Source organism: Pipistrellus hanaki (assembly GCF_964339955.1).
Source record: "Pipistrellus hanaki genome assembly, chromosome: 2".
Classification (NCBI taxonomy): Eukaryota; Metazoa; Chordata; class Mammalia; order Chiroptera; family Vespertilionidae; genus Pipistrellus; species Pipistrellus hanaki.
In genome coordinates, this window is record NC_140504.1 from 87,353,561 (window position 1) to 87,425,649 (window position 72,089).

At 36.4% G+C, this 72,089-nt stretch overlaps 1 protein-coding gene across 1 annotated transcript; it reads left to right on the top strand.

The window, feature by feature from the left end:
• Positions 1–32,667: 32,667 nt before the first annotated feature.
• LOC311616445 (general transcription factor II-I repeat domain-containing protein 2B-like) lies at positions 32,668–34,330 on the top strand. Its single transcript, XM_084871790.1, has 2 exons — positions 32,668–34,113; positions 34,196–34,330. Exon 1 carries the CDS (start codon positions 32,675–32,677, stop codon positions 33,695–33,697), a length of 1,023 nt encoding a protein of 340 aa, XP_084727916.1. The 5' UTR covers positions 32,668–32,674; the 3' UTR covers positions 33,698–34,113; positions 34,196–34,330.
• The last annotated feature ends 37,759 nt before the right edge of the window (positions 34,331–72,089 follow it).

Genomic DNA, 72,089 nt, shown 5'->3' on the forward strand with positions numbered 1-72,089 from the left:
TGAAAATAAGAAAAATTGCTCTAAAACATGAGGTATTCTCCCCAATTTGTTAATGCTGTGTCAGCTCCAAAATTTAAATTTAAAAGAAATAAACTAAATATAATAACTTCAAAATTCACATTAACTACATTAAATACACATTTGATAGCCCTTTTTGTTTTTCTCTTTTTTTCTGATATATTTTATTGATTTTTTTACAGAAAGGAAGAGAGAGGGATAGAGAGTTAGAAACATCCATGACGGAGAAACATCGGCCAGCTGCCTCCTGCACACCCCCTACCGGGGATGTGCCTGCAAGCAAGGTACATGCCCTTGACTGGAATCGAACCTGTGACCCTTGAGTCTGCAGGCCTAGCCAAACCGGTTTTGGCTGATAGCCATTTTAAGGAACATATGAATATATCATTTTTATTATATGGAGTTTTATAGTAATATATATATATATATATATATATATCCATGAATAAGTAGACTTGCTTTGAGCTTGTGAATATGTATATCTACCAATTGACTATTTATCAATATAAAATAATCCTATTATAATTATGAATTGATGTTACCAAAAAAAATTTATTGCATATAATATAAAATAGAGATTCTTGTCTGTATTCCTCTTCTCCCTTTCATTGCTAATTTCATTGTTAATTTTATTGTTAAACCCTAAAAAGAGCAATGAAAGACAACTAAACAGATTTTTAGTTTCAAAACTGTTAAATAAAACATCTGGCATCATGTGCAAGTGCTAATGTTTTGGTAAATTTCTACTGCTTTAGAGGTCATTGTAAGTATGAGGGAAAATATTAAACCAAGCAACCATGCTTATGGAGAATTTTTACATAGAACTATATATATATATATATATATATATATATATATATATATATATATATATATTTTTTATATAGCTCACTGCATGTCTCATTTGCTTACCTCCTTCTCCCACACCTCCAAATATCTTGTGTTTTAATCAAATTACTCAAGATCTAGCCTTAAGTTTTTTCCTTAGCTATTTGCAGGGACTTAGCAAATAATAACAATAATTAAAGAAAGTGACTAAAACATGAGGAAAAATTATTGCTGATTTGTGATGTATCTGGCACTTAATTACATGAAACTATTAAAATGTGATAACAGGATTCACAACATCATTATCTGTAGTCACATTGTATCTGTTATAATATAGAATTTAACATAATTAAGGTACATAATGATGATTCCAAGTCATAAAGAAAGCTTTCAATTATATTGTTTTCTCTGTTAATAAAACTAGGGAGCATTGAGTGCAAGTTGTACTATTTTTCCTAAAGCTAGTGTTTTATTGCTTAGCCCTATGCCATGAGATATAAATATTTTCTAGTATTATGGGTTGTTAAGATCATATATTAATAAGCCTCCTTGTTTTAAAATACTTGGAAAAGTATTTGGTGATGCCAAAGCCGGTTTGGCTCAGTGGTGGAGCATCGGTCTGCGGACTGAAGGATCCCGGGTTCGATTCCGGTCAAGGGCATGTACCTTGGTTGCGGGCACATCCCCAGTGGGGGGTGTGCAAGAGGCAGCCGGTCGATGTTTCTCTCTCATCGACGTTTCTAGCTAGCTCTCTATCTCTCTCCCTTCCTGTCTGTAAAATATCAATAAAATATATTTTTTTAAAAAAGAAAAGAAAAGAAAAGAAAAGAAAAGTATTTGGTGAAATTTTGTGGTAAATGGCCGGGACCGGTTTGGCTCAGTGGACAGAGCATCGGCCTGTGGACTGAAAGGTCCCAGGTTTGATTCAGTCAAGGGCATATACCTTGGTTGCGAGCACATCCCCAGTAGGGGGTGTGCAAGAGGCAGCTGATCGATGATTCTCTCACATCGATGTTTCTAACTCTCTATCCTTCTCTCTTCCTCTCTGAAAAATCAATAAAAATATATTTTAAAAAAAGAAAGAAATTTTGTGGTAAATGGTATTTTGAAGGATATTTGCAATTTCTGTGTAGTTTGGAAAATTACTAGTGGAATTACTAACATATCAGACTTTTAAAAAATATTAATACCCCTAGTTATTATCTTGAAAGTTTCCCCTTATAGATAACAGCAGATAGAGCTGAATTTGTTCTTGCATTTAGCAAACATTTGGACTAGGAACTAAAAAGAGTGGATTTGTAAGATTAATAAATCACAAGTTTTTTCTTACATGAATAAATCTTGAGTCCCTGGAATTGTGGTAGGAAAGGTGCAAAAAAGGAAGCACATATTTAAAATAAAAATGAGGATTTAATGAGTTTTCATTTGTAAAGCCTTTAAACTGACACATAATATGTACTATATTTAAATAGTAAAAAAAGAAATGCACTTACTTAAAAAAAAACACATTAATATAATCACATAAATAAATTGCAGAAAGGATTCAAATAATCCATAGGCAAGAAAATGTAAATTATTAAGCTGCCATGCTACATAAAAATGTTTTGATAATAAATTAACTCTTATTGAACAGATATTAGATCATCTTTAGACTAGTAAATGCTTCTACACTTCTCAATTGACTATTCTTTTCCTCTTGTGGATTTTGCCATACTGTCCTATAGAGTTACCAAAAATGACATTAAAATCTACTATTTCAGCTAAAATATTGCATGTTCTTTTTAAATATTTCATATATGAATGTTCAAATATTATTTGAATTTAAATATTATGTAAATTTTATGGTTGAAATGTCAAATAAAAAGGTTGTTTAAAGAAAGCATTTTAATATTTTGCATTTGTTAATTTATTTTATCAACACTAAAAATTTTACATATTAACAGATGACAATAAATACGACACATAATAGATGTTTCCCAATTGTGTAAAAGCAAATATGTGATTCAAAATCATAAAAAAAAAACTTTAAGAATCAGCACTAATTTAGCTGATGTTTTCATAGAACTTTTTGTTTCCATTTATTAAGAGTTTAATTTATATATAAAAATAGTCATAACTGTACCACATCCACTATTTAGCTTAAATATATACATTTTTCAGTAATACTCATTTCTGAAAGGATACTTGGTAGTATTTTCTTAGAAGACATTTTTTATGTGAAATAGCATCTCTAAAACTATTTTGCATCTATAATAATAAAAGGATAATATGCAAATCAACCAAACAACTAAACAGCAGAACAACAGGCCAGACAACCTTCTGGATGACTATGCTATGATACCCCCACTGGCTCCAGGCCAGCCAAAATGGGTGTGATATGATTGGTCAGAGGACTAGCCATCGCCCCCAACTGCCCTCCCCTGCAGGTCTGGTCACTGCCCTCTCCTGCTGGCCTGTTGGCTCCTAATTGCCCTCCCTTGCTGGCCATCTTATGGCAGCCATCTTGTGACCATATAGGACTTGCCATCTTATGACCACAGGGGGGGTGACTATCTTGTGCAAGGGTGTGATGGTCAATTTGCGTATTACCTGTTTATTATATAGGATAAAAGGCTAATATGATAAATCTCCCTCTGCCCATCTGACCAGTCATTATGACATGCACTGAACACCAGAGAGCAGACCTTCCCTGCAGTTTTGGTCATTCCCAACTGTCCTCCCCTACCTGTCTGGTCACCCCTAACTGCCCTCTCCTGCTGGCCTGTTGGCCTCTAACTGCCCTCCCTTGCTGGTCATCTTGTGGCAGCCTCTTGTGACCACATAGGACCCCCCCCATATATATATATATATACATATATATATATATATATATATATATATATGTATATATATATATATGGGGGGGTCCTATGTGATATATAACTGATATATATATCAGTTATAAGAACACAATGAAACTTAATCTTAGATCAAGTAACTTTCTTTTAATTGCTAATTAAAACTAATTAAAACTTGGAATGGAAACTAAAAAGCTTCATTTTATGCTGTTTTCTACTAATTACCATTAATGTGATTAAACTCTTGTTTGAAGCCTATCTAAATTAACTCATTAGCCAGCATGGTTACTTATAAGCCTCAAAGAATTAAAAAAAAAAATCATCACATTTTTATACTGATCTTAGGGACCATGGCTAGTTTATTCATTACCATCTGTGTCGATAGTCCTCTACAGTATGGCATATGTGTCAAACTGATTACTATGCAAATCCCAAGATCATCCTTGCATTAATTCCCCAGTGACATTGAAACCTTGTCTGGATAAAATAATCACAAGGAAAAATGTTATTCTTGAAATTAATAATAGAGATTTTACTCTGGTTGAAATTTATATGCTGCTAATATTTATCTTTAAATAGATACATTTTAAATATGACATTTACTTTTAACTTTCTTAAAATCAAACAATATTTAAATGTGCTAGGGGACCTACTGAAATAAATATGCAAAATAGTTGAAAAATATTAAATTATAGTGATAGTTATGACAGTAATTAAGGAAATGCTACTATAAATTTGTTTTGTCAGCATCCTTTCAAAATAGACTAGAACATAAGAGAAATCATATTCAGTTTAATTTACTATTGATAAATATATTAGTAAAAATAACTTCAAAGTGAATTTGATACTCTCTTTTTGTAATGCCAAGTAAAAGTAATTTTTCTCAATTATCTAATATCTTTGACTCTGTATTTGATATTCTTATTGCTTTTTTGACATCTATAATTTAATTTTCCAATTTTTATACTTCAACTTATTTCTTCAGCCTATTTTTTTCAATTTCGTTTTTCCTTAAAAAGGTATTATTTCTGAAATGAATTAAAAACATTTTAAATTGATCTGTGGCATTTTTGTGCTAATTTTTCTTTAAATTATCTGTAGCAGATGACTTTGTTTTTGAAGAGCTGTACTAGGTAATTTTACATAAATCAGATAGACATAAACCAGTCTATCCTTCAGAACTTGTAATCTTATTGTGAAAAATAGTTTACTAAACTAGAGCCTCATTTTTACTATAACATTCTTATCATCATCATACCAAATTTGATTTCAACTGATGAATTTTATTAATTCAGCCATTCAATATTTAATGAGCACTAGTCTAGCCATTTAGAATACAATTTAGAGGAAGAAAGAGAAAATTCCTTTCCTCAAGAAGCTTACATTCTAATGATAAAACAGATAAACTAAATAATAAAGAAATAAATGTATGGATTCCAAGATGCCCTTTTGTAGGGTAGCTGTAAATGCAACGAAGAAAAGTTAAGCAGTTTATGTGGGAGAGGCTGTTTTAGATCAGATAATAAGCCTCATTTACCACATGCAAATATATGGTTACATCCCAAGGAGAAAATTTTGTGGACCATTTTTTTCTTTGTCTTTCTGAATTTCTTAATTGTTAATAAAAATTTGGATCTTTTACTCAATTTTAAGTTCTCTAGTTTTCTCTGCAAATTCTCTAGTGTTTTAAATTAAAGTGTATGTTCAAATTAAACTAATATACCACAACTTTTGGAATGAATTCCCAAGTCTTTATCATGATATCCATGCTTTCCAATTCTTATTTACTTTCCCACTACACCTTCACTACATACACAGTTGTGCACAAGAACTCCTTGATGGCTACATAGATACACCAGGTATGCTTTTTTTGTATCAAGATTTTTGCATTTTTCCAGAATGCTTTTCTACAATTTGTATGCTTCTCTTACAACATTCACTGCCATTCTTTTAAAGTTTCTGTGACTGCTATTCCATTATGTCTAAAATAGCAGTGTTGTTATACTCAATGCCATACACTGTTTCTATTAAGTAATATATTAAGCCAGCTGGTGTGGCTCAGTGGTTGAGTGTTGACCCGTGCACCAGGAGGTCACTGGTTTGATTCCAGTCAGGACACATGCCTGGGTTGCAGGCTCAATCTCCCAGGGACAGCCAAACGATGTTCTCTCTCATTGATATTTCTCTCTTTCCCTTTTCCTTTCCCTTTCTCTGAAAGCAATAAAAACATATTAAAAAATAAATAAATAATACACTAAAAAACACTCTACTGAGTCAGAAATAGTCTTATTTGTGCTTTTATTTCACTATCTGGCACATAGTAGAAATTGAATCAATGTTTGATTAATAAAGGAATTAATGAATAAAGATTAATGACTTTTGTAGCTACTCTCATTATTATTATTAGTCGTACTAGTAATTTTGTCTTCTGAGGTCTTAGTTGTTCATTTTAAATCTCATTTTTTTATTTGTCAGCTCAGACAGTCATAACAAATTACCATAAACTGGGTGGCTTAAACACCAGAACTTTATTTTATCACAGCTCTGGAGGTTGGAGATCTGAGATCAGAATGCCAGTATGGTTGTTTCTGGCTGTGCTCTCACATGGGGAGAGAGGAGAGTGTCTGTAACTACTTCCTTATAGACCCTATCTCCAAATGTAGTCACTTTGGGGGAAGGGATTCAAACTATGAATTCGAAGGTGGGGAAAACACAATTCAGACCATAGCATCTTTCAATGTTTTTCCTATAGGCTGCAACTACCCATGATTTTGTTAAAACCAACTAATGCACCTCCTATCAAAGAATTATTTACCCCATATTATCATTCTTAGTAATTTAAGGAATTTCCTTCCAAACAATAATTTAAAAATATTATATTAAACACTAGAGGCCCAGTGCATGAAATTCATGCATGAGAGGGGAGGTCCCTTAGCCCAGCCTGCACCCTCTCACAATCTGGGACCACAGGTTCCTAACTGCTCACCTGCCTACCTGATCACCCCTAACCACTTGCTTGCCTGCCTGATAGCCCCTAACCACCTCTGCCTTGGATCCCACCACTGTGGCTTCATATGAGAGGATGTCCAGAAAGTCATTTGGCTGTCTGGTCTAATTAGCATATCACTCTTTTATTATACTAGATGATATTTTTTTTTAAATCAAAATGCTTTTTAAAAAATAAATCAATGGCAAATAAAAAACTTCTGCCTAAATAAACAAGTTCACAATCTTCTATGGGGAAAAATGAGAAAGGATCTTATTTCTTAATATAAATATAAGCTAAAAAATTCAGATAATTGTTCTTTTGTAAATTGTAGATTTTAAACCCTGCAATAGAACATTCTATTAAACTGTGATAATGAGGAAATGTATTCCGTATAAATCATGCTTTCTATAGAATGAAGTTTATAAAATATGTTTCTCTTAAATAATTTTAATAGAAGGGAAATATTTTGCATATTTTATTTTGCAATATATCTAAAATTTAAACAAACAGAATAGATATCCAATCATGTTTAACAAATAATAATTAACCAAAAATATTGACTAAGGCAAAGCTAATTGGAAAAGCCTGACTCATGATTATCTATTTAGCATTGATTCAGTATAAAAAAAAAATTTATTTTCAGCAAAATACATATATAATAATATTAAAATGAAAATGGGTTATAATATGTTTACAACACAATATTACAGCTCTTTGAAATGAACTTTGTTTTTTAATTTAGTAGTCATTTCTCTTCCTATTAAAATTACCAAATTCTGTTAAATTATTAATCATTTGCAACTACAGATGCTATACAATATTCCTTCATGCTCAAGTAATAGAAACTTGTATTTTTAGCCAGTATAATTCAACCTTGCATTACCTCATAGATGTCACTTGCTTAACACTTAATCATGTCAAAACAGTGGAATGTATATCACATCTTCTGTGTAGCAAAAGTTCCTAAGGGAACAACATGGAACCATTGTGACATTTTTCTAATTATTGATCATTTCATGTTATGTAGTTGAAGGGCACTTGTTAAACATGAACATTCAATTCATTTTTGTTATTCTAATTTGACTACTAGGAAAATGAATATATGCTTTTACATTTATTTCCTACTAATTTCTAAATTTCTTTATTATTCTATCTGCATTTAATGTCATTAAAGACTATGTATATGTTGGAAGAAAATTAGAGTCTTTAAACTCAGTGAACACAGAGGTTTTGTGTATGTGTTCATATTTTTATACCATAGGTAGACACACAGTAAATGCTTAGTGAATATTATTAAATAAATTAGAGGCCTGGTGCATGAAATTCGTGCACTGGGGTGAGGGGGTCCCTCTGCCCAGCCTACACCTTCTCTCAATCCAGAACCCCTCGGGGGATATCAGAAGCCAGCAATAGGATATCCCTCATGCAGTGTGGGACCCCTTGGGGATATAGCAGTCCACCAAGAGGCAGGTAGCTAGGGAAGAGCCCAAATTGGGGTGGGTACCATGCTGCTTGTGCTCCTGCACCTGCTGCCAGTGAGTCAGAAGAGGCTCCCGCTGTGGCACCTGTGCTCACATGAGCCCAGCTTCAGCTGAGCGACCTGTGGGAACACACTGACCACCTGGGGGCAGCTATTGCATTGAGTGTCTGCCATCTGGTGGTCAGTGGGCATAATAGCTATTGGTCATTCCGCCATTTGGTGGATTTGTATATTAGCTTTCTATTATGTACTAGTGGCCCATGAAATCCATGCACATTAAAAGGGAATTAATTAGAAAAAAATATTTTAATATTTCTATTTGCCCTTTCTCTATAACAGAAGTGTCAGAGATGAAAAAAATTAATAAAATGTATATAAAATATCCCTCCTGTCAGAGTCTAAAGCATGCTGTGAGTCCTAGTGTTAACTCTCTGCCCACCACCCATATGTATTTTGAAAATGCAGGAATCCCAGACCTAACTGCCCTATCCCTATTGGGTGAGACCCAGACTTGACTGGCCCCACCCCCATCAAGCAACTCCAGGCAGGGGTGCAGCCTGAGGTTCCCATTTCAATCCCTGACAGGCAGGGGACACAACCTGAGGTCCCTTAGCCTGATGCTGGGGTGTGAGGTACAGCCAGAGGTCCCCTGTCAAGCCCAGCACACCCCATTCAACGCTGAATGGGTATGCACATAGACAGTGCCACATCCCTAGCCAGGGATGCAAGCAGGCAGCTTCAACTCAACTCTGGGCAGGGATGCACATAGACAGTGTGACATTAGCCCTGAGGATATAAATCCCCACCCCCATTCCCACCCATAGACTGGTTGAAACTGAGACACCATAATGGACAAATTAGCATATCACCTCTTTATATGTATAGACTAGGGGCCCAGTGCATGAATTCGTGCACCTTGAAAGAAACTGGGCCAAGAGGCTGCATGGGCACAGGGTTAGGTCTTGGCCCATCTTCCAAGCCTCTGCCCAGTCTCTCCTACTGTGGCCTCTGGTCTCAGTCTGCCGGCAGCCCTGCTCCCACTGCCACTGCTTCCACATGCTTACGGCACTGGCTTTACTTGTACCCGCTGATAGTGCAGAGCAATTTTGGCCAGTGCCATCAGCAGGTATAAGCAGTTGCTGCTGCCCTGATTGCCTCTTAAGAGCAAGGGGAGGTGAAGAAGCCCTGATCAGGGCTGACAGCTGCCACTTGCACCCACTGATGGCACCTAGTGATCAGGGCTGGCACCAGATGCCAACAGCAGGTGCAAGTGGGGCTGTCTTGGGCAGCAGCTATGAGTGCCTATGGGACTGTGGCATGCAGGAATAAAGAATTTTCAGTAATCACCAGGTTAAATATCAATATTACTTTTGGGAGAAAAATGTCAGAGTTCTGTGTCAAGATTAAATGAGTTAATGAGACAGTGGTGGAGAATATTTGGAGGGATCAATAAAAGTAGTTTTACCTATAATCTATAGTTGTTTATAATGTGAAGTTAATAAAGCATATTTTGTTTATTGAACTGTATCAGGTTGGAAAATTTTGCTTTACAACAATAGGAACCCAAACCAAACAATAGAAACTCAATCCAAATAGGTTGGAGTAGTAAAAGGTTTTGGTATAGATTTCTGAATAGCTCAAATAAGGAATAATTCTGTAGTTCAGTTTACCAACATGTGTTTATGTTTTGCTTCTAAGATACATAACCTAGATTCTCTCCGTGATGATAAGGTGGCTTCCAACAGCTTCAAAATTTATATGAGAAACAAAATAACATCAAAATAACTGCAAAATAGTATCAAAAGGCTGTACTCTTTCTTGTTTATTTGTAGGATAGTTTTAGGTAACTTTTGCAGAAGCCTAAGGAATTTTTTTTCTTACTCAGAAGTCCTCATTCAATATCTTCTTGGCTGGCTTTTGGTGTCAAGGTAATCTACAAGCCACTCACACATGCAGAGCAAAACGGTGCTGCTGATTGCTTTAAGGCCCATAACCAGAGCTGTGAGTAATGAAGCCGGTCCCACTTCTCAGGGTGAATACCTGGATGAAAAGCCAAGCTGCTGTGGCCAAAGAAAAGGGAAAATGAATGTGGGGAGGCCCAAAGTAGAACATGTCAAAATGCAATTTGGGTGATATTCATGTTATTTCAAGCATTGTGAAAGTGCAGGCTCAGAAATCAAATAATGTTAGCTCAAACAAAGAATTACCAATTTCTAAGTATAAAACAGGCAAGTCATCTAATATGTCTTTGCCTCACTTTTCACATGTGAAAATTAGGATAATAATAGCCCATACAGCAAAGTTTTATTGTGGAATTTAAATTAGGTAATAAATGCAAACTGCTTAGTGCATTGTCTTGACATAAAGTAAATGAGTAATAAACATTCAGCACGCTAATAATACTATTAATTTTATTATCATTACATGTATGTATTTTTAATGGGCATATATTACCTCTATAATTTGTAAAATAAATATCATGATATTTACCTATAGAATATTATTTTTTATTTTTTTAATATATTTTATTGATTTTTTTACAGAGAGGAAGGGAGAGAGATAGAGAGCCAGAAACGTCTATGAGAGAGAAACATCGACCAGCTGCCTCCTGCACACCCCCCACCGGGGATGTGCCCACAACCAGCGTACATGCCCTTGACCGGAATCGAACCCGGTTCCTTTCAGTCCGCAGACCGACGCTCTACCACTGAGCCAAACCGGTTTCGGCTACCTATAGAATATTATTATAATGATTGAATATAGTAAGAATCCATGTGTTCAATTTCCATTACGTTAGTTGTTTTACAGGATTATACTAATGTGTTTAGTTGAGATTAGAAAATTTGCTCAAGTTCTTTGAAGACAATTTATTTATTATATTTGCCTTTATAACAACAGTAGCAAATACAATGTTTGGTATATAGTAGATCCTAATTAATTGCTTAGTGAAAATATGAAAAGAAGGAATGAAGAATAAATGAAAGGACAGTGAGAAAGAAAGAGTAGGAGTATTGAAAGAGAAAGATGGTTAAAAATCATAAGGATGAAGATGATTAGCCTGGAATAACCAATTGTGAAAGGTCATCAGAAGTATGTGTATTCATTTGTGTGCTGTCACATAATTACATGTCTTTCGTATACTCAGAAGGCAGGACTTATTACCAAATAGAAGTAACAGGTAGGCTGTATGTCTTAACATGAAAACAAACAAACAAAAATCAATAACAACCAGAAAAAAGCAAAATAACGAAGAAGGGCTATACAGTAGTAGAATGGGCAGCTGAGGGTTGCTTGAAGAAACTTTTATAAAGGAGTTTGGGTCATTAGAAAACCTTTTGTTTTGATGAGAATCAATGTGCTCTTTAATTTTGAGCTTATGTCGGACCTAACACTTTTCATATTGGGAAATTAAAAATTGAACAGGATTACTCTTTAAGTGTGATATGCTTTAATATAAAGCACTAGTGCTTATTTTCTTGTATTTATACTCTGCTACTCCACGACTCATTGTGCCATCAGAGCTCAAGTGAAGAGAATTTAAAGCAGCTATATGAAGGTCAACACTGCATACATGAATGCCATAAAATTAAACTTTTAATTCTTATTTGGTCAAAATCTTTTTTGAGTAAGAAAAACATGTCAATATAATACAATATAGTAAGTACCAAAACCAAATTCATTTTCTAAAGGACAAATAATTGTCATTAGAACTTTCTTAATACCCAAAAATAAAATGCAAAAGTGTTGAATGCTTGCCTTATCATTTAAAAAAAAGATTAAAAAAAAAAAAAAAGAAAAAAGATAGCTGTTGATCCAATGATTCTGCACTCTCTGCATTTGAAGAACAAAGACTACATTTCACATTTTCTCTACATGAGGCAATGAATAAAAGATCATAGATAAAAGAAAACCAGTAAATCATCATTTGCATTGTATTGATGTTTACTGAGGTATAAAATCCCTTAGAATTTAGATGTGTTATCACATTGTTATGGGGAAGTTGCTCTCTTCAAATAACAGGGGATTCAAAACACACATTTGTGTGTGAGGATTGATCTGAGATGAATATTATGACAAACTACTAAAAAAAAAGAAAGATTGCTGTGTTCTATTTTACCATGAGAGATGTAGAATTTTCTATATTGTAAGGCTTCTATTTCATTCTAATTTTATTATTTGCCAATAACAAATGAATGATTTCTAAGAACATTATTTAAAAAATACAATGTAAAAGTAAAATATGTAAAGAATATTGATTTATTAATAAATAAAATATATGAATTTAATTATTTTTATTTTAATGAATTGCAATTTAGAGAGAGAAAAAACACTATTCTTCAATAATAGCTTTTACTGAGGTTAATGTTGAAACTTTAATAACAGAACATTATAAAAGTTGGGTTGTAGTCAATAAATGTGACAGTCATTTAAAAGTGTACCTACTGCCCAACCAGTGTTCTCAGTGGTTGAGTATCAGCCTATGAAGCAGGAGGTCATAGTTCAATTCCCCTAGGTTGTGGGCAGATCCCCAGTGGGGCATGCAGGAGGCAGCCAATTAATGACTGATTCTCTTTCATTATTGATGTTCCTATCTCTCGCTTCCTATCCCTTCCTCTCTGAAATCAACAAAAATTCTTTTTTAAAAAAATAAAAGTTTACCTGTTAACATATTATCACTATCTTCTAAAGCACATGTGTCAAACACAAGGCCCGCGGGCCAAATCCAGCCCGCTAGGCCTTGCAATGTGGCCCGCACCGCGCTGTCATCACTGCACTCCGCTGTCAGTTTATGACATTGTCAGTTTATGACTGTTCAGTAAACCATTCGGCCCGCGATTTAGGCTGGATTTTAGATTTTGGCCCCTTCTCTGATTGAGTTCGACACCCCTATAAGTTTTACTCCCAATCCAATGTAGAAATACAACTTACAATTGATGCATGACATTGCTACCTTGGTTGGTTTAATACAAAATATAAAGGTTAATTGGGAGAAAAAGAGATAGTTAAGATAGAGTTGAAAATGGGGCAGTAGAACTTTTAAAGCCATAACTGTGAGCTAAATTATTCATTTGAGTTTTTAAGAAATTGGCAGTTATGAGAATAATTTATATTTACCAAAAGAAGGAGATAAAGGGCAGAATGTAGACCCAGAAAAGGAAATTTAAAACGAGACTGACTAGAAATTTCAAACCATATGATTTTAGATCTGAGAGAGCACATAAAAAATTTTTTTGTATTACTATTATTATTAACCCATTAATTGATATATAATCTACTAAAAGTAACATATCTTCAGGATATAGTTTGATAAACTTTTATAAATATACTAGAGTCCTGGTGCACAAAATTTGTGCATGATGGTGGGGTGGGGAAAGAGGTCCCTCAGCCCGGCCTGAACCCTCTCCAATCTGGGACCCATTGGGGGATAACTGGCAGTGAGACATTCCTCTCACAATCCAGAACTGCTGGCTCATAACCACTCACCTGCCTACCTGATTGCCCTTAACTGCTTCTGTCTGCCAGCCTGATCATCCCCAACTGCTCCCCTGCTGGCTTGATTGCCCCTAACCACCTCTGCCTCAGCCCTGTATCTGGGACCCAGGATTCCCTCTTCCAGCCGACCACAGACACCCAGGATTTTAGCTTCTCTCCCTCTGGTCAGCCATAGGTTCCCAGGCCGGCTGCATCCACAGGGGATGATGGGCAGGTGGCTTTGCCTGGGCTGCAGCCACAGGTGTAGGTGCCCGGGACTGCAGGGTGGGTGGCTTCTCCATCGACCAGGTTGTAGCCAGCTGCAGGTGCTGGCACCCAGACAACAGGTGGGCAGCTTCTATGACTTCCTTAAGATGCAGTGTGGGGAACTTCTCTGGCTGGTTGCAGCCTGGGTTCATAGGACAGGCAGCTTCTTCATCTCCCGGGCTGCAGCCAGCATCAGGTACTGGCACCCTGTTTCTCCATCTCCCCCAGAACGCGAGGTGGGCAGACGTGGGGCAGGCGGCTTTTCCAGCTGACTATGGCCCTGATCACAGGGAAGGCAGCTTCTTCTCCTCCCAGGCCATACCCAGCCTCAGGTGCTGGGGCCTGGTTTCTCTGTCTCCCCCAGGACATGGCAGACATGGGGCAGGAGGCTACTTGGTCTCCCTGGCTTGAGCCAGTCTCAGGCGCTGGTGCCTGACTTCTCTGACTACCACAGGCTCCAAGCAGCTGTGGGGCAGGGCCACTGCCATCTTTTCTGATTAATTTGCATACTTGCTTTTGATTGGCTGGTGGGTATAGCGGAGGTATGGTCAATTTGCATATTTCTCTTTTATTATTGTAGATACAACTGTGTAATTGTGTCACTAAGATCAAAATATGAATATCACAAACATATCAAAATTCTTTCTGTTCCCCATTAGTTACTAAGTTTCCCCATATGTAACCCTTGTTCTGAATATTATCACCTTAGATTAATTAACTAGTTTTCAAATTTTATAATTTTACTTTATTCACTAATATCTTTGAGGTTTATCATGGTGCTTTATGATGCTGACTTTGTTCCATTTATCATTGAACTAGAGGCCCAGTACACAAAATTCGTGCATGAGGGGGGGGGGGGTCCCTCAGCCCAGCCTGCACCCCATGCAATGTGGGACCCATTGGGGGATGTCTGACTGCCTCTCGTAATCTGGAACTGCTGGCTCCTAGCCTCTCGCCTGCCTGCCTGCCTGATCATCCCTAACCCCTCTGCCTGCCTACCTGATCGCACCTAATCATCTCTGCCTGCCTGCCTGCCTGATCACCCTTATCTACTCCCCTACTAGCCTGATCACCCCTAACCGCCTCTGCCTTGCTCCACACTTGGGACTCAGGATTCATTCCTCTGGCCAGTCACAGGCATCCAGGATCCAGGCTTCCCTCCCTCTGGCCAACCACAGGCATCCAGGACCCAGGCTGGCTTCAACCAGGTCAACTGCAACTGCAGGAGACAGTGGGTGGGCAACTTCACCCAAGCGGCATCCGTAGGCATCCAGGACCCAGGGGCAGGCGGCTTGTCCCTCTCCTGTACCACAATTGTTTTCATATCTCATTTGGTTAATTTCTCATTTTTATTTTCTAATTACAATAAGGTTAAATACATTTTCATATACTTATTGTGCTTTTGAATATGCTCATATAAGAAGGGACTATTCAAGAATTTTCCCTATTTTTCACAATTAACTTTTTTTCCTTACTGGTTTTAAAAATTCTTTACACAATCTTTTTTAAAAACTGAAAAGAAATTGAAAACTATATATGTTAAAGGACTTGTAGAAATCCCAGATATAAAAGAAGTAGAGCCAAAATTGTTCTGCATTGCAATACAATGGCTTTTCTAATAATAATTTCAGGTAAAAGTGATGCTTTATAGTGCCAACCATACTTCAAAATAACATCACTACTATATTCCTAATATATCACCAGCCTGAATATAATCTTAATCACTTTAATTTCATTTATCTCTAATAAGCATTAAAATATATCAGAAGTTGAAATAGATATGAGGATGCTCTTTTAAAATTTGCTGATCAGAGGAAGAAGAAAACAAGGAAAAAATTGATATTTTCTAGTTAATAATTTAGAATGTTTCATGAACTGAGCGTATAAAAGCAAAGTTGAATATTAGGAAAGTAAAAAGATAAGGGAATGAAACTAGGAAAATTGGTCATACACTTGAAAATAATTATTATTGGGATGCAGAAATACAAGTTATGAAAATCAATCCACTTAAAATTACCAAGAGTAGAGAGAATTTACCAATTTTAATAAGAGGCAGATAAATAAATTCTAATTCACTCTACTAGAAACTGTGAGCTTCTATCACATTCTTTAGGAAATAATTGAATTAGCAAAGGAAAATATTTCATTGAAATATAAATTGAAATTAATTATTTTATATATAATATACTTTTATTAAGAGTAAACCAAAGCAGACTTATATTCTTAGGTATTAGTTATTAAGTAAAACTAAATGTTATTATTTTAAAAATAAGGCTCTGCTTTATTTATTTATTTTATACTTTATTGATTTTTTACAGAGAGGAAGGGAGAGGGATAGAGAGTAAGAAACATCAATGACAGAGAAACATTGATGAGCTGCCTCCTGCACACCTCCTACTGGGGATGTGCCCGCACCAAGCTACATGCCATTGACTGGAATCGAACCTAGAACCTTTCAGTCCACAGGCCGACACTCTATCCACTGACCCAAACTGGTTTTGGCAAGGCTCTGCTTCATGCCCTTAAGAAATTATTTTTTTCATCAAGTTTCTTGATGTTAAAGTATATAACCTCTTTAAAAAAAAAAAGAATTGATAAATTTAAATACCAATATTAGTGTTATTTTCTTCAGTGCTTTAAACAAAGTATTATGAAATGTTAAATTAAAACTATGAATATTTTACCAATAATTATTGAATATATATTTAATTTTCATGAATATGTATTTTGCCCAAATATCAATTAAATATAGACACAGATCATAGTTAACCAACAATAATTATCAATTGTTCATCCTTTCAACAAGTTAATAGCTCTCTTGATTATGCCATAAAATACTAAGAAAAAATATTCCATTATTTTCTGATTTGCAATTTAAAAGCAGATTATAATTGGACATTTTAAGCTTATAATTTATAACATATAAAACAAGCATCATTTGTCATTCATGAGTAATCAGTATAATACTTACAATAAACATTAAAAAGAGTGCCTGTTACAAATATTCTTAAACTCAGAAATTAAAGTAGGACATAATTACTTTTTATTCCAATTTCAGAGTAAAATAAGATATAATACAGATGTCTTGATATCTATCAAATGAAAATAACACTTAACACTTATTAATATGGCAATTTTATAAAGTAACAAAACAAAAACAAGAAACAGAAAATAACAAGTGTTGGCATGAAACTATGGAGAAAATGGAGTCCTGGGCCTAGTTGGTAAGAATGTAAAATGGTATTACCACAGTGGTAAATGCTATAGTGATTTCTAAAAATCTGAAATTTATTTACCTTCTACAATTGAAACTTTGTAGCCTGGAGAAGAGCCAAGTCCCCTGCTCACTCTGGCTGCTGCCATTTCTGTTTGGTTTTATGTATCTTCTATAATTGAATTTTGTAACCTTGTGTGGAGGCCTAGGCTAGCCAGGGCAGGTGGAAAGCGTGGCTTCCATTGCCAAGGAAACCCAAGCCTCTCAACTGCTCTCTGTGGCTGCAGCCATCTTGGTTGGGGTTAATTTGCTTACTTGCTCTGATGGGCTGGTGGGCATGGTTGGTGAGCATGGCTTGAGTGGAGTGATGGTTAATTTGCTTATTACTCTTTTATTAGGTAGGACTAGAGGCCTGATGCATGAGATTACATGCACTCATGGTAGAGGGGACCCTCAGCTTGGCCTACACACTCCTGCTGTCTGGGAGTCCTCAGGGGATGTCTGACTGATGGCTTAGGCCCACTCCCTGTGGCCATCAGTCTTACATCCTTAGAGCTGCCACAGAGGCAGGAGAGGCTTCTGCCAATACTGCTTCACTTGCCAGCCTTGAGCCAGCTTCTGGCTGAACGGTGCTCACCCTGTGGAGCACACTTACCACCAGGGGGCAGCTCCTGCCTTGACTGTCTGCCCCCTGTTGGTCAGTGAGCATTATAGTGACCAGTGGTTCCGCTGTTCAATTGATTTGCATATTACCCTTTTATTATATAGAATAACCCAGCACATAGTAGATGATAAATAAATATTTGTTTAATTAATAATTTTAAGAATGTGAAAATCTTTTAGTTTGACAGTTTTACTTCCTCCTTTCCAATTTGGATGCCTTTTATTTTTTTATTCTTGTCTGATTTCTATGGCTAGGACTACCAGTACTATGCTGAATAAGAGAAGTGAAAGTGGACATCCCTGTCTTGTTCCTATTCTTAAAGGAAGTGGTTTTAGTTTTTGCCCATGGAGTATGATATTGGCTGTAGGTTTGTCAAAGATGGCCTTTATTATATTGATGTATGATCTACCTATTCCCACTTTGCTGAGAGTTTTTATCAAAAAAGGGTGTTGGATTTTGTTGAATGCCTTTTTGCATCAATTAATATGATTGTGTGATTTTTATCTTCCAATTTGTTTATGTGATGTATTACATATTTTGATTTCTGAATATTGTACCATGTACTAGCCTTGCATCCATGGAATAAATCTTACTTGGTCATGGATTATGTTCTTTTTAATATATTGCTGGATCCGATTTGTTAATATTTTGTTGAGGATTTTAGCATCTATGTTCATTGGGATACTGGCCTATATACCATTTTTTTTTTTGTAGTGTCTTTATCTGAGTTTTGTAATTAGGATAATGCTGGCATGATAAAAAGAACTTGGAAGTGTTCCATCCTCTTGAATTTTTGGGAATAGTTTGAAGAGTGTAAGTATCAGTTCTTAGTTGAATGTTTATTAAAACTCCCCTGTGAAGCCATCCAGACCAGGGCTTTAGTTTGTTGGGAGTTTTTAATTACAACTTTACTTACAACATAGTTATTGGCCTGTTCAGGTTTTCTGATTCTTCTTGATTCAGTTTTGTAAGATTGTATTTTTCTAGGAATATATCCATTTCATCCAGGTTGTTCAGTTTGTTGGAATATAGTTATTCATAGTATTTTTTTTTACAATCCTTTGTAAATCTGTGGGGTAAGTTGTTACTTCACCTCTTTCTTTTCTGATTTAATTTATTTGGGTCATCTCTTTTTCTTGATGAGTTTGGCTAATGGTTCATTAATCTTTTATTTATTGATTGATTGATTAAGGTCTTACATATGTGTCCTGAAACCCCCCCCCCATTGCCACCCCACCCCACTCCCATTCATGCCCTCACCCCCCTGGTGTCTGTGTCCATTGGTTAGGTTTATATTCATGTATACATATCCTTTGGTTGATCTCTCCCATTACCCCCTCCCTCCCTTACCTTCCCTCTGAGGTTTGAGCATCTGATCAATGTTTCTCTGTCCTTGGATCTGTTTTTTGTTCATATTTTTATCTTTTCAAAGAACCAGTTCTCTTTATTAATCTTTTGTATTGTTTTTTTTATTTTTATTTTATTTTATTTTATTTTAGTCTATGTCATTTATTTCTGTTCTGATGTTTATTATTTCCTTCTTTCTACTTACTTTGGGCTTTTTTTTTGTTCTCTTTATTATTCTGTCTGTTGTAGAGTTAGGGATGTTGCACATAAAAAATCCTAAAGACTCCAACAAAAAATTACTAGATTTAAAAAAAGAATTCAGCAATGTAGCTGGATTTGAAATCAACACCCAGAAATCTATGGCATTTTTATACACCAATAATGAACTCTCAGAAAGAGAAACTAAATAATCTTATTTATAATTGCAATAAAACATTAAGATGCTTTGGAATAAAGTTAACCAAGGAGTTAAATGACCTGTACTCAAAATACTATAAGACATTGAAAAAAGATATAGAGGAAAATGTAAACAAGTGGAAGAATATATTGGGTTCATGGTTAGGTAGAATCAACATCAAATGTGCATACTAAAAAAAAAATGTGCATACTACCTAAAGAAACCTATAGATTCAATGCAATCCTTATTAAAATACTAATGGCATATTTCAGAAATCTAGAACAAACACTCCAAAAATTTATATGGAACCAAAAATACTCCAAAAATCACAGAAATCTTTAAAAAGAAAAACAAAGTTGGAAGATTCACAAACGCAGATATCAAGTTATACTACAAAGCCACTGTACTCAGAACAGCATGGTACTGGCGTAAGAACAAGCATATAGTAGATCAATGGAACAGAACAGAGACCTCAGAAATTGACCCAAGACATTATGTTCAATTAATATTTGACAAAAGAGGCAAGAGCATACAATGGAATTTAGACAGTCTCTTCAATAATTGATGTAGGGAAAATTGGACAGGTACATGCAAAAAAAAAAATGAAATTAGACCACCAACTGACATCATACACAAGAATAAACTCAAAATGGATAAAAGAGTTAAATATAAGTCATGAAATCATAAAAATCTTAGAAGAAACTATAGGCAACAAAATCTCAGACATCTCTCCTAGCAATATGTTTGTGGATATATCTCCTAAGATTAAGAAAACTAAGGAGAAAATAAACAAATGATACTACATTAAAATAAGCAAAGAAAACCATCAAAAAGAAAGGGGCCCTAGCCAATTTGGCTCAGTGAATAGAGCCTTAGCCTGCGGACTCAAGGTTCCCAGGTTTGATTCTGGTCAAGGGCACATGCCCAGGTTGTAGGTCAATTCCCAGTGTGGTGATTGCAGAAGGGAGATGATCAATGATTCTCTATCATCATTGATTTTTCTCTCTCTCTATCCCTCTCCCTTCATCTCCAAAATCTATAAAAACCTATTAAAAAATAAATAAAAAGGACCCCAATGTATGGGCAATGATACATATGATAAAGGGTTAATATACAACACATATAAGGAATTCATACAACTTAGGAAGATAAACAATCCAATTAAAAAATGGACAAAGGACCTAAACAGACAATTCTCCAAAGTGGACATACAGAAGGAGAAGAGACATGAAAAATGCTAAAAGTCACTACTCATCTGAGAGATGTAAATTAAAATGACAATTAGACCTCAACTCACATATGTCAGAATGGCTACCATCAACAAATCAACAAATGGCAAATGCTGGAGAGGATGTGGAGAAAAGGGAACCTTAGTATACTACTGGTGGGAATGCAGACTATGGAAAACAGTATAGAGTTTTCTCAAAAAAATTAAATACGAAACTGTCATTTGACCCAGTGATCCCACTTCTAAGAGTATATTCTAAGCAATAATAATTAAAAAGAATATATGTACCTCTATGTTCATAGCAGCACAATTTACAATAACTAAGGTTTAGAAACAGCGCAAGTGCCTATCAGCAGATGAGTAGATAAAAAACCAAGGCACACAATTCCATTTACACAATGGAATACTACGTGGCTGTAAAAAAGAAGGAATGCTTACCATTTGCACTAACATGTATGAACCTGAAGATTATAATTCTAAGCAAATTAAGCCACTCAGAGAAAGACAAGTATCATGTATTTTCACTCATAAGTGGAATCTAATGAACAAAATAAACTGATGAACAAAATAGATCCAGAGACACAGAAGCATGGAACAGACTAAGGAATCTCAGAAAGAAGGCAGGGGTGGGGAGAGATTAACTGGGGAATTTATGTGCATATATGCATACCCAAGAACACAGATGACAGGGTGGTAAAGGCCTGGGAATGGTGGGTGGAGAGTGGAGGGAGTCAATAAGAAAAAAGATAGGGGGAGGGGGAGAGACACCGGTAATACTTTCAACAATAAAGAAAAATTAAAAAGAGAAAATAAAATGATGGCTTATACATTAAAAACAAAAATCTTTTAGGTTGAAAATGTGTTTCTTCATAATGACAATTACAAAACAAATCAGTTTTCTTGTTAGTTACTATTTGTGCACTTAATATAGTATTAGTAAAAAAGGCAATATTTATGACTAAATTGCCTATGTTAGAAAGACAAAGTTTATTTTGTTTTTATATTTTAGTCCAGAAAGTGGGGATGTATTTCCATTTATTTATTATTTATTTTTAACTGTCTTCCATTTGACTAATCATATTGAGATAAACATGTTTTTTTTTTACTAGAAAATGTTACAGTTATTTTAATGATCATGTATGGAAATCTCTCTCTCTCTCTCTCTCTCTCTCTCTCTCTCTATATATATATATATATATATATATATATATATATATATATATCTTAATGCAGAGACATTTAAAATGCATGTAGCAATAGTGCTCAAGGCTAAAATCCTACAACAAAATGAACACCCCAAAACTTGTGACCTAAAATTGCTTTTCATTCCAATTGGCATTGAGCAGACTGAAGCAGTAGAGAGAGAAGGAAGGGTCCTCTTCAGTTCATGTGACCTGTGTCATTGCTGAGAGGGGTTCACATCCTTATATTTCTATAGTTACTTCCATTTGATATGAATTCTATCCAGCCTTCTAAAGCAATATAGCCTGTCCTTATTCCCTCTAAGTCTAATATGAAGGGTTTTTCTTCCCTCAATGTTGTGGAAAAGCTGCAAAGCCATGACATTCTTAACACTGACGAGACACATCTCATTTCCAATTTTCTGCCTGATAAATTCTTAACACATCTTATGGGCAAAAACAACAGAAAAATTATGGGGGAAACTGATTTCACTGCTATTTTGTTTTCATATAGATAGAAAATTCTTCTCAACCAGCCCATTTATATTCAGAGCATCTCAGGCCACAATTCTCTGGGCTAATCATTTTGTTCCAGAATGAACAATGGATATTAGAATCTTTTAGTATGCAGTGGATGAACTTTCTCACAGTTGCAGAATATATGCTTAATTTTTAAAAATACGTGCTCCATTTCTTTCAAATGAGTAAGTGGGGAGGGATGGAAAATAGAGTTATCCTTAGGGTAGGGAGACAACCATTCTGGCTTAATACACTGGTGTTCAGTTCACTCATAGGTCTAGGTTCAAGACAGAATAAATGAGTGTTTGGAGAGGAAAATTTATTATAGAATGATGGCAACTGCCAGGCAGATAAGCAAACGTCTTGTACCAGCTGGTTGTACGAAGGAACTGTGATTATATGAGCCTCAGGGTTTTGTTTTGTTTTGTTAACACAGGCTGACAGGAGCTATAGCCTTCTCAGCGAAACGCAGTGAACCACAGAGGCATATGCTAAGGGCAACTCTGGGAAGAGTATGATATCATCAGCACAAATCCATCATTCCAGAAAACAGTTCTATAACATCCCCTTTATGGTGGGTCACAAGTAACATCTTTTGTCTGTGTACACATTCTTTTTAGTTATATAATTCATAGTGAAGGAAATAACACAATTTACCTGTAAAGGTTAATGGTTTTCTTGGACACCTAATTTAAAACGTTTGTCTCTCTGGTTGAAAGCGTGGCTGTAAAGAATTAGTATAAAAGCTAAAGTTATAGCTCAAAAGTTCAATAAGCTTCTAAGATACTCGATTCTCAAACAGACTAAGAGTGTTTTTATGGAGATCAATGGGCAATTCACTCCTCAGTTGCATCTTGTTTTTTCTATGTAGAATCATATAGTTTCCCATAATATTTAAGACACATAAAACACTTTGATAAAATCTATATCCAGAACAAATCTTTCAACACTGAATGTTACAGTGGACACAGATTAATATAAGTGCTTATAAAAGCTGCTGGGCATTTGGTGCCTCTTATGGGCCTAAAGCTGAGTCAAATGAATTTTAACCCATTACTGCAAATTTCAGGGACATGTTTAAGAGAGAAGGAAAGATTATCGCTCCACAAAAATTCCATTTTTAGCGTATGGTACTCGGCTTTTTAGGCTCAGAAATATGTTTGTATACCCTGACTCAGTCAGTCTCTAGGAGATTATATCAAGCTAACCACACTCACAAGAGTCTAATTTACAAGATGACCAAGGAGGACCTAATTATTATTAAATAAAACACATAGTTATCAAAAAGTCTAAATTTTTCTACTTACTGATCACCCAATTCCTTCCCTATTGGCAAGTTAAATTATGATTATATGATTTCATAGTCAACCTGGGAATAAACAAGAGCGGTTAATAGAATATTTTATTTCCCAATGTCATTAAACCCTGAGAGCATGAAGTATTCCTCTCAACACAGAGACACAGCACCAATGAGCAGTCAGTCACTCCTGGGTGGAAGCCAGGATTCAAACGGAAAGCCACTAACAATCTTCCAACATGACCAGGTATAAATAAGTAGATAGCATTCAGCATGTGTTAGATCTGAATATGCATTTTATTGAATTTAAAGTTTTCAGCTATGGGCTACATTGATAAATACCACTTATACCTAGAACACCTCTTTGAATAGGTCTGGAGAAAGTTTCTGTTTATCTAGAGGCTTTTGGGCCCCTCAAAACGTCTTGTGTTATCTGTCACTCCCCAACACTTTTGATCTTATGGTACTTTTTATGCCTAAAAATGATTGAAAATCCCAATGAGTTATTATTTATTTGAATTAAATCAATCAATATTCACTGATTAGAAACTAAAACTGAAACAATATTTATTAATTCACTTTAAAACAACAATAGTGAATCCTTACTCAATATAAATAACACACTTTTAAATAGCACTATTTTAAAAATTAATGAGCTGTATGTATTATTTACATTTTTATAAGCATTGCTAATATCTGGCTTAATAGGAGACAGCTGTATTCACCTTTCTTCTTCTGCTTTCAATCAATTGATATCACATATCATGTAGCCATTGAAAAGCCATACTGTATAGTCATAAAAGAATAAAAAGTAGGGAGAAATGTCCTCATGCAATTATTATTTAAATCATTTTGATCTTGGGGACTCATTGAAAATGTCTTCAATGAGCTTCAGAGGTCACAGAGATCACTTTTTTTAACCCCTACATCTAACTTTCCAACTGCTATAATAGCAATTCTCACTCCTGTCTACACAATAAAATCATGTGAAAATGTAAAATACCCACCTCATGATTATATATATGGATCACTCTGTGACCATTGCAGTTAGCTAGTTATTGATATTAATAGAAAAGGGGCAAAGGCAAGCCAGACATTGTAGTTGTGGCATCTAGGCAGCTTCACCAGGAAGCTGCAACTTTATATTCCCCAGAGAACCACCAGGTCACTGGGGAAGGGGTCCAACAAAGGGGAGATGGACACATGAACAGTAAAGTCTGGTAACATAAGAAAGGTGGTTGTCAGTCAAACCTGGGAACTGAGATCCTTGGTTGTGGAGGGGAAAGCCACTGCATGCCAGCAAAAATTTTAGGAATATATAATTCTGAGACAAAGGAATTTTCGCTCTCTTGTTCCATGGTTATGCTTCTGCTTCCTTGCATTCCCCGGTGTTCGTGGAAGCCACATGGCCCACATCCATGCAGGCCCCACACAAATGGACTGATAGACTGCAGATGGGAGCACAAACTAAACTAGCTGATCCTGGATTAGATTATGCCCCAACCTGGAATGGAAACTCTGGGCAATGGCTTTTTTTTTTTTTTAATATGGTTTTATTGATTTTAGGTAGAGGAAAGGACAGAGAGAAAGATAGAAACATCAGTGATGACAGAGAATCATTGATTGGCTGCCTCTTGCATGCCCCCCACTGAGGATCAAGTCTGAAACCCGGGCATGTGCCCTGACCAGGAATCAAACCATGACCTCCTGGTTCATGGGCCAATGCTCAACCACAGAGCCACACTGGCTGGGGGAGGGGGAGCAATGGCTTCCATTCTAGCGCTGGACTTCTTCTTTGACAGGACAAAGGGAAATACAATCATGAAAACTCGGAAATAATTTCATACAAATAAGTGCCGCTCATTCTCCCATGCCAGTTTTGGAAAATTCATTTTCTTATGACATCACAAGAAGCCCACTCTCACCTGCCAACAGATGAGAACAAGGAGTGCTCCCCACCGATATAACAATTCTTTGAGAACTTCTACCATAGAGGGTTAAGGTTTCTCCAATTGCTATAGTGACAAGTCTATTTAGGCTGTTGACTATCTCTTATCTGCCCTTCTCCTCACCTCTCCATTTATCTCCTTAAAGCTAAGTAAAGCACTGCTTGTGCCAGATGCCTGATAAATGCGTAAGCCCCATCATTTGCTGCCATTCAGTAAGTCAGCCATGTTCACAACAATTATAAGACCATTCAACTAAAATTGATGACTGTTAAAACCAAGGAGGTCATCAATTTAAAAGGACAAAGAAATATCTGGGTATATATTAAAATAATATTAATTAGGGAAAAATCATATAAGAATAAGAAAATTCTAAGAGAAAGATTGGTAGATCATGAGAAAATCCTTAGGTTACAGAGACTTAAAGGAAAAGGAAATCGTTCAGTTTATCAATAGTATTGTGTTTTCAAATATTGCATAATGGAATTGAACCCCACTCCCACATTCTGGGCTCAGCATTGTCTCATTCATGCTAGTTGATGCCAGTTTAGCTTAGTCCCTTTTCCTTAGTACCATGTTTTTGTTTTTTTTAAAAAACAAACGAACAAACCAACAAAAAAACACAATGATCTCTCTTTTTCCCAAAGTCGAGCTTGTCTCTATGAAACTATCCACAAATTTCCAATCTGTGCTCAAATTTTTTATTTTTTATTCTTTTAAATATTTTTATGTTTCTTGTAATTCTAACTTCTTAGTAGTATGACTGATATCTTACCACCCAGCTAAGTGAATATTTAAACATTATTATGCCAATTCATTAACAACTGGGACACCTGCCACTACTAATATGCACTTCCTACCAACACTTTGACTATTTTTTGAGGTATCTCATAACCATGTATTAGCTCATTGGTCAACCCAGATTTGCCATTGCCCTCTTGATAAAATATTAAGAACCTGAAGATAGAACTTTCATAGAAGTATCCATGTACCTTCCCATTTAGTTTCAAGTTCTGTTTCTCCTTGTTCATTCCAAGCAATGGAGTCACATTCCCCCAAGTCCCAAATGTGCTCCAGATGAGTATGTGTGGCATTAGCATACTAATTCATTGAGAGAAAAAAAAAGTGTTTCCACTGTAAAGGACAGAGGCATTTGAAACATTCAATCCAGAATTAGTTGGCTTTAAAAATCCTATGCTATTACCTAAGGGTCCATCAGAGATCTAAGTAAGATAATAGCAAAGTGATGAAGGAAACACCAATTCTTTTCAGGTCACTAATAGTTCAGAGGATGTTATGCTTCTATGTTTGTGCTTCTGCCATTTAAAGTCCCTGAAGTTACATTTTATAGTTGAGCTGAGGCCTCCTTATTCCCATCTAGAATCACAACAATAAATGTCTCCCCAAAATTATTATAACATTTTACTGATCAAATGGATTAACATTAGTTCATCATTGGAAGAGGTTTTAATTGAAACATAATATATAAAAGTGTAAGGATTTATTTTTTTCATTTATAATTCATAATGCAAATTCATGATGATCAACATGGTGCTTCACTGGGTGATTCAAACCAACATTAAGCACCAGGGTCTGTACCAAAGTTACCCATACACTTTATATTTAAGGTTGTTTAGATTGCAGTGAAAAAATTTCTGCCATATTTTAAAATTAAATTACTATTTTTTCCTTTAAGTCCTATTTGGAAGTAGAATAAATGTGTGTTTTCAATCATATATTTTCTTTTTTAAATTATTTTTTATGTAAAAACATTTTATGGAGATTTTCATCTGTGTAACATGTGCCTACAGTTACTATAAATTGATTGGACATGCTGAATAAAATCTAACAAATTCTACCATATAATGGATTTTGGCTAATGCTGATTTTCTTAGAGTGCTTACAAATATCACTGTTTCTAAGTTTTAAGCTGTAGGAGAAGTTTCCAATGTATAGATGACTTTGGTTGTTTTTAGCCTCCAAGATTCCATGAGCCATTCCTGGGAGCCCCTCCACTCCATGTACACTGCAGGAGGTGGGAGGGTAAAGCAGGGTGTTGTTTTCACCTAGCATAGAAGTTAAAGGGATGTCTGGAAGCTTCTGACAACAGATTCCTCTGCAAATATCAATCTCCAATTCAATTTCAAGCATTCAAAAAAGTGGCAACTCTTAAATGACTGGCCTTCAACATTATCACCTTTATTCCTGTCTGTTCAAAGCTTGGTTCTTAGTTTTTTGCTTATTTATTTTATTTTAGTTTAATTTTTGTTAACCTTGTTTGCAATTTTATCCCTCCAAAAAATAAATTTCTTTTAGATAGAATTATTCTCTGTCACTTGCAACTGAAGTGTCCTGAATGGCATATTGAGAAAGATCAAGAACAAAGCTTTAAGATGTAAGTTTCATTCCTTAGATATTTTGAGTTGACTTTGGAGATTAAAAAATAATAATAACTATAGGCCAAAGTGCCTGAACTCTTTGCCAAAGCCTATAATCTTTTTCCTTCACTTCCAAGCGTTTTTAGAAGAGACTTAAAATTGAAAAGAATAAGGTAATTCCCAAGTACATGGAGCAAGTTGCAAAATCTATGCAACCCATGCCAAAATAGTATGGAGATGATTCTGAATATGGGAGTTGAAGAACTTGAAAAGTGGGGGCTCTTTTGTAGAGAGTGGTCAGTTTTTGTGAATTGAACATACACACACACACACACACACACACACACACGAAATGTGGTCATTGTTTTCCTCTATCACCTCAGGCAAAGTGAAGCTATTGTACATTAATTTCAAAGAACACTGTTTTGTTATTTAAATGTTGGCACTATTGTATTTATTACTACAGAACTATTCATAAATATTTGTAAGCAAAAGTAAACTATCAACTACTTCTATGTATTTCCATACATATACAAATAATTTCTATGGCAAAATAATGGAAGAAATAAGCAAAAATGTTATGTTTTTCCCCCCAGGCAATTGTTCTCCTTTAAATTTGGTTGCTCAATGTTTTAACTTTTCTATATAATTCATTGATGTGTAAAATTATATATGTTCATTTTTCAAGACATTTGGTATTTTTTAAATAGTCAGTATTGTTATACCAGAGCCCCAAAGCATGTCAGTGAAAACAGAGAAATTATGAAGGCTTCTGAATCCTGAGCTGAAACATTAGTTCTTCAGGAATAAAATCCCATTCACAATGCTAATGAAAATTTGGAGTTAAACAGCCTAGGCTTGGTTTATGGCTGTCAGTTTCTAAGGGTATATCCCTGAGCCAGTGAGTCTGGTTCCCAGATTCCTTCTCTGTTGAATGGATATGTTAAGGATGGACACCTTACAGAACCAATGTGCATTAAGTGAAGCAATGAATATAAAATGTTAGACCAGTGACCAAGATAATGTCATCCAATAAAATGAAGAGAGTGATGACAATGCCTTGATGATGTTGCTCACCAATTTTGCCTTATGAGAAAAATGATGATTCACATTTCCAGAGCAATTCTAAAAGGTAATTTGGGCTTCCTCTATTTCTCCAGGGTTCAAATATCTTACGTTGCAATCACTTGGTATAGTGTTTGTGATCTGAGATGCTCCATGATAATTTCCAAATAACACTTTAAATTACTTGTAGTGAAGAACACATATAATGGATCAATCTTTTCAGAGTTGGATTAGTTTATAGTTTCCATGTTGTTTTCATTAAGCAGAGAAATGTTATTTGTTGTATTAGGAAGAAAGACTTCTGTAATGAACATATTTGGAAAACTGCTTGCTTCACTTTTTATAGGTACACTAGAGGCCCAGTGCATGGATATGTGCACATAGAAAAGAAATTAATTAAAAGGTGGTTTGTGGGGTGAGACTAGGTGGGATGGGACGGGCACACCTTAGAGCCAACCTCCTACAGTCCCTTCCAAGCCAGCCCACCTGGGGCAGCACCAGAGCTAAAAGGATGTCTACAGAGTGAGCAAGGTCTCTCCAGCAGGTGGGGATTGGGCCAAAACCTGCAGTCCATCATCCCCTGAGAAGTTCTGGAGTGTGAGAAGGTATTCTGCAAAGTTGTTGTTGCTCGGCAGTTTCTATGTTGGGCATCTGCCCCTTGGTGGTTATTGCTCGTCATAGATACTGGCTGATTGGCCAGTTGCTTAGGCTTTTATATATATAGATGTCTCCTGGGTCCTTTAATAATTTAATGTAGGGCACATGTCTTTGTGACTGGAGATGAATTCTTAGGTGCTTCCCAAACTTATTTTTTTAGGAACCATCTGAAACAAATATGGGAAGCATTAGCCTATGGTTTTACTTATATGTTTAAAACTTTTATTATTTAATTAAACAGCTCATTTCTCAATAACTATGTGGACTTCTAAGAATGCAAGGCTACCCTAAATTAAGGTAATGTTAAAAATGGTAACTTGGGCCAAAACCAGTTTGGCTCAGTGGATAGAGCATGGGTCTGCAGACTGGAAGATCCCAGGTTCAATTCTGGTCAAGGGCATGTACATTGGTTGCGGGCACATCCCCAGTAGGGGGCGTGCAGGAGGCAGCTGGTCGATGTTTCTCTCTCACCGATGTTTCTAGCTCTCTATCTCTCTCCCTTTCTCTCTGTAAAAAATCAATAAAATATATTTTAAAAAATAAAAATAAAAATAAAAATGATAACTTGGAACCTGATCCTTAACATCTTTGAAAGATAAATAATAAAGCGATAGAAGTATAGTCTGTACTAAATTAATGTCTATAATTTCCACAAATAAATTCTATAATAAATCCAAAATAATTAGGTTATTTATTCCATTAAAATATTTGTGAGGTAGTTTTAAAGAAATGGTTGTTTTTAATTAGTTACTTAATACTACATATTTTAAAAATAAACATGTGATTCCATCTAAAATTAAATATGACAATTTATTATGAGACTCTTAATCATCTTAACTGGAAACTTTAAATTATTCTTAATTAAACCTCCCTCAAATTTAAAGCCGTTCCAATATCACATTTGGCTTCTTTCAGTTTCTATGTTGATTTTTCTTGATATTTCCTTAGTGATTCAAATCATCTGTTATTGTTTTTGTTTGTTTCTTTGTTTTTATGAGGATCTATTTGTGTCTATTCAGTTTGTAGCTTTTTCCTAGATGCAAACACCAAAGGCACCTGTTAGGTTGGTACATTCCAGAAGCAGGCCATTCTTCAGGAAAAAAATGGCATAAAACCAGCTGAGCTCATTAGAGTATACCACTGGCCCTGACCTCTGCCTCAGGCTACATTAAAAATTAACCTAAAGTACAATAACTTCAAATTCAAGTTAGCAGCATTTGAGAGACAGAGGTGTGAATAATATGGGCCAAGTCCAAGATCTCATGTGGCTCATTCATGTCTTACCAGGGGAGATAGAACAACTAAAAAATGAACTATAATTATATATTAATTACTGTTACTTACTATGACAAAAGATATAGTAGAATAAGTAGCTAAAATTTGAAAGAGGAATGTTTAAAGGAGAATTTGTTTTTATTTATCTACTAGAAGCCCAGTGCATGAAAATTCATGCACTAGAGGGGGTGTCCTTCTGTCTGCTCCCCTCTCACAGTCTGGGAACCCTCAGGGGCAGGAGGTGACCCAGCAATCAGGGGGAGGCAATGCCCCATCACATCTCTGCTGCTGCCACTGCCTGCAGCACAAGCCTCAGCTGGCCCTGGGCAGCTGCCATCCGAGGCTTCCCTGCTCCTGGGGTTGGCCCTGGACAGCTGGGGGACTGAGGGAGGATCCAGCCTCACCATGCACCTGCTGTCTTCCCACCCCCCGGCAGGGCTGAAATGACTGGGGGACTTCGACAGGGCTGAGGGGACTGGGTGCCACCATCTTGGCTATGGGTACCACCATTTTTGTGATGGTGAGATGGTCAATTTGCATATTTCCTCTTTATTAGATAGGATTTTTCCAGGTTGTGATTTGAGATTATTGGTTGCTTCTAAAATATTATAGAGGTGCTTTGCACTTTCAAAGTAATATTTTACAATATGAATATTCAACTGGTCACTACTTTCTTATGAAAAATTCCTGGTTAAGATAAAACTCTGGTAATTCTTTTTTAATAATCTTAATCTTTAGAGTAATTTAATGTTCACAACAAAACTGAGCAGGAATTACAGCATTGCCATATACTCCCATACACCCACCCACTCCTATAACTGCACAACCTTGTCTAATGGCAGTCAACATCCCTCGCCACAGACATATATTTGTTATAAAAGACAGACATACAATAATACAAAATTATCACCCAGAGTCCACTGTTTACATTAGGGTTCCCTTTGGTGTCATGTATTCTATAGATTTTGACAAATATATAATGACATGTACCCACAATTACAGTACCATATCAAGTCATGTCACTGCCCTAAAAAAACTTGTTGGCCTATTCATTCTTCTCTCACCCCCTAGACCAGGGGTCGGCAACCTGCGGCTCCGGAGCCGCATGCGGCTCTTTTGAACCTTTGCTGCGGCTCCAGCAGGGCCGACAGCAGGGGGCGGGCAGGGAGCTGTATCACTTACCTCTAATACTAATTTTTGTTGTTGGTTAAGCATGGGAGACAGGTCCTTTTGTAAGATGTACACTGTAGGAAATTTGTGGCTATTATATAATTTTTTTTAAATAAATAAATTAATTAAATTATTATTTACATTTTTAAATTTAATTTACTTAATTTAATTTACAGAATATTGAGAGGCCTGATGAATTATTTTTATGGCATGCATGGCTCACTAATTAATTTACAAAATATTGGGGGCCTGATGAATTGTGTTTTTTTTTTAAAAAGGTGACTTGTTGAGGCGGGCGCAGGGGCGGGGTGGGGAGGGAGCAGCCGCGCTCACCGGCGCTCTCTTTCGGTTTGCTCGGGCTCCAGACCCCCCACACGCTGAGGTGCTTCTCCTCCTTCGGCGCCCCTCGTCCTGTCCCGGTCCCAGCCCTGCGCGGGGTTCGGGGATGCCCGCCAGCATGTTCAGCATCGACAACATCCTGGCTGCGCGGCCGCGCTGCAAGGATGCGGTGCTGCCGGTGGCTCCTGACCCCGCTGCCCCTGTCCTCTTCCCGGCGCTGCACGGGGACTTGCTCTACAGTGCCAGTGGCAGCACCGCCTCCTCCCTGGACTACAGCCAAACAAGGGGTGAGGATATCTGTAAGGCTGTCCTGGACTATTTAAGTGCCGAAAAAATAAACACCAACCACCTGGTCTCAGTGGCTACTGATGGGGCACCGAGCATGAGAGGAGCACAGACGGGCTTTGTGGCTCTACTACAGAAGGCTCTGGGTAGAACGCTGCTCTCATTTCATTGCATCCTGCACCAAGAGGCATTGTGTGCTCAAACATTTCCCCCGGAATGCACAAAAGTGATGGATGTGGTCATTCAGATTGTTAATGAGATAATGGCAGAGGGTCTAAACCACTGCCAGTTCCATTTGCTATTGGATGAAGTGGAAAGTATATATTCTGACCTCCTGCTCCACAACAAGGTCCGGTGGCTGTCCAGAGGCGAGGTGCTAAAACGCTTTGTCGCATGTTTGGAAGAAGTAAAAGCTTTCCTGGCCAGCAAAGAGTTCACCTTTCCTGAGCTGGAACAACCAGAGTGGCTGGAAAAATTACATTTTATGGTAGACATGACAGCACATCTAAACACACTAAATACAACCTTTCAGGGGAAAGGAAGCACAGCCCTGCACATGCTGGAGGAGGTTTTGGCATTCGAGCGCAAGTTGACAGTGTTTGTCAAAGATTTACAGAGAGGTACACTGTCTCACTTTCCTTCTTTGAGAGAGTTCAAACAAAGTCATGATATGATAAATTTGGAATATTTGAAGTCTGCAATCACCACAATGCAAAGTTCGTTTGGGAAACGATTCTGTGAGTTCAGAGAGGAAAAAAAACACATTATCCTTCCCTGTCACTCCCCTGGCGATCGATCCATCCCTATTGAATATGATTGCATTTGCAGGTGTAAGTCAACCTGATCTTGAGATGGAACTGGCCGATATAGCCAACAAAGATATATGGGTGTCCAAGTTCAAATACTTGGCCGCTACTCTTGAGGATGTTGCCCGTCAGAAGGCCATTCTGGCTCAGAATCATAAATGGAGTGATATTGAAAACCTTCCCAAACAGGACAAACTTGTGTTCGAAACATGGAATGCCATCCCCAACACTTATATAAACATGAAAAAGTATGCATTTGGAGTCCTGTCGATCTTTGGCTCCACATATGTATGTGAGCAGGTCTTCTCCAACATGAACTATATTAAAAACAAACATCGATTACGCCTCACAGATGACAACTTGCAAGCCTGTGTGAAAATGAAGGTAACGTCTTACAGCCCTGATGTGCAGACACTGTGCACTGAGGTTCAGGAGCAAAAATCCCATTAACCAGGTAAATTAAATATTTTAATTAGCTATTAATTTGCAAAAATATATTTTACATTGTTAAGTGAAAAAATCCTTTTTTTCTTCAGATTGACAGCTAACTGCACGATCCGGTATATAGCATTAAGGTAAGAAACAATATATGCAGTGTTATATTTGTTTTAAATGTCGCAATGGTTTTGCGGCTCCCAGGTTTTTTTTTTTTTCCTTTGAAAACGGGTCCAAGTGGCTCTTTATGTCTTAAAGGTTGCCGACCCCTGCCCTAGACCTTGAAATGTTACTGTCCAGAGTGCTGCCTTTTTAAGAATGCTGTATAGTTGGAATCATGTAGTACAGTGTCCTCCTTTATATGCAGTTCTCCTTTCCTCAATTTTTCTTAACAGGGTCAGCTGAAGTCTAAAACTAATAAATGGATAATTTCAGAAATAAAAAAAAAATTCACAAGTTTTTAATGGTGTGCCATTATGAGTAGTGTCTTGAAATCTTGCACTTCCCTGCCTGGGGCATGAATTACCCCTCTGTCTAGTATTTCAAGGCTCTGATCTTCCCTATTCTTAGTCACTTGAAGTCATCTAATCAACTGTCTCCATATAACAGTACTTGTTTACTAACCTTTGTTTTACTTAATAATGACCCTAGAAGGCAAGAGTAGTGATGGTGGCAATTCAGATATGCCAAAGATAAGGTATAAAGTGCTTGCTTTAAGGAAAAGGTAAAGCTCTTGATTTAATATAGAATTAAAAATATTGTACCATGAGGTGTCTAAGGTCTACAGTAGGAATAAATGTTCTAACTCTGAGATTGTGAAGAAAGAAAAAGAAATTTGTGCTAGTTTTAAGGTTTTACTATCTTACACATTGCAAAAGCTATGCCCACAGTGTTTGATAAATGCTTAATTATAAACACACAATACCACATACAGATGATGTATTGTAGAATTGTATACCTGAAACCAGTATAATTTTATTAACCAATGCCACCCCAATAAATTCAATAAAAAATATGGAAAAGACATTAAATATTTAATGGGTGAATATATAAACAGAGAGCACATTCACATAACTTTTATTATTGTTGTTGTTTTATTATATTATTAGCTATAGTTGTTAATCTCTTACTGTGCCTAACTTATAAATCACACTTTATCATAGGTATGTTTGTAGAGGGGAAAAACATTAGTATATATACAGTTTGGTATTATCCATGGTTTCAGGCATTCACTGCGGTATTGGGACATATTCCTCACAGGTAAGGGCCACTACTATATATAGTCTGTTCAGATTGGCACCTTTCACTTAATAATATACATTTAATTTTTCTCCATGTCTTTTCATGGGTTGATAGCTCTATTTTTAAGCACTGAACAATATTCTATTATATAAATTTACTACAATTTATTTATCCAATCACCTGCTGAAAGACAACTTGGTTGCTTCTAGGTTATAGCAATTTTAATAAAGATGTTATACACATACACATACAGGTTATTATGTGAACCTAAGTTTTTAACACCTTTGTATAAATAATAAGAAATACAATTGCTTGATCATACAATAAAGTATGTCTAGTTTTATAAAAAATTCCAAAATGTGTTTGTAGGTGGCTGTACCATTTTTCTTCCCACCAGCAATAAATGAGAGTTATTTTTGCTCCTCAGGATCACCAGCATTTGGTTTTATCAGTGTTTGTGGGTTTTGCCATAAGTAATAGGCATGTATTGGTATCTTATCATTTTAATTTGCAATTTTCTAATGATATGTTATATTAAACATTTCTTCATATGCTCATTTCCCATCTGCATATATTTCTTGCTGAAGTGTTTGTTCAGCTATTTTGCCCATTTTTTCATCAGATTATTCATTTTGTTATTGTTTTAAGAATTCTTTGTATATTTTCATTAACAGTTCTTTTCCAATGTTTTTTAAAAGTATTTTCTCTCAGCTCATGACTTCACTTATGATTCTCTTGACAGTGTCTTATATAGAGCTGAAGTTTTAATTTTTATGAAGTCCAGTTCATCAATTATTTTTTAATGAATCAAGCTTTTGATGTTTTATCTAAAGTTATCACATCCAAGCTCATCTAGATTTTCTCCTATGTTATCTGGTAAGATTTTATTGTTTTGCATTTTGCATTTAGGCCTATGATCTATTTGGAGTTAATTTTTGTAATGGATTCAAGGTCTATGTTTATATTTACCACTTTGTAGATGTCCAGTTGTTCTAGCACCATTGTTTAAAATACTACTGAGATCAAAAGAGGTGCCTTTGCTCATTTGTCAAAAGTCAGTTGACTATGTTTTTGGGGTCTCTATTTTTCCATTGATCTATTGTTCTATTTGTGTAGGTTTTGTTTTTTTGTTTTGTTTTATTTTTGTGTGTGTGCTTTTTTTTGTTGTTGTTGTTGGTTTTTTGTGTTTTTTTTGTTTGTTTGTTTGTTTTTGCCAGAATCACACTGTCTCGATTATTATAGCTTCATAGTCTTATAAGGTTTTGTTTTTAAGTGAGTGTTCACTTAAATCTCTCTTGAGATGTGACATTTGAAAAGAATAAAAGGAATAAATCATGCAAATATTCTTGGGACAATTGTTTCAGACAAAGAAAACTGCAAGTGAAAATATTCTGAAGAGAGCATGCTTAGTTTGTTCAAAGAAGTCAAGGTTACCTGAGCAGCTGGTATAGTGATCCTTAAGAGTGAGAGGCAACAAAGCAGGAATAGTAGCCAGTGCTAAGTTGGATAGAGTAGTGTAAATCCTAAGGCCTTCTATTTTATTTTCAGGGTAACAACCCATTAGGGGGTTTGAGCAGGCAATGAAGTTATCTGATTTTTAAAGAATCTTCTGACTGCTTGTGGAGAATAAATACTTCTGTGGGATGAGACTAGAAGTAGAGCAACAAGTTAGGGGATGCTTACAGTATTCTAGCAGAGATGCCAGGGGCACAGATTAGGGTGATGACCATGTAGGTTTTGAGAAGTGACTGGATTCTTACATATTTTGAAAATAATGCAGAGAAGATGCATTAAATGTCAAAAAATGAGTGAGTGAGGAAGCAAGAATGGCACTGCAGATTTTGTTGAAGAAATCAGTAGAAAGAACAGATTTAGTGAAAACATGAAATACTATTTTGTCTATGTGAAATTTGGTGGCTTATTAGAAGTCCAAGTAGAAATATTAAGTAAGCATGTGTATATAGACATCCACTTGAAGATTCAAATAGTAGAGTCTTCAGCACACAGAAGACTAATTAGTCTGGCTCCACCAATTAACAATTTGCAAAATATAAATAGTGATCCTACTTTCAGTTTTCAAACATAGCACTTTAATAGACTAACAAGTTACTATCAATCTATTACTGTGCTATAGATTAGTTACATTTGCTCAGCAACTTAGATTTCTAATTAAGCTATTCTTTGCCCATGACTTTATCCTTTGATTTTTATAATTTAGCTTAGCATTCCATTATCTCTTAGCTGTGATTTCCTGCTTATCCCTATTTTATCATTTCTGTGATCCTTAAGAAAGACCAGAGGCAGAAATATCATTTTGACAGATAGCATGAAGACCAAGCTAGAATCACTGTGAAAGACAGAAATGAGGGTATAGATTCAATAGATATTTAAAAAGCAAAATTAAATAATCAATTCATATTAGTTTCCTAGGACTGCTCTAATAAAGTACCATGAAATAGAGCTATAAAACACAAATTTATTCTTTCACATTTTGGAAGCAGAAAGTCTAAAATCATCTTAAACTCCAAGGGAAATTCTCCCATAACTCTTCCTAAGTTTGGTGGTTGCTGCAATATAATTTTACCTTTCCTTATATCTCTTGAATCATTTCAGTCTCTACTTTCTTGTTCACAAAGTCTTCATCTCTGTGCGTATGTATCTTTTCCATCTCTGGATCATTGGATTTCAGGCCCTCTACAATCCTGTACAACCTTATCTTAACTTGATTACATCTACAATGATTCCATTTCCAAATAGATCTCATTTATAAGTACTAAAAGTTAGAATTTCAACATATCTTTTGAGGGTATACAAAAGCCATAGCACAGTTGAATGTGGGAGGTGGAGTAGAAGGAGGGAGAGCCACTTATCATTCCCAGGTTTCTGTGTCAGATATAAATGTTGGGCTAGTTTATGTCAGACAAACCAGATCAGAAGGGTGAAAGATAATTCCAAGTTTGAGTGCTTATGGGAAGTTCAAACTCAGATAGCTACAAGAGCAGGCTTCTATCTGAAGCTTGTTTATCTTCTCAACAATGAATAGAGTCATTAGCATATAAGTAGTTGTGAAAATATGAATGTAAAGGAATACGTGAGATAAGCATAGCTAACATATAGTAAACACTTGCTATGTGCTAGGCACTGAACTGAACATTTGGTGTATGTTAACTAATGTAATTCTTATAAGAACCTTATAAATCTGATGTTATTATAATCTCTATTTTCAGATTTGGAAACAATCACAGAGAAATTAACTAACCTATAGGACTCTCTTTCACGGCCCGCGTAGAAAGAGTTCCAATTCAGGGTTCAGGTTCTGGAGAAGGGCCGCACACAAATGCAAAGAGACTTGAAGAAATTTAATTTGGTGATATGAGGGGCCAGGCGGTAGTCTAACTCTAGTGGGAGAATGACACTGCAGATTTTGTTTGATTTGGCTCTGCCATCCACTTTTATTGAAGCTTTGGGGAAAACATCTTAGGCAACATAAACAGAAATTTACATGTAGCCATTAGGCAGGAAATAACAGAAACTTTCATGGGACAAGCAAGATAGATTCTGCTTCAGCTAACAATATCTCAACTAAAGGTTAGAGCAATTAAGGTTGTTGACTAGCCTTTCTGGCTTCCTGTCAACATCTCTTTTTTAGTGAAACTGATTTGTTTTCCAGCACTAACCTGCTTAAGCTAGCAAATTTCTGAGGCATATTTCATCGAAAAACTGATGTTAGATCCAGAAATTCCAGACTACACAATATCATCCTATATAATAAAAACCTAATATGCTTAGTGTTTGGTTGTCCAGATGGCCGCTCAACCAATCAAAGTGTAATATGCTAATGATATGCTAAGGCCACTCAACCACTCGCTATGAAGTGTACTGACCACCAGGGGGCAGACTTTCTGACCACTAGGTTAGTTTGTTGTTGGGATCAGGCCGATAAGACCGAGTGAGATGGGCTGGACACACCCTGGAGCCCTCCCATATTCCCTCCCCAGTTGGCCAACCTCCCAAATCCCTCCCTGACCCTGATTGTGCACCAGAAGGTCCCTGGGCCTGGCCTGCACCTTCTCACAATCCAGAACCCCTCAGGGGATGCCAGAGACTTGTTTTTGGTCCCATTCCACAGGTGCATGAATTTGTGCACTGGGCCTCTAGTTAAGAAATAAGACTACTGGAAAATATGAAAGTAAAGTAATACATGAGATAATCATAGCTAACATATAGTATATACTTGTTATGTGCCAGTCACTGAACTGAACACTTGGTGTATGTTAAATAATGTAGTTTTTATCTATATTAGTAAAAGGGTAATATGAAAATTGGTCATGATGCCATCACATGTAACAACTAAACAGCAGGCTGAGTGAGGCGACCAGACCAACAGGGGGGTTAGTGAGAGATTATCAAATGACTGAACAGTTGACAGTGTGGGTAGACCAGGCTAGCAGGCAGAGGTGGTTAGGGTTGATCAGACTGGTGGGGGGGGGGGGCAGTTAAGGGCAGTCAGGCAGTCATGTGAGCAGTTAGGAGCCAGTGGTCCCAGATTGGAGACGGGGCAGGCTGAGCTGAAAGGACCCCACCCCCATGCACGAATTTTATGCACTGGGTCTCTAGTATTATATAGAACTAGGAAACCTTTCTGAAACTCAATGTGTGTGCAAAAGCCATCCTGCACTATGGCATGGAATCTAATCAGATTTTGTTAGGATAGACAAGATCTAAAATCTATAATAGGAGATTTTATCTGGGCAAGGAATCTTACTTTATGAAGAGTGCATTTAATTAGGATTATTTAACTGACAATTCTAGGGACTCTAAATTAGATGATGTTTGGGGGTTATTGTATTAATATTTATAAGTAAATTATAATAGCTGAAGGAATTTTAATTTGTAAATAGCTGAAGCTCTTTTAATTTATAAATAGAGTTTGTTAAAACATGAACAATGGAATCATATGTGAATGTGTATGTGTTTGTTTGCCTAAGGACAGTAAAATTAAGAATCAGATCAGTGGTCTGAACCACGTACAAGATGGAAAATTTTATCTTCTCTTTCAAAACCATCTTATATTAAATTATAGTTTTTAGATCCTCTGATCAGAGATGTTCTATAAGCAAAAATTTAATTTCTGTGCATACCATGCATTTCAAAGTTTATATGCTCAGATATGACTATATAGGTTATACAGAATTATCATAGATTACTTGTTGTGTCAACTACATTTATATGACATGTTCTAGTGGAATCTGTAGATATAATGTTGTTTCGTATCCATTTAATCTGAGAATCTTTATTTAAAAAATATCCAATTGAAAATATAAGAGATGCTGAAATCGGTTTGGCTCAGTGGTAGAATGTCGGTCTGTGGACTGAAAGGTCCCAGGTTCGATTCCGGTCAAGGGCATGTACATTGGTTGAGGGCACATCCCCGATAGGGGGTGTGCAAGAGGCAGCTGGTCGATGTTTCTCTCTCATCGACGTTTCTAGCTCTCTATCTCTCTCCCTTCCTCTCTGTAAAAAATCAATAAAATATATTTTTAAAAAAAAAGAAAATATAAGAGATGGTGGTTGATTACATGTTTCATTAGTTTGCATATTAGAAATAGAAGTGTTTTTTATTAAGTAAATAAATTATTATAATTAAAATTATGTTTTAATTGTAAAACAGATATATTTAAATTAGATAGCCAACCATGTACGTTTTTCCTTTAAAATTGTAATGGGTTGTATTTTGGCTAATCCTATATAATAAAATAGTAATATGCAAATTAACTATCACTTCACTATACCCACAAGCCACACCCATTAGCCACGCCCACCAGCCCATCAGAGTGAGTAAGCAAATTAACCCAGCCAAGATGGCTGCAGTCACAGAGAAAGCAGGAGGGAGGGTTGGGTTTCCCAGGTGATAGAGGAAGCCAAGCTTTCCACACACCCTGGCCGGCCCTGACCTCCACTTAAGGCTACAAAGTTTCAATTATAAAAGGTAAATAAATCCATTCCCACCATGGAGCCAGAAGAAGGCTTGGCTCCTTTCCAGGCTACAAATTTTCAATTGTAGAAGGTAAATAAATTCCAGAAACCAGATCCTCCACTTGGGTTGCCAGGGGTGTGACCAGCCTACAAACCACCACAGGCCCCTCGCCCAGATGACCCATGCCCCAAGGGAAACCCCACCCTGATCTGAGACACTCTTCAGGTCAATCAGCTGGTCCCACCCATTCATCAGGCCTTTATCCTTTATCTAATAAAAGAGTAATATACAGATTGACCATCACTCCAACACACAAGATGGCTACTCCTATTTGGTCAAAGATCCTGCCCCCATGTGGACACAAGATGGCCACCAGAAGATGGCCAGCAGCAGAGGGCAGTTGGGGGTGATCAAGCCTGCCTGGGAGGGCAGTTAGGGGTGACAAGGCTGGCAGAGGAGGGAAGTTGGGGCCAAACAGGCTGACAGGGGAGCAGTTAGACATCAACCAGGCTGGCAGGGGAGTGGTTAGGGGGTGATCAGGCTGGCAGGCAGAAGCAGTTAGGGGCAATCAGGAAGGCAGACAGGCAAGCAGTTGGGAGCCAGCAGTCCTGAATTGTGAGAGGGATGTCTGACTGCATGTTTAGGCCTGATCCCAGCGGTAGTCGGACATCCCTCGAGGGGTCCCAGATTGAGAGGGTGCAGGCTAGGCTGAAGGACACCCCTACCTTCTCCCCCCCGTGCACAAATTTTGTGCACTGGGCCTCTAGTTTTATAATAATTCTCATTCTGCATTATTATTCCAAGGCAGTACAACAAGGTAATTAAATTAATGGTGACTTTGCAACTAATTTTCAGGTTTCTGAGAATTAATGAGTGGTGCCATACCCATGTGTGTGTCCCTCAGCCCAGCCTGCATCCTCTCTAATTTGGGACCCCTCAAGGGATGTCTATATGCTGATCTAGGCTCAATCCCACAGGCAGTCGGACATCACTCTCACAATCTGGGACTGCTGCCTCCCAACTACTCACCTGCCTACCAGTCTGATCATCCACTAACCACTCCTCTGCCAGCCTGATTGCCCGCAACTGCCCTCCCAGCTGGCCTGGTCTCCCCCAACTGCCATCCCTTGTTGGCCTGGTCACCACTAACTGCCCCCCCTTCTGGCCTGACTGCCCACAACTACCCTCTCCTGCCAGCTGTCTTTTAGCAACCATCTTTGACCACATGGGGGAGGCCATCTCATGAAAGGGTGTGAGGGTCAATTTGCATATTACCTCTTAATATATAGGATCATCCTGATAAATCTCAAATCCATCAGACATCACACTTAGGTATTATATTACTGAATATATCCCTATGCTGCTCTTTATATCCCCATAACCATTCTGTTACTACCAATTTGGCACTGGAACCCTGGGCTGGGTAGGGGGTGGAGAGCTCTGGTGTGGGACTGAGATGCCTCACTCTCCAGGAGGGATCTCTGCATTAGAGATATCCTTCTCAATATTTTTCTGCCACACATAGGTGTGGCACAGCTCATTGCACATCTCCACCCCTCCTACTGGTCTTGATGAAACTTCTTTAAATCCCTAGCTGTAGGACTTCGTTCAACTAGGTTTCTGGAAGTTCTGAATGATGGTTGTTCATAGTTTAGTTGTAACATTGATGTGCCTATGGGAGGACGAGAGCATGGAAGGACTTTGCCCTTCTTTTTAATCAGTGAATTCACCATTAGGTTTTAGTCAACTGAAAGGTCAGGTTTTTATTTATTAAGGCATAACTTTTCCACAACTATATTATTACAAGTGGATATTTTCTCAATTAAGTATCATGTTTGGATGCCTGTAATAGAAACTGTTTTGGGGGGATTTAATCACATAAGCATTAAATTTGGCACATGAAAAACAGATCTAGGGTGGAAAATAAAGTGGCTTCTCTAAGTCATAAGAGTTTAGGCTCATTGAGAACTCTGTTCAGGAATCTTTAACCTAAGCTCTGCCTACCCGTGGCATGAAAGTTTCTACCATTAACCTCCTCAATTTCATTAACTTTATTCACTACTAGTAAAATAATGCTTCAAAAGTAGTTCCAGAAACCTGGGCACTTCCTGGAAGATGGCAGCAAGGTAAACACTTGTACGTGCTGTCTCTCACAACCACATCAGAGCTGCAACTGGGAATCTTATCTGAGACCTGAAAAAAACCACAACTGTGGGGGGCCCAGCTGGTGCGGACACGGGGATTCCACAGAAAGGTTGAATTTTGCCGGGGATAACGAGGGCTGTCTGTGTCCCAACTGCGAAAGGGGCAACCACAGAAGCTGTAGCTGCTGTGCGGCAGAGACAAAGTGTGCGTTCTGGGACTGCAGACATTTGTGTCCACAAAAGCCCACCGCTTATGTGTCTGGCATTATTTGAGAGAGTGGATGGGGGTCTTAAAGATTTCTAATAATGGGGTTCTCTAGGGAGCAACCCATTCTGATCTGACACGGAGGGAGAACAGAGGAGTTGGAAACGTATGCAGTCTATTTGTAAGTGCACACAGACTGGCCCATCGCACACCTAGGCTGGTTCCCCTGCAACCCTTTGCTTCTGATTACAAAGGAGAGACCACCCAGATTGGCTGGCCCTGAGAGACAGCAGGGGGAAACAGCTTTTCTGGAATCTGAGAAGCAGAGCAGGGAGAAATCATCCAGGATTCAGCCCTGAGGCAAACACACACACACACACACACACACACACACACACACACACACAAAAAAAAAAAAAAAAAAAAACGGTATTGAGTGCCATATAAAAAGAAGACTGGAGCAGCCAAAAAGACAAAAAGAGGGGGACATCAATCCAGAAACACTGCCACCTAGGGGCTGGAGTAAAAACTGACTGTGTTTATTACTAGTTTTATTTTATCAAAAACCAAGAAACTAAGGAATCGCCATCTTAAAATCAAGGACTAGTTTACAACACTGAGGTGCAGCAGAACACAGGAAACTGCAATACTGTCTAGACTGAGAAATAGGCATGCCAAACAGAATAATGGAAGAAGTAAATGGCCTTTACAACTGCACACTCTTTTTGCAAATTTTTTTATTTTTATTTTATTTTCATTTTTTGCATCTTTTACTTAAGAAAATGATTTTTTTCCTTTTTTCCTCACTTTATTTTAACTTTTTAATTATTATATTTTTAGGTTCAATCAGCATTATTACTACAGCTACTTTAATTTTTTAAGTGCCATTTTATTTTCTCTTTATTTTACATTGGAATTAGTGTTCTTCATTTTATTTTCATTTCTCCTTTAACATTGTTTAACCTTATCTCAAGATGACCTTTACACCATCACTCTCTTCCTAACCTTCCCCCTTTTTCTATCCTATTTATCTTAACCTGCTTTAGATTTTCCCTACTCTTTCTGTCTCCTCCCTGCTAAAATTTCTACCCTACTTATATATCTAATTTGCAATCCCCTGTGCCAAGTGCATACACACCCCTCTTTGAGCTGTATTAACTAGCAAAAAAAAAAAAAATTGTTTTCCTCTCTGTCCTTTTGATGCTGTTTGTGGGAATGTTGATTATATTGTATTTTTATGCTTTTTAGTGAGAGTATTTTGCTTATTCTTTTTGTTGTTGCTGTTGCTTGGTGTTTTCTTAATCAATTTGTTTTTGTTTAAAAATTCTATTTTCCCTTCCTTTGCTGGATATTAGTGGATGTTGTAGATTGTATTATTCTCCAGGCACTGCTGCCAGCATTTGCTGGGGTTAGCGGTTGTTCTATTAAAATTCTCTCCCCATATACATATAGTTTATTCCCCTTTAATCTCTTATTCTATTTCTTATCTCTCTGTCTCTCTCTCTCTTTTTTCTTCTCCTTGTTTCCCAATTTCATTTTGACACTCCATATATATATTCCTTTTTTTTTTCTTTTGCTCCCTCCATCTTCTCTTTTTACTCTTATTCTTTCTCTCCTATCCTCTAATTTGCCTTTCCCTAGTGGTCACCTTTATTGGAGGGTATTAATATCACAAATACATATCTGTTCAGTGACTTGTGTGTTGTACCTGGTTATGCTGTATTATGTGCCTTTAAATCAACTCAGGAGAGACAGATCTAAATAACCAGACATCCTGAAAAGAGAGACCATGGGGAGACAAAGAAACAGCCCAAAAATAAAAAATAATAAAAAAGCAGGCTTCATCAGAAAAGGAAATAAACGAGTTAGAGGCAAGCAACCTACCAGAGCAAGAATTCAGAGTAATTGCCGAAGCCAGTTTGGCTCAGTGGTAGAGCCTCGGTCTGCGGACTGAAAGGTCCCAGGTTTGATTCCAGGCAAGGGCATGTACATTGGTTGCAGGCACATCCCCGGTAGGGGGTGTGCAAGAGGCAGCTGGTTGATATTTCGCTCTCATCGACATTTCTAGCTCTCTATCTCTCTCCCGTCCTCTCTGTAAAAAAATCAATAAAATATATATTTTTTAAAAAGAATCCCGAGTAATGATCATAAGATGGCTAAAAAGAATGGAAGAGAAATTTGACTATATGAGTAAGACCCAAGAGGAAATGAAATGAACCAAGAAGAAATGAAAAATGACATCGCTACTATAAAAAACTCAATAGAAAGCATCAAGAGCAGACTAGAAGAAGCAGAGGACCACATCAGTGAGCTAGGAGACAAGATGGAAAAAAATATCCAATTAGAGCAGCTTCTAGAGAAAAAAAAAAATTAAAAAGCAGGAGGAGAGTCTTTGGGAGCTTTGGGACAATACAAAACAAAACAATATTCAAATAATAGGGGTTCCAGAAAAAAAGGAAACTGAGGAAGACATGGAAAACTTATTTCAAGAAATAATGACAGAAAACTTTCCTGAGATAGAGAAGAAAAAACCCACACAAATCCAAGATGCTCACAGAGTTCCAAGCAAAATGAATCCCAGAAGACTGACACCAAGGAACATTATAAGTAAATTAGCAAACATCAACGACAAAGTAAAAATCTTAAAAGCAGACAGAGAGAGAGACAGAAAGTTACATATAAAGGAACCCCCATCAGACTAGCAACAGATTTATCAACAGAAACTCGTCAGGCCAGAAGGGAATGGGATGAAATATACAAAGTCATGCAAAGGAAGGGTCTGAATCCAAGAATACTGTACCCAGCAAGGTTATCAATCAAAATTGAAGGTGTAATCAGGAGCTTCACAGACAAAAAAAGACTAAAGGAATTTATCTCCACCAAACCAGCAATGCAAGAAATGATAAAGGATCTACTGTAAAAATAAAGAAATAGGAAGCAAAGTAGAAATGCAGGCGTATAGAATAAAATTGGGGTCAAATAAGTACTTATCAATAATAACTGTAAATGTAAATTGATTAAATGCTCCAATCAAAAGACATAAGATAACAGATTGGATAAGAAAACAAGACCCATATATCTGTTGTCTACAAGAAACCCACTTCAGAAAAAAGACACACACAGGCTGAGGGTGAAGGGATGGAAAAAGGTTTTTCAGGTGAATAGAAATGAAAAAAAACTGGGGTAGCAATACTTATATCTGACAAATTAGAACTCAAAGTGAAGGACATAACAAGAGATAATGAAGGCCACTTCATAATACTAAAGGGAACAATCCAACAAGAAGAAATAAACCTGGTAAACATATATGCACCCAATACAGGAGCACCCAAATAGATTTAAAAAAAAAAAAAACTGTTGGAGGACATTAAGAGAAAGATTAATATCAATACAATCATAGTAGGAGATTTTAATACACTACTATCACCTTTGGACAAATCATCTAAACAAAAAATCAGCAAAGAAATATCAATCCTAAATGACTACTAGACCAGATGGAATTAATCAACATCTTCAGAACATTCCACCCCAAAGCCACAGAATACACATTCTTCTCAAGTGCATATGGGACATTCTCAAAGATAGACCACATTTTTGGGACATAGGCAAAGTCTCTTCAAATTCAAGAAGGTAGAAATCATATCAAGCATCTTCTCAGATCGTAGTGGCATAAAAATGTAAGTTAACCACAATAAAAATAACCCAAAGAAATCAAACACATGGAGATTAAACATCATGCTATTAAACAAGGACTGAGTTACCAGAGAAATCGAGGAAGAAATTAAAAAACATCCTGCAACAAATGACAATGAAAACACAACAATTCAAAACCTATGGGACACAGGAAAAGCACTTTTGAGAGGGAAGTTCATATCCCTACAAGCCTATTGCAAAAAAACAAGAAAAAATGGTAACAAATTATCTAACTCTATCACTCAAACAGTTAGAAAAAAAGCAACAAGAAAAACCCAGTGTAAGCAGAAGGAAGGAAATAATTAAAATTAGATTGGAAATAAACTACATAGAGACCAAAGAAACAATACATAAGATCAATAAAACCAAGAGCTGGTTCTTTGAAAGGATAAACAAGATTGATGAACCTCTAGCCAGGCTAACCAAGAAACAAAGAGAGAGGACACAAATAAACAAAATCAGAAACGAAAGAGGTGAAATAACAACAGACCCCGCCAAAATACAAAGGATTGTAACAAATACTACAAACAGCTCTATTCCAACAAACTGGACAACCTGGAGGAAATGGACATATTCCTAGAAAAATACAACCTTCCAAAACTCAATCAGGAAGAATCTAAAAATCTCAATAGAACAGTGACTTGGGAAGAAATTGAAACAGTCATCAAAAAGCTTCCAGCAAACAAAAGCCCAGGGCCAGATGGCTTCACAGGAGAGTTTTACCAAACATTCAAGGAAGAACTAAAAACTATCCTCCTCAGACTATTCCAAAAATTTCAAGAGGAAGGAACACTTCCAAACTCCTTCTATAAAGCCAGCATCACCCTAATACCAAAACCAGATAAAGACAACTCAATGAAAGAGAATTACAGGCCAATATCCCTCATGAACTTAGATGCCAAAATCCTCAACAAAATTCTAGCAAATCGGCTCCAGCAGAACCTCACAAAGATCATACACCACGACCAAGTAGGATTTATTCCAGGAATGCAAGGATGGTACAATATCGGCAAATCAATAAACATGATACATCACATAATAAACTGAAAGATAAAAATCATATAGTCATATCAATTGATGCAGAAAAAGCATTTGATAAAATCCAACAACCTTTCCTGATAAAAACTCTCAACAAGGTGGGCGTACAAAGATCATACTTTAACATAATAAAAGCTATATATGATAAACCCACAGCCAACATCATACTCAATGGGCAAAAACTAAAACCATTCCCTCTAAGAACAGGAATAAGACAGGGATGCCCACTCTCACCACTCCTGTTTGACATAGTACTGGAAGTACTAGCCATTGCAATTAGACAAGAAGAGGAAATAAAAGGCATCCAAATTGGAAAAGAAGTAAAGTTATCCTTATTTGCAGATGACATGATACTGTACATAAAAAACCCAAAAGACTCCATTAAAAAACTAATTGACTTAATAAATGAATTTGCCAATGTAGCAGGATACAAAATTAACGCCAAGAAATCTATGGCATTTCTATACACCAACAGCGAATTTATAGAAACAGAGACTAAAAAGGCAATCCCATTTACCATTGCACGAAAAAAATTAAGATACCTAGGAATAAACTTAACTAAGGAAGTAAAGGACCTATATGCGGAAAACTACACGACACTGCAAAAAGAGATAGAGGAAGATGTAAACAGATGGAAGAACATACCATCTTCATGGATTGGTAGAATCAACATCATCAAAATGTCCATACTTGCCAAAGCAATTTATAGGTTCAATGCACTCCCCATTAAAATACCAACGGCATATTTCACTGACCTAGAAAGAACTCTCCAAAACTCATCTGGAACAATAAAAGACCCCGAATAGCCATAGCAATCTTGAGAAAGAAAAGTAAAGTAGGAGGGATCTCAATACCAGATTTCAAGGTGTATTACAAAGCCACTGTTCTCAAAACAGCCTGGTACTGGCACAAGAACAGACATATAGATCAATGGAATAGAATAGAGAATCCAGATATCAACCCAAATCACTATGCTCAATTAATATTTGACAAAGGAGGCATGAACATACAATGGAATCAAGACAGTCTCTTCAATAAATGGTGTTGGGAAAATTGGACAGATACATGCAAAAGAATGAAACTAGATCACCAACTTACACTATACACAAAAATAAACTCAAAATGGATACAGGACTTAAACATAGACAGGAAACCATAAAAATACTAGAGGCATCCACAGGCAGCAAAATCTCAGACATATGCCAAAAGAACTTCTTCACTGATACTGCCCCTATGGCAATGGAAGCTAAAGAGAAAATAAACAAAGGGGACTACATCAAAATTAAAAGCTTTTTTTACAGCAAAATAAACCATCAACAAAACAACAAGAAAGCCCACTGTTTGGGAGAACATATTTGCAAATGTTATCACTGATAAAAGTTTAATCTCCAACATCTACAGACAGCTTATACAAGTAAATAAAAGGAAGATAAATGACCCAACTAAAAAATGAGCAATGGACCTAAATAGAATGTTTTCAAAAGAAGACAGAACTAAGGCCAAGAGACACATGAAAACATGCTCAAAGTCACTAATTATCAGAGAGATGCAAATCAAAATAATGTGGTATCATCTCACACCTGTCAGAATGGCCAACATCAACAAATCAACAAACGACACGTTTTGGCAAGGTTGTGGAGAGAAAGGAACCCTTGTGCACTGCTGGTGGGAATGCAGACTGTTGCAACTACTGTGGAGAACAGTATGGAGTTTCATCAAAAAACTGAAAATGGAACTCCCATTTGACCCAGTGCTCCCACTCCTAGGAATATATCTCAAGAAACTAGGAACACCAATCAGAAAGGATATATGCACCCCCATGTTCATAGCAGCACAATTTACAATAGCTAGGATTTGGAAACAGCATAGGTGCCCATCAATAGATGATTAGATCAAAAAACAATGGTACATCTACACAATGGAATATTATGCTGCCATAAAAAAGAAGAAATTCTCATCATTTGCAGCAACCTGGATGGAATTGGAGAACATCATGCTGAGTGAAATAAGCCAGTCAATGAAAAAGAAGCACCACATGACCTCACTCATTTATGGATAATAAAGAACATTATAAACTGATGAACCCAAAAATAGATATAGAGACAGTAATGCAATAAGCAGACTGTCAAATTACAGCGGGGAGAGTAGGGAGATCTGGGGGAGATAAGAGATCAACCGAAGGACTTGTACACATGCATATAAGTACAACCAATGGATTCAAAACTCTGGGGAGGGAGGTTTGTATGGGGGGGAGGGGAGGGCATATGTACACAGATAATTAATTAAAAAAAAAAAGTAGTTCCAGAATCTGTCATTCTTTTATTCCACTGACCTCTCAATAGCTGAGTTACCCTGATCTCAGCATTCTCCTTGCCTGAATTGTCAGTAGCATGGCCATGTCTGTTGCCATGTGAAATGGACTCACTTCCAGATCTTTGATCCATAGGTCCTTTCTGATTTTTGTTTCCATCCCCTTATTTCCACTGAATCCCATTTCTGCCTTCTTTGAGATACGTATTTTTTTAACTTCTCCCAAGTCTAGTGAACAATCAGATCCTTCTAAATTTATTTGTAAACCTTCCTCTCCTGTCTTCACATTCTGTTATTACTGACCTGACAATCCACAGTTTCATCAGGAAACTCAGTTATCTTTAAGTGCCTCTTCCAGGACTTTCCACAAGATGTCTATCACTAGAACCACATGTAATGAGATCACATAGTTTGCTCTTTCCAAAATAGTATGAATCTCTAGATTTTCTCTATAACTTTTGCCATCTTTATTTCCAAACAACAAGAAATGAAAGGGTTGAGGACTCTTGATATTATACCACCACCATCCCACCAAATGTCAGAGACATACACTGTTTTGTACATTGTGTGTACTTGTTGAGGGAATGGGAATCTTAGAATGGGGACCAAGTAAAGGTTTTGGGGCAATATAATGGGCAGGAGAAGACAGAGGTTCTATCTTGTTCATTTCAAATATTTCCCCAAAAATTGTGTATTCTCTATATTTACGTAAGGAATCAGAGACGTAAAATTTTTCTTTCCATGCAAGTACAACAGTTAGTTAAAACAATGAGCCAAAAAAAAAGCATATATGTATTAAAAGGGTAGAGATAAAATTAGCAAAGAAAGAAAAAAATTCCCATGGGAATTCCCTCCAATTTCAAATAAGCCATATTTTTATCATTAGACTTTGTCTTCCCGGAGTTAATATTTTTATGATCTCAGAAAAAAAACAAATATTTTACACTTAGTGTTTATCTATTTATTATAATACACTGATGCAGATATAGAAGGAAACATTTTATAAAATCTCAAAAACTCACAGATTCCATTGCCTTAGAGAGATGCTATAAAACTATTTTTCTTGCACCTCCTAAATCTCTACAATATGAAATATTAGGAGCATTTTTTAATGCTGAGGATCATATATACCTATACTTTTCACAGGGAGAAAAAGAAAACTATTTTTCAACAAAATCATAAGAAGCAAAGAGTTCACAATAAAGAGTAAAATTTCTGATGAGTGTTTCAGGTTTCTTAGGATATATTCCTAGAAGTGGGGTGACTAAGTAAAATGGAAGTTCCATTTTTAATTTCTTGAGGGAACTCCATACTGATATTCACAGTGACTGTACCAGCTGCATTCCCACTATCATTGTATTAGGGTTCCCTTTTCTCCACAACCTTGCCTACATTTGTCATTGGTTGATTTGTTGATGGTAGCCATTCTGACAGTGTGAGGTGATATCTCATTGTCCTTTTGATTTGTATTTCTGTAATAATTACTGACTTTGAACATTTGTTCATATGTATCTTGGCCTTCGGTCTGTCTACTTTTGAGACCTGTCTATTTAGGTCCTTTGCCCATTTTTTAATTGTAATATTTATCTTTCTTTTGTAAAGTTGTATAAATTCCCTATATTTTGGAGATTAAACCCTTATCAGATGTACTGTTGGCAAATATCTTCTCCCATGTAATGGATGTCTTGTTATTTTGATGAAGGTTTCTTTTACCCCCATCTCCAGAAAGCTTTTTTTTTTTTTCTCCTTAGTATTCATTGTCCTAGGAAATGGATCCATAAACATATTGTTACAAGAGATGTCTGAGGTTTTGGTGCCTATGGTTTCTTCTAAGACTTTTTCCATTTTCATAGCAGCACAATTTACAAATAGCTAAGACCTGGAAACAGCCTAAGTGCCCATCAGCAGATGAGTGGATTAAAAACAAAACAAAACAAAAGAAAATAAAACAAAAACTATGGTACATTTACACAATGGAATACTATGCAGCAATAAAAAAGAAAGAACTCTTGCCATTTGCTACAGCATGGATGGACCTGAAGAGTATTATGCTGAGCAAAATAAGCTAGTACTAAAAAGATAAGTAGCACATGATCTCACTCATATGTGTAATCTAATGAACCAAACAAACTGATTATCACAAATAGAACCAGAATCAAAGAAGCATGAACAAAACTGTTGAAACTCAAAGGGAAGGCAAGGGAGGGTAGATGGGTAGAGATCAACCAATGAACTTGTATTCATATAAGGGGTAGTGAGGGCCTGGGGAAGGGAGAACAGGAGTAGGCTGGAAGAGGTTAATGGAGGGAAAAGAAGGATCTTGTAATACGTTCAACAATAAAGGTTAAAAGGGAAAAATAAAAACCTTAAAAATATACATTTTAATTGATTTCAGAGAGGAAGTTAGAGGGAAATGGAGAAACATCAATGATGAAAGACAATCATTGATCAGCTGCCTCTTGCATGCCCCCTACAGGAGATTAAGTCCGGTGCCCTGATCAGGAATTGTACAGTGACTTCCTAGTATACAGGTCAATGTTCAACCACTGAGCAACACCAGCCTGGCTAAAATATAAATGTTTGACAATTAAAAATTACTATGACTTTTGAAGATGAAACATCTTGATACTAATGCTAGAGAATTCATTCTCAGTAGATCTACAGGACTCTGTTAACATGGGATGCTAGCCAGAATAAACATAAAGTTTTTATGGTGAACTTTTCATTGAAATAGTGCGTGTAGGAGGGATTTGACCTATATGTGTCCTAAGAATTCTTTTCCATAATATAACTCACTTTGACAAGGCAAATTAGAAACACGGGTATACTTTAAATATGAATATGTCTAGGATTTAGAATCCTATACCCTGTATATTACAAACACTCAAAGGAGTAAATGTTTAGCTTAAAAACAAAATAAGTTTAAGGGTATGATTAGTAATTGTATTTATAAAAATAATTATAATTATTAATATTAGATAGTGTTTATTGGATGTAATGCCAAAATTGTGAATTCAGGATTCTCTTCTTGGTACAGAGTTATTTGAAAATGTGTTTTTTTATATTCTGTATATTTACTTTTTAAATGCTTGTGAAGTAAGACTATAAAGATATTTAACTTTGAGGTCTCATATTTATAGATTTAGACATAACAGAAAGAAGAACTTTCAAATAAAACTATTTAATATTGCATTTAGGATTCTAGTAAAGTTTGGCAATAAATTAAATGTGGAATCTAAATATGTTCCATATTAGCAATAAGGGTGAGTGAAACTTATTGATTGCCACCAATTTTGTGCAGAATCTATCTTATATGTTTTTTCCTTTGGGTTTAAAGTAAATGTCTGTGTGTGTTTGTGTGTTGTGTGTATATGTATGTGTGTATATGTATATATACATGTATATGTACACATATGAATATGTATTCAATTATAATTCAATATACACAAGCTATCACAAAATAGTATGGGGGAGTTACATTTGTCATTTCTTAAGCTAGTTCTTATGTTACTCAATTATACATTGTATCTGTCATAAAATTGGAAATGGCTTAAAACTCTTCCAACATTAAATTATTATCAGTATTTCAGATACAGAAAATTGACTCTTTGCCCTCTCCCTCCCAATCTCACATGAACATTCTTTTGCCAATGTGAGAGATGGTGAAAGATCACTATATTCTAAATATAATGTCCTTTAAAAATTATATAATAATCATCAATGTTGTTGTAATAATCATCAATGCTCTTGACCAAGTATTTTCAGCTCCTCTCAGGCACATGATAGAGTTATTCTCCCTTCCCTTGGAATCCTCTACTGTTTGAATAAGGTTTGGCCTTGCAGTTTGTGTTAGTAGTTTTTGAGCTAATATGTGAGTCATCCTTCTCTCTCTATGACACAGCACTGGCAACTGGCAAGACACTGGCATGCCATCATCCTGGGCACCCCAAATGATCAGGGAGCCTGCCAACCATGAAAGATATATGGCATGAGTGAGAAATAATTTTTTAGTATTGTAAGCCATCAAAGCTTTCAGGTTTTAATACAGTATCATGTTAACATATTCTGACTCGCAAAAGTGGGAAGGTACTAGTAAATTTTATTTTCTGAGATTGAACCATCATCTAAAACCTGATGAAACAATCACAGAGTAAAGTATTGCTTTAAGATCTGAATTTTTTGTACTTATCCATTTTTTCAGGAAACTAGTCATGATGGTGTTGATCACTTTGTTACTCTTGGGAGTACAGAGATTAATTAGATGTGGTGGTTGACTTGAGCAATTTTGCCATCTAACACAAATTTCTGAAATGCGATCAAATAATTAATAAGAAATATGTCCCATAGGAGGTGCATATGAGTATCGCTTAGTATTTGGTCAAGCATTTTATGGGAATCATGGATAAAAGAGTACTATCCAAAAGTAAAAATATATTCTGTGAAAAAATAAAATTATAAAAAATTAGGTTATATTGAAAAGTTCACTGTAGCTGAGGTACATGTTTATATCGTAACCTAAACATATTACATATATGCAAAGAAAAAGAGGAATAAAGTTTGATTTTATATTCTTTTTTATCACTTACTTTGTGTCAGCAAAACCTCAAATGTTTGGAGGTTGTCCTAAGTACCATATTTATTTGGAGGTATATCTTATATTGAGAAAATATTTCTGCAAAAGTATTCCAAAGCATATTTCCCTGATTTCATTCAATTTGTTTTGATTTAAGAAGAACCAAAATGTATATGGTTGAACTTTACAGTTTAATATAATGGAAGTTTTTGAATATTTAAAATTTGATAATTTTTTTTCTATTCAGCTGTGAAAAATGAATTTGCCATTCTGTATAAAGATTTGAGCAATAAATTATTCACTATTCTATGCTACCAATAACAAAATCTATCTAGAAATTCTTTGTAGTACAGGTAATCTCTTGGTTGGGGAAATTCTTTTTCTTTTAAAAAGTTATAAAGAAAAATCATAACACATTGATTAGGTAATTTAAAAAATTTAAAGTTTTACTACCTATTTATTCAAATTGTATTTATAGGAAATTAATAAAAAAAATATACTAATAGGACCCTGGGAGGGTAGCTCAGTTGGTTAGAACATTGTTCCCATATTCCAAGGTTGTGGGTTCTATCCTAGGTCAGGACACATACAAGACCTAACCAATGAATGCATAAATAAGAAAAACAACAAACCTCACTCTCTAACACTCTCTGAAAAAAAAAATCAATGAGTAAATAAAAAATTTAGCCTTTACATCTGTGGCTCACTTGGTTGGATCATTGTCTCACATATGAAAGGGTGGTGGTTTGCATTCCTGGTCAGGGTGCATACTCTGGTTACAGGTTTAATCCCAATTGAAGTTTCACTCTCACCTTGATGCCTCTCTCTCTCTCTCTCTCTCTCTCTCTCTCTCTCTCTCTCTCTCTCTCTCTCTCTCTCTCCATTCCCCTTTCTAAAAATAAATAAAATAAAATAATTTTTAAAAGTATATTGCTACGGCCCTAACTGGTTTGGCTCAGTGGATAGAGTGTCAGCCTGCAGACTGAAGGGTCCCAGGTTCGATTCCAGTCAAGGGCATGTACCTTGATTGCAAGCACATTCCCATTAAAAAGTGTTCAGGAGGCAGCTAATCCATGTTTCTCTCTCATCGATATTTCTACCTCTCTATCCTCTCTGTAAAAAATCAATAAAATATATATATATTTTAAAAGTATATTGCTATGTATTTTTTTTGCTTCTTCTCAAACATGCTAAATACTCAACTGCAGCATCTAAAATACTTGTTGTTGGTGTTCCTACTTTTATAGAGAAAATGAATATATTGATTGCTTAAGCCCTTATCACTTTGAAAAGCCATTTAAAAAGTATACATAGAATAATGTATGTCAAGGCCAACATTTGGCATCAGTTCAATATTAATTTTTATGCTTCAGGAAATGTGTTTTGTTAATTTGTGTTTTAGAAAGGTGATAAAATAGGAAACACTTTATTTCACAGTAGCCTGTTTCTTACTACACTATAAAAAATACTGGTGGAGGCACAGGTTGAATCACATCTAGCATAAAGCTAAAACCAACTCCCCCTTCTTTGCATTATGTTACAATCTTCCCACACATGGTATTAAATGCTCTATTTTAGGTGTCATTGTGCTTGCCACTAACTTTATGTCTGAGAAAACATTTATCAGTAAAATCCTACTTATTAGAATCACATAAAACTGTTTTTATATATCCTGGTCTATGTGCTGAATTCTATGCAATTATCATTGTGCTAGAGGCCCGGTGCATGAAATTCATGCACTGAGGGGTTGACCCTCAGCTCAGCCTGCACACTCTCCAATCTGAGACCCCTCTAGTGATGTCTGACTGCTGGTTTAGGGCCAATCCCTGCAAAATTGGGCTTAAACCAGCAGTTGGACATCCCTCTTACAATCTGTGACTGCTGGATCCTAATCACTCGCCTGCCTGCCTGCCTGGTTGCCCCTAAACGCTTCTGACTGCCTGCTGGCCGCCTAACCACTCCCCTGCCAGCATGATTGACACATAACTGCTTACTTGCCAGTCCAATATCCCCTACTGCCATCCCCTGCTGGTCCAATCACCCCCAACTCCCCTTGCTGGCTGGCCAGATCGCCCCCAACTGCCCTCCCCTGTCAGCCTGGTCACCCCCAACAGTCCTTCCCTGCAGGCCTGATGGCCCCCAACTGGGCTCCCCTGCTGGCTTTGTTGCCCCAACTATCTTCCCTGGATTTCCTGGTCACCCCAAGTGCCCTCCCCTGCAGGCCTGGTCACCCCCAACTGCTCTTTCATACCAGTCTGGTCACCCCCAACTGCTTTCCCCTGCCAACCTGATCAACCCCAACTGTCCTCCACTGCCATCCTGTTTTCCCCCAACTTCCCTCCTCTGTAAGACATCTTGTGGTGGCCATCTTGTGGCAGCCATCTTCTGATGACATGGGGGCATTGCATGAGGGAGCAAGGGCCACCTGGGCTTTTATTAGTATAGATAGTCTTGATTTGAATAATCTTTATTCCCTTTATATAAGGTTTACTAGATCCTTTCTACAAAACTTTTTTTTTCTTTATTGATTAAGGTATTACATATGTGTTCTTATCCCCTTAATACCCCCCACCCCCCTACTCAAACCCTCACCCCCCTGGTGTCTGTGTCCATTTGTTGGGCTTATATACATTTATATAAGTCCTTTGGTTGATCTCTCCCTCTCAACCCCACCCTCCCCTACCTTACCTCTGAGCTTTGACAGTCTGATAAATAGTTCTCTTACTCTGGATTTGTTTTTGTTCATCAGTTTATGTTGTTCATTATATTCCACATATGAGTGAGATCATGTGATATTTATCTTTCTCTTGCTGGCTTATTTCACTTAGCATAATGCTCTCCAGTTTCATTCATGCAGTTGCAAATGGTAAGAGTTCCTTCTTTTTTATCATAGTATATAGTATTCCATTGTGTAGATGACCACAATTTTTTAATCCAAAGGATTGTTAAAAAATACTAAGAGCAACTCTATTCCAACAAATTAGACAACCTAGTAGAAACAGACATATTCCTAGAAAAACAGAACCTTATGAAACTCAATCAGGAATAATCTAAAAATCTCAATAGACCTGAAACTCTGGAAGAAATTGAAAAAGTCATTTTTAGTTTTTTGAAGAAACTATACTGTTCTCTACTGTGGCTGCACCAGTCTGCATTCCCACCAGCAGTGTATGAAGGCTTTTTATCTGCATCCTCTCCAGTACTTGTCATTTGTTGATTTGTTGATGATAGCCATTCTGACAGGTGTGAGATGGTACCACATTGTCATTTTCATTTACATCTCTAGGATGTTTAGTGACTTTCAGCATATTTTCATATTTCTCTTGGTCTTCCTTATGTCTCTTTCGAAGAGTATCTATTTAGGTCCATTGTCTATTTTTTTTTATTGGATTGTTTATCTTTCTTTTGTTAAGTTGTATGAGTTCCCTGTAAATGTTGGAGATTAAATCCTTATCTGTGGTAACATTGGTAAATATGGCTTTTTTTTGGTGTTTTGTGAATGGTTTCTTTTGCTGTACAGAAGCTTTTTATTTTGATGTAGTCCCATTTGTTTATTTTCTCCTTAGTTTTCATTGCCCTGGGAACTTTATTGGCAAAAATATTGCTTCAAGATATGTCTGAGATTTTGCTGCTTGTGGATTCCTCTAGTATTTTTATGGTTTCCCATCTTATGTTTAAGTCCTTTAACCATTTTGAGTTTATTTGTGTGTATGATGTAAGTAGGTGGTCTGGTTTCATTGTTTTTGCATGTATCTGTCCAATTTTCCCAACACCCTTTATTGAAGAGACTGCCTTGACCCCATTATATGTTCTAGCCTCCTTTGTCAAACATTAATTGAACACATTAGTTTAGATAGATCTCTGGGTTCTCTATTCCATTGGTCTATATGTCTGTTCTTGTGCAACTACATGTTCAGGACATGTTTATATATTCTGTCACCATTTTGTCCTCTCTCTCTACAAATCTTTCTTAAGCCACTCTATTTTTCTTACCTAGTCTATATTCATTTAGTTAATATGCTACATTTCAAGCACTTCTTATTATTCTTTATTTCCAAGTGAATTTTATGATTAACGTTATTTAGATGACAAAGGTCTTAGACTTCCAAACAGTACTTATTTTAAAAAAAATTTCTTAGTGTTAATCTAGTACTATTCAAATTTTAATGTGCATACAATCCAACTAAGATTTTGTTAAAATGCAGACTCTGCAACTAAAAAGCTCCCAGATGTTGTCACTGCTATTGGTATGAGACACTCCTTTAAATAGTGAAGTGTTAATCCATCAATAAGTGACATTATCAGGAATGATATAATCAATATTTCAAGATATTTACCAAAAGTCAACTACAACTGAAACATCAAATGTGTCACTGTACCAGATTCTAGTGATCAACTAGTGAGCTAATGAAAGAAAACATTTTAAAATTTTGACAATAACAATAATGTAAATGAGTCACTTAGTATAAATGGTGAATATTTAACTCATATGGGAACTAAGAAAGTAGCAACTAAATAGTGAGCTGAAGGAAGTGAAGAAACCAGTCATACAAAGAGTGGAAGAAAACAGCCTCCAGAGGAATCAGTAAGTACAAAACCTTGCCTGGTAACATCTAAAGAATCTGTAGTATAGAAAGAATACCAATACAAGTCTAACAAGTCTTTAGAGGATAATTAAAGGTAGGCTCCGTAAAGTTCTTTAATTTTAATAAGTTTAGATTTTGGAGTTCTTTTTTAAATTCTAAGATCAATAAAAATTCACTAAAGTAATATTTATTTAAATAGGAAATGAACATAATCTTCATAATGTAATGGGTAACAGCAAAAGTGGAGATAATGTAAAAGTGGGAATAATGTAAGGGTAACAGCAAAAGTGGAGATACTGTGGACATTTAGGAATCTATAGTAAAGCAGTAGAAGTAGCAGCACTGCTAGTAGTAGCAGTTGTAGTAATAGCAATAGCAGGAGCAGCAACAGCAGTGGTAAAAACTGCAGAAGTACTAGTAGTAGCAGAAGTGATAGAGCAGTGGCAGTCAGAGGTGATTGTGTTCAAATCAGGGAGCTATCATTAACTTTAAAGAGTCTAGGAGCATTAGTAATATATTTCTGAAATAGGATGGACTTCTGATGAAAAGAAAAATAAAGAGAGCACCTATATGTTTGAGTTGAGCGACTAAGAGGCTAACAGCACTACTCACTGATGTGTGAAACACAGAAGTAAACAGGTTGGAAGAGGAAGACCCCATTTCAGTTGTAAACATATAGACATGTAGAGAGAGCAAGTACCCATCTAGTACATAATTCTGACCTCAAAGATATCTCTGAACTATTGATAGAAATTGAAGGTCTAACCATAGTGCTCTTGTGTCACTTAGAAAGAGGGGATAGATTAAAGAAAGAAGATCCAGACTTGAAGTATTCAAAATTTAGCTATTCAGAGATATTTGAGCTTTATTGCAAAGAATATCTAGAAAGAGAAAATACAGAATGAAAGCGTTTGGAGTTTTGGTCTTTGGTATGACTTTGATATTACAGAGATAGAACTTCTAATTTAATAAAATGAAAAAAGAATGCCGAAACCGGTTTGGCTCAGTGGTAGAGCGTCGGTCTGGGGACTGAAAGGTCCCAGGTTCGATTCCGGTCAGGGGCATTTACATTGGTTACGGGCACATCCCAGGTAGGGGGTGTGCAGGAGGCAGCTGGTCAATGTTTCTCTCTCATCGACATTTCTAGCTCTCTATCTCTCTCCCTTTCTCTCTGTAAAAAATCAATAAAATATATTTTTAAAAAATGAAAAAAGAATATGGGCATATGTGCAAGTACAGTAGGTTTATCGCTGTGATGGAGGACATCAGTCCTTTGTGAGGTGTTTCATCAGATGAAGCAGAAGGAGCTATAAGGTAAAAGGTAAGTGGCTGGGAGAACAGGACAGCTGTGTTCTGAGAAATCTGGGAAATATGTGGGTAAACAACCATATTTTTAAGAAAAAGTATCTTTTACGTTTACATATATGAACTGTCTGAAATAATATTTTTTTTCTTATGATGTGAATTCCAGGTTAATATAAATTATTTTTCACTTGGAAATCCAATTAAACCATTACCATCTAATTCAAATCACAGCCCATTCCCCAATAAACTGCAGTACCAGCTTTTCAATTATTGGTTAATTTTATATGGGTGGGTTTGTTTCTATACCCTCTATTTATTACTTGGAAACCTGTGTTTTTCACCAAAGATTTCACTTTGTGTAGTGAAGGCTCCAGTAAAATCTATTGTTATACCCTTAAGCTACCAGGGATTCTACTGAGGTTGAGTATCAATATCTGCTCATGAAATAGATTGCCCACCCATTATCTTCTTCAAACAGAATATGAAGTAGACAGTACTAATGTGGTATGATAGAATGGATCCCTATAAACAAAACTCATATGCTAAAAAACATGTGAAAACTTAAATTACAGAATAAACAAGGCTACTAATCCTTTAAATACCCCTTTGTGAATGCACAAACACCAGAAATAAGGCCTTTCAAACAATGGGTTCAACAAAGTAAATATCCCTTATTTTACCAAATTTCTGAGTATAAAGCCATTAGTAAAATAAACAATAAATTATGACACAAATTTTATAGAAACATTTCTACAAAAAAATATTATCTATCACCTTGTTTATTTATAAACAATATAATAAAGATAAATCATTCATTATTCTCTAATGTCTGGATCTATGCAATTATTACTTGGGTAGTTTCAACTATAATGCAAATGTATTTTTAGGCAAATTGGTTAAATTGACATAATGCCCTGAGGGGCCTTATGATCCATGTATGATATAATATTTTAAAGCTTGATTATTTCTCTTCATACTCAAATTCTATTTCACTTTGGTTCTATCTTCATGATTTATTCTGAAGAGTATATTGCTTTATATATCTGACATAAAAAACAAAAGATAAAGTCCTATAAAATAAAAAAGACTATAATGAACAGTTTTGTTTAGATTTAAATGGAGATGAATAAGAAATTACAGTACAGTTACAAATTAAAGTACAGTTACAGTTCAAAAACATTATTATATTAAAAAGAACATTTATTAGAAATAGATAAATCTTTTAACAAGATGTAGAGTCATCTGTTTCATCTGCCTTGCTAGTGAATAGATAAGAGACAATATAACTTTAGGAGAAGCTATCTCCTCCCCAGATTCTGTCCCCAAAACCAATGGGGCTTCTCATATATTCTCCATACCTGTTACTTTACCTTCCATTTCATTGTAGTATTAAGAAATTGCCCTCAAATCATTGATTTCAAAATCATTCACTGCATATTTGAGCATGATAATACTTTCACTTAGCAAGTTATTTTTCTTTTACTTTATTTTAAAATTAAATTAAAGCTTACAGCAAATCTGAAAGTAAAATTAATAACTTTTACTTTTGGTCTACTCTTTCTTTAAATACCATTTTTTTTTCTTCTTGAGTCAGAGACTAATAACTGAATTTATGTAAAACACAGTCTAGTTCCCTATTTTTCTAACATGCAAATATTTTATCAGTAAATTTGAAATGTATGTGGTCCAATGACTAAGGATGAAGGAAAAGAACAGATAATAATCTTTTTCCTTATTTTATGTTCCCATAAGAGTTCATTTATTTCCTTTTTCTGTATCTGCACTGAGACTCAAATTACTTCAATAAAATATTCTGAGCAAGACTATTGCTCAAAAACATTAAAAAAGGAGAATGTATGAACAGTTTCCTTAACCTCCAGAGATCACTTGACTTCTGGTCTCACAAGTGGAGGCCTGAGAGCCCAGGATCATCTTTACCAAGCCCAGGTCCCCTGAGAGCCACTTCATTCTAATCATTACAATAAAAAATCAGGTGGTCACAAATTTCATTTTCTTATTTCCTAGCTAATAGGAATTTCTGATGATCTGAGAAAGAATAGCAAAACTCCAAGATTTTACCTTTTGTAAAATAAATAAGAAATGCATTTAAATTTGGTCATTCATATAAAATAGCACTGTAATGATTAATTTTATGTGTCAACTTTCATAGTCCATGGTATCCAGTTATTTGGTCAAATACTAGTCTACATGTTGTTGCAATTACATTTCTTTTAGAGGAAATTAACATTTAAATCAATAGACATTGAATAAAGCAGATTAACTTCCAAAAATGAATCTCATTCAGTTAGTTGAAAGCCTTTAGAATAAAAAGTGAGATTTCTTGAAGAAAAAGGCACTCTCATAAAGACAACAACATAGAAAATCTGCCAGTTTCAAGTCTGCTGCCCTGATAAATTCAGATTTGAGACTCGAGACTGTAACATCAACTCTTATCTGAATTTCCAGACTGCCAGCTTGTTCTACGAATTTCATACTGTCAGTACCCAGGATCCTGTGAGCCAATTACTTAGAATAAATCTATAAGTGTGTGTGTGTGTGTGTGTGTGTGTGTGTGTGTGTGTGAATAATAGCATTAGATTGAGGAGATTTAGAACATAGAGGCATGAGAGATATTTTGAGATGATCAGCTTCTGTATCCTAGGTATTGCCTGTACATTTGGCCATAAACACCACCTCTTTATGAATATCAATTTAATTGCAAAAGTTCACAGTATAAGGGTTTTAGAAAAAAAATACATGCCACAACAAGAAAAATGTAAAAGTTTCATTTTTTAGTGGCTTAGTTGATTACTTTTTCAATATTCAGTAAAAATTATTTGAATTTAAAGGAAAAATGGTTTTTGGAAGATGGCAGCTGGCAGGATGGTAGTGAGGGAGAGAGTGTGAGAGAGTGAAGGAGCAAAAAAGGAGTGTGTGGATGTGTGGTGGTGGTGGTGATGGTGGTGGAGGTGGTGGTGGTGTGTGTGTGTGTGTACACAAGGGACAGTTAGAGCCTGCAAGACTTTCTGGGGCTAGCGGATCAGGCTCTTGTAGATGGGTAGCCTCCATTACTCCTGAAAGCACTCCTTGGAGGCAACTCTGGCAAAGAAATCACACCATCTTGAAGGTCACAGCTGCTGTGACTAGGAGCCCAGCCTCACTACCACCCAGACTGGCCTCAGAAGAAAACCAATAATACCCTACAGCCGCTCTGGAAAAGACCTGATACCACAGCTGCAGACCCATGGACACTGAGACTCAAGCCACCCCAACCACAGGCTCCTGTGTGTCCTGGAGGGAATTCCCCTACCACTTACTCGTTACAGCAGCATAGATCCCATGCATCTCAAGCCACCACTGATTGTGCACACAACTCTCACCGGCCGAATCTCTTGGACACCCCAGCTGGCCCCTAATGATTGACATGTGCTGCTCTCTCCAGCCACTTCTTTCAGATACCCCAGTTGGCTTCTGACTATCAGCGTGCAACTCCCACAAGAATACTGTGATCAAGAGTCTCCCAGGCACCTGAGTTGTCTTCTGACTGTTGGGATGCAGAGCTTCTACTAGCTGTGTCTTACAGACTCTGAGGGTGGCCCGTAACTGTCATTGGGAAGCTTCTTCCAGACTACAGTGGTTGCTCGTATCCCAGACACCTGAGCCAGCCTCTGACTTCCTGCATGTGTGGCTCCTGCCAGCTGCACCATCTAGGTAATCTAGCTGGCCCTGACTGTCAGCAACAGTGTCTCCTGGGCACTTGAGTCATCTCCTTACTTTCTGCACACTTGGCTCCCACTGCTCTGTTCCAGATGCACCTCCCAATACCCCAAGCCCACCCTTGACTGTTGGGGTGTGTGACATTCTCACCAAGCCACTGGTGCAGCTAAGGCCTCACACAAATGGGCACAAGAACTCTTCAGTGACAGCAAAAATGGAGAGACAAAAAAGCAACCCTTAAAGGAAAGAAAATGAGGAATTACAAAAAGGGAGACTAAATGAAAAGGAGACATGCAATGTGTCAGAAAAATTCAGAATAATGATCCTATAGTTCTTAAATCAGATGGATGAGAAAATCAGCAACCTATGTAAGAATCAAGAAAAAATCAAAAGTTTTATAGCTATAACAAAACACACCATAGGAGGATTCTACAGTAAACTAAGAGAAGCAGAGGACCAAATTAGTTAGCTGGAAGATAGGTAGAGAAACAAGCCCAATCTAAAGAACAACTGGAGAGAAAAAAATTAGAAAACAGGAGGAAAGACCAAGGGAGCTTTGAAACAATATGTAACAAAATAACATATGTAAAATAGGGGTTCCAGAAGAACAAGAAGAGTGGCAAGGATTAGAGAACCCATTTAAAGAAAAAAATGACAGAAAACTTCCCTGATATGGGGAAGAAAAAAGTAACCCATGCACAGAGAATTCAAAACCAGTTAAACAAAAAGACACCCCAAGACATGTCATAATTAGAATGGCAAACATTAATGACAAAGAGAGAATATTAAGGGCTACAAGAAAGAGAAAGAAAGTTACATACAAAGGATCTCCCATTAGATTATCAAATGATTTCTCTACAGAAACATATCTGGCCAGAGGGAATGGAATAAAGTATACAACGTGATGCAAAGTGAAGAATTGAGCCCAAGAATACTCTGTCCAACAAGACTATCATTCAAAATTGAAGGGGAAATCAGGAGCTTTGCAGACAAAAAAAAACCAACAACAAAACAAAAAACAACTAAGGGATTTTATCACTTCCAAGCCTGCAATGCAAGAAATGCTAAAGGGACTGTCATAAAAAGAAGAAGAAAAAAGGGAAGAAGGAACACAGGCACAAAAAAATAAAAATGGCTACAAATAAGTACTTATCAAGAATATCTTCAAGTGTAAATATACTAAATGCTCCAATCAAAAGACATTGAATGGCTGAATGAATAATAAAACATGACTCATAGATATGCTGTCATCAAGAGACTCACCTCAGATTAAGAGACTTACACAGACTGAAAGTGAAAAGATGGAAAAATATCCTTCAGGCAAATGGAAATGAAAAAAAAAAAAAATAGAGCTGGAGTATCAATAGTTATATCTCACAAAATAAACCTCAAAGTGAAGGACAAAAGAAATGATAAGGAAGGCCTCTTCATAATACTAATAAGATTGATACAACAAGAGGATATAACTCTGCAAAAACAAACAAACAAACAAAAAAAACTTCTGGAAGATATCAAGGGAGAGTTCAATAGCAATATTATCATAGCAGGGAATTTTAATACTCCACTAACATCATTGGATGAATACATTAGACAAAAATTAAGCAAAGAAACAGCAATTCTAAATTACTCAATAGATCAGATGGACTTAATTGACATCTTCAGAACCTTTCAACCTAAAGCTATAGAATACACATTCTTCTCCAGAGCACTTGGGACATTTTCAAGATATATTACATATTGGGACACAGTCAAAGTCTCTCCATTCTCAAGAATATTGAAATCAAATCAAGCATCTTCTCAGACTACAATGGCAAAATATTAGAAATAAACTACCATAAAAACAATTAAAAAATTCAACCACTTGGAAGCTGAATAACATGCTATTAGACAATGATTGGGTTACCAAAGAGATCGAACAAGAAATCAAAAACATCCTGGAAATAAATGAAAAGGAAAACACAATAATCCAAAACCTATGCGACACAGTGAAAGCAGTCCTGAGAGGGAAGTTCATAGTTCTAAACACCTAACTCAAAAAACAAACTAACTAACTAACAAACAAACAAAATACCCAAGAAAAAAATGGTAATAAATTACCTAACTCTAGAACTTAAATAATTTTAAAAAGAGCAACAAGAAAAGCCCAGAATGAGCGGAATAATGGAGATAATAAAGATAATAAAGATCAGAGAAGAAATAAATGGCATAGAGACAAAAAAAATCAATGAAACCAAGAACTGGTTATTTGAAAGGATAAACAAGATTGATGACTCTTTAGAGAGGCTCACCAAGAAGCAAATAGAGAGGATGCTAATAAACAAAATAACAAATGAAAGAGGCAAAATAAAAACAGACCTCACAGAAATACAAAGAATTGTAAAAAATAATAATAATACCATCAACAACTCTATTCCAACAAAATAAACAATATGTAGGAAATGGACATATTCCTAGAAAAATATGACCTTCCAAAACTCAATCAAGAAGAATAAAAAAAATCTCAACAAGTTGAGGTGGAAATTGAAGCAGTCATATATATATTAATAAAAGAAAAAGAAAAGAAAAAAGAAAAAAGAAAAAAAAAAAAAGCCAAAAAGCCCAGACGGCTTCACAGGGGAGTTTTATCAAACATTCAAAGAACTAAAACCTATCCTCCTCAAACTATTACAAAAAATTCAAGAAGAAGGCACACTTCCAAGCTCTTTTTATGAAAACAGCATTACCCTAATCCTAAAACAAGATAAAGAAATTACAAAGAAAGAGAATTAAAGGCCAACATTCCTGATGAACATAGATGGTAAAAATCCTCAACCAAGTCCAACAAATCAGATCCAGAATTACATTAGAAAGATCCTATACCATGACCAACTGGGATTTATTCTGGGGATGCAAGGATGCTACAATATCCACAAACAATAAACATAATACATCACATAAACAAATTGAGAGACAAAAATCATATAATTTATCAATTGATGCAGAAAAGGCATTTGACAAAATCCAACACCCTTTCCGAATAAAAACTCTCAGCAAAGTGGAAATAGAGGGATCATACCTCAACATAATAAAAGCCTTATATGACAAATCTATAGCCAATATAATAGTCAATGGGCAAAAATCTAAAATCATTTCCACTAAGAACAATAACAATTCAGGGATGCCCACTTTTACCACTCCCGTTTGACATAGTCCTGGATGTGCTAGCCATAGCAATCAGACAACAAGAAGAAATAAAAGGCACCCACATTGGAAAATAAATAAAATTGTCATTATTTGCAGAAGACATGATATTGTACATAGAAAACCTTAAAGATTCCATCAAAACACTACTAGAATTAATGAATGAATTTGGCAATATAGCAGGATACAAAATTAACACCCATATGCCTATGTTTCTTTTATACACAAATAATGAACTCACAGACAGAGAAACTAAAAAAAATAAATAAATATAATTTAACATTTTAACAAAACAAAACAAAAATGAAGATACCTAGAAATGAATTTACCCAAGGAGGTAAAGGACCTGTACTCAGAAAATTACGGTACACTGAAAAAAAAGATAGAGGAAGACATAAGCAAATGGAAGAATATATCATGTTTATTGATTGATAGAATCAACATCATTAAAATGTCCATGTTACCCCAAGTAATCTATAGATTCAATGCAATCTCCAATTAAAATACCAACAGCATACTTTAAAGATCTAGAACAAACTCTCCAAAAATCATCTGTAACAACAAAAATACCCGGAATCATTGCAGCAATCTTGAGAAATAAGAATAAAGTTGGAGGGATCACAATGCCAAATATCAAGCTATACTACAAATCCACTGGCATAAGAACAGACATATAGACCAATGGAACAGAACAGAGAACCCAGAAATAGACCCAAGCAATTATGCTCAGTTAACATTTAACAAAGGAGGCAAGAGCATAATGGAGTCAAGACAGTCTCTTCAATAAAAGGTGTTGGAAAAATTGAACAGATACATGAAAAAAAAAAAAATCAAACTAGATCACCAATTTACACCATTCAGAAAAATAAACTCAAAATGGATAAAGGACTTAAAAGTAAGGTGGGAAATCATAAAAAATCTTATAAGAAGCCATAGGCAGCAAAATAGCAGAAATTTGTCATAGCAATATCTTTACCAACACAGTTCCTAGGGCAATGAAAACTAAGAAGAAAACAAACAAATGGGACTACATCAAAATAAAAAGCTTTTGCACAGCAAAGGAAACCATCAACAAAACAACAAGAAAGGCCACTGTTCACATGGGAGAACATATTTGCCAATGTTATATCTGATAAGGGTTTAATCTCCACCATTTACAGGGAACTCATACAACTTAACAAAAGGAAGATAAATAATCCAATTCAAAAATGGACAAAGGACCTAAATAAACACTTTTCAAAAGAGGACATTCAGAAAGCCAAGAGACATATGATTCACAAATTCACTAATCATTTGAGAAATGCAAATCAAGACTACAAGGAAGTACCATCTCACAACAGTCAGAATGGCAATCATCAACAAATCAATAAATACAAGTGCTGGAGAGGATGCAGAGAAAAGGAATCCTCCTTCACTGTTGGTGAGAATGCAGACTGGTACAGCCACTGAGAACAGTATGGCGTCTCCTCAAAAAACTAAAAATGGAACTTTCATTCAATCCAGTAATCCCAGTATTTAGAATATATCCCAAACAGAAACACCAATCAGAAAGGATATATGCACCCTTATGTTCATAGCAGCACAATTTATATAGCTAAGATTTGGAAACAGCCTACGTGTCCATCAACAAATGAGTGGATTAGAAAACTGGTACATATACATAATGGAATACTATGCTGCTATAAAAAAGAAGGAATTCTTATCATTTGCAACAACATAGATGGACCTGTAGAACATTATGCTAAATGAAATAAGCCAGTCAGAGAAAGATAACTATCACATGGTCTCACTCATTTCTGCAATATAATGAACAACATAATCTGATGAACAAAAATAGAACCAGAGTCGTAGAAGCTTCAAACAGACTGTCCAACCTATGAGGGAAGGTGCGGGGGACGGGGTAAGAGATAAACCAATGGACTTTTATGCATGCATATGAGCAAAAACAACGGACACAGACAGGGGATATGTGAGAGGGCTTGTGCTGAGGATTGGGGGTGGGAGGAGAAGTCAATGGGGGGAAAAGGAAACATGTAATACATTGAACAGGAAAAAATTTTTTTTAAGTTATCCTACAATTCAGTGTTTCCCAAACTTTTGACATATGTGTACCCTTCTATAATTTTCGTAACGCTGAGTACCCCTCGTACTCATGAGAACGTAGAATTAGGCGCAGCTAAGCACGGTGCAGTGCATATCCCCACCAAACTCTGGTGCAACGTGTACCCCCACCAAACTCTTCCCGTACCCCTGGGGGTACGAGTACCACACTTTGGGAAACACTGTATACTTAATCATGACATATGTTAGGTGCTAAATGACTTTTTTTCTTCCTTTCTCTTAACACTTGTAACAGACTAAAATAATAATGATAAAATATAATGCTTACTGAAAGAAAAAAAAAAACTTTGTAGGCACTCTCCTAGGCAATAGGAGTACAATCATGAATACTATATACACTATTCAGGTTTTTTTGCCACAGGAATATTTTTTAAAGAAGCAAGTACTGCATTGCTTGTGTTGCTCAGTGGTTGAGCGTCAACCTATGAACCAGGAGTTCATGCTTTGTTTCCAGATGGGGGCATATGCCCTGGTTGCAGCTCCATCCCCAATAAGAGGCATGCAAAAGGCAGCCATTCAATGATTCTCTCACATCATTGATGTTTCTATCTCCTCCTTTCTCTCTGAAATCAATAAACTTATATTCTAAAATAAAAAAAAAGAAGAAGAAAGTACTGAAGAGAGAGTTGCCAGTGCAAACATTTTATAAAGAAGCAGCACCTGTGAAGAAGTGGGGATGGAAGCAGAATCAGGCAAGAGAAGCCCACAAGCCATGATAAAATCTGTACCAGTCAAAAGGAGAGTTTCAGAGAAAAGCCCCCTGGGAGGAGCTCTATAACTGTCCAGGGCTTTTCTGGAGAAGAGCATGTTCTCCCCTAACACTAGTATTTCGCTCAGTCTTTGGTTTGAAGAGATGATCTCAGCTCAAAAAGCTCCAGGGTGGATCTTGAAGGACCAACCGCTGAAGGCTGTCAGCTGGACACAGTCCAGAGAGCTGTGCAGCTAATCATTTCTAGAAGGGGGAGCTGAATAGCCCTTCTCCATGTCTGCCACAGTCTAGCCTCTGTGCTGCTGTGAACCACTTCTGTGGAGGGTTGGGAAGGAGCTCCTCAGTATCCCTGTGAGAATCTCTTCCCAAAGGGGAATTTAGAGTTGGGAAGAGAGGGAAGAACCACAGCCCCAGCTGCTCCAATGGTCCAGGGTCATAACTGATAGTCATTTCTCCCTCTTTCACGGTTCCTCCTAAATTCTCCCCACATTTAGCTTCCTCTTTGCTGGTCACAATAATTTATCTGGTGAAGTGATCTAAATACTCATTCCTGAAATATATGAAGTCTTATCCCATGTGTGGATGAAAGGAGCCACATACTAACCTGACAAGCTCAGAGGAGGCCTGTGTGGCATCCTGTCTTGCAATCTCAGAGACCTAAAATAACCACAAAAGATGTTTGAAAATTGAATATTTAACTGCAAACAGGTTATGGTGGGTAGCCATGTCCTAGGCTGATATTTTCCCTGACAAAGATCAACTTAGATCTTTACTGAGCCCATTTGCCTTTGGGTCTCTAAGATAACATATCTGTGAGATGTCTAGGTAACTTGTAACTTCCCTTTTTCTGGAGCCCCTGGGGCACAACTATTTGTGATGGGCACCAGGACAGATACCACAAATTCCTTCATTATATCATGTTAATTGTTCCTGTACTCACCTAAGTATGTGTCCATCATTTTACTTTTTATCCAATCTCAGGAGTTTCCCATAGCTTTGCTTTCTCTCGCCTCCTTAATGAATCACCAATGAATTTCATGTAACCCACCTATGTCCCCCCTTGGTGGCAATGTATAAATAGAAATGTAACCCACTATTCTCAGGAGCATTATCTCAATTCATTGAGGTTCTGCTTCCTGGCATATGTCGACAGTTTGGTTCAAATAAACTCACAAAATTCTTTGCAGGTTTCAAT

Excerpts from the sequence above, each read along its gene's own strand:
- LOC311616445 (XM_084871790.1), top strand. The coding sequence starts at position 32,675 with ATGCCCGCCAGCATGTTCAGCATCGACAACATCCTGGCTGCGCGGCCG.